Source organism: Protopterus annectens, chromosome 2.part0 (genome assembly GCF_019279795.1).
Source record: "Protopterus annectens isolate FY-2018-M chromosome 2.part0, PAN1.0, whole genome shotgun sequence".
NCBI classification, from domain to species: Eukaryota; Metazoa; Chordata; order Ceratodontiformes; family Protopteridae; genus Protopterus; species Protopterus annectens.
The window spans coordinates 1373383484-1373455572 of NC_056728.1; positions in this window are offsets into that span (position 1 = coordinate 1373383484).

Sequence of the window (72089 nt, forward strand, 5' to 3'; positions counted from 1 at the left end):
GTCACTATGGTTTTGTATGGAGAAACTGTTTAATATTACTACAGCAGGCTAAATCTGTGCCATTTGCACATTATATACCTTTCAGTTGGTTAACCAATATTTTAGTTTACGTCTGTATGTCAGGTGTCTGGGATCTATTTGTTATCTTGTGTTTCTACCCTCTGCTTTTCTCAGAGACATGAGCACAAGTAATGAATCCAATGCTTTTCGGAGGAAAACTAATTGGTGGTCATGTTTCCTTAGTTACATCCTACTCATACCTCTAGGTGTCAAATATTGTTTTTTCGTATTTGCATTGATAATTCCAAAACCATGCTACATACAATATATTAGATTTCATCTTAAAGCTTACATGATGGCAGACACAACTGTATTGATATTTGACCTATGTCTACTGCAGCTAAAGTGATACTGAATATTCTTTGTATACTATTTATTTGAATTGTAAAAATGTTCACATTTCTCTAAATATCTCAACAATCAAGTGACACAGACAGAACTATTTAGCCTTGAATGAAATCTCTTACTTGAATGGCTATTAAGATATCATAAACTGTTTAAACAACATTACAAACATTAATATTTACTGTGTTTATTGTGGCTTATAAACTCTAGTTTTAGGCCTAGAACCAAAATACTGCAACCACTTTCAGGATTACGTTGTGCTGAATAGTGTGCCATTTACAGTTTTCTAGTAACACTTATGGAGTGCATGGAGCATGCTTATTATGCTCAGATATTCAGAAAAAAAAAACAGTTAAGCTCCAGAATGGCGCAAGACCCAACCTTAATTATTAGTTATGTACTTACAATAACTTGGTATCTGTGTTGTCCTCCTCTTATTCTGCTTCACGCATGGGTCTCAGATCTGAACCTCAGATTCGACTCGGCCACCTCCCACATACTTGAACTTCCAGGCTCAAACTCCTCCCCTACCCATAATCCTCTACATCTCACCCAAGCTCTACAGATTGAGTTTGCTGCCCCCAAAGCCAAGAAAGAAAGGAAAGATAACCAGGAGCTCAACCTGGAACCAGGGTTCTGAAAAAGGTTAGCTAGATCTTCTAGAAGCATATCCAATAGGAGGGGGATGATTGGGCAGGAAGGTGAAGCAGAATGAGAAGAGGACAACACAGATACCAAGTTATGGTAAGTACATAACTAATAAATCTGATGTTGTCCTCATTCTGCTTCATGTGTGGGTCAGAGTCCCCAGCTACATAATTTCTTGGGCAGTCTCAAGGAAAGACATGCTGGAACACAGATGAACCAAAGAACGTCCGGCTCCTGGACGCGACATCCAATTTATAGTGGGACACAAAGGTGTGAGAGTTAGACCAAGGTGGCTGCAGCACAAATGTCATCAATGGGGATCCTAGAAGAAAAAGCAGCAGATGCAGCAATAGATCTTATAGAGTGAGCTTTTGGAGGACCTGGCAACTGCCAACCATTCTTTTCATAAACAAAGGCAATAGAGTTAGTAATCCAGTTTGCAACTGTCACTTTGGAAACAGCTTGACCCCTACAATTAGGGGAAAAGAAACAAATACCTGCTTTGTCTTCCTGAACTGCTTTGTCCTATGGCGGTAGAACCGAAGCTGCCTGTGGACATCCAAGGAATGCAGAAGGTATTCTCCTTAAAGTAATTAGGAAAGAACACAGATAACTGAATAGATTGATTGACACTGGAAGATGTAGCCACCTTTGGCATGAAAGAAGGATTAGTACGGCAAGACACCTGGTCCTTGTGGAAAATGATGTAAGGATGTTTGGAAGAAAGTGCTTTCAACTTGAAAACCCTTTTTGGCGACGTAATGGCAACAAGAAAAGCGAATTTCTAAGACAAAAACTTCAAGTCACAATCCTTAGCCAGCTCAAAGGGACTCTGGGTTAAGGCTTGCACAACCAGAGTGAGATCCCACAGAGGCATAGGATCTTTAATAGGAGACCTCAAAAGAAAAAAACCCTTTCATGAAGGGTTTACATAACCTAGCAGAAGCAATAGCTCCTGAAGGCAATCCTGAATTAATGTTGGAAATAGCCACTAACTGAAGTTTAATGGTAGCAAAACTAGAACCTTGCTTATATAAAGATTCCAAAAACTTCATAATAGAGGGAATCGGAGATGAAAATGGATCGTTTATTGTTGACTGCCCAAATGGAAAACATCTTCCACTTACTCTTGTATACCTTCTTAGTAGATTGTTTCTGAGAGGCCAAAAGTATAGTTTTGACTGGAGAAGAAAACCTGGGCCCTCTAGCAATCATAGGAACTGGAGAAACCATGCAGTCAACTTGAGAGTGTGGAGATCGTGGTGGCATTCTAACATCGGATGAGAAAGGTGGTCCAGTTTGGGTTCCAGCATCCAATGAGGATGGGTGAGATGTGACCAGAGGAAGGGGAACCACACCTGAGGAGGCCAGAAGGGGGCAATGAGGATTACCGAGCTCTTCAAACATTTGGCTTTCTGAAGAAATCTTAAGATCAAAGGAAAAGGAGGGCAGGCATAGAGGAGTCCCAGGGGGGCAATCATGGACCAAAGCATCCCTCCAGTTGCCCCCTGAAGGGGGAATCAGAGTAAAATAACTGCTGCATTTGTTGTTGTAAGGGGAAGCAAAGAGGTCGCAGCAGGAAAGACCCCAATGGTCGAAGATCTCGTTCACCACTGATTGATTGAGGGACCACTCGTGAGGCATCAGAATAGACTTGCTGAGCCTGTCTGCTAACACGCTGGATTTCCCCAGTACATGTGTTGCAAGAAGAAAGTGGTTTGAAAAGATCACCCATCCCCAGACCCTCATGGCCTCTCTGCAGACAGGGTATGAATGGGTTCCTCCTTGCTTGTTGATATACCAGACAACTGACAAGTTGTTGGCGTGAATAGCAATAGTTCCTCAAGGGAGGATGTCCTGAAAGCCTTGCAGTGACAGAAGAACTGCCCTCATCTCCAAGACATTGATATGCAGACTGGTCTCTGAGCCCATGTGCCTTGGACCAGCTTCCCTTGGAAATACCCCCCCCCCCTAGATGGGAAGTGTCCGTGGTCACAGTGGCTGAGGGTAAGGAAAGAATGAACGGCCTTGCCTATTATCAGATCTGTTTGAATCCACCACCTTAGATGGGGATCTGCAAGTGTTTGTCAATCTGATGGCAGAGGATGATGTAGAATGGACCATTGAACAGACAGTGTCCATTAGAGAATGCGCATATAGTACCTTGCTAGTGGAACCAAAAGAATGGCAGCAGCCATAGATCCTAGAGCTCTTAGAATCAGTCTGGCTGTAGGAGATGGAGAAAGTCAAATAGCTTGAATTTGGGACTTCAAAGTGTCGCTGCAATGCTGGGGCAAGGCAGCTATTTGAGTAGAAGTGTTCAGATGTACCTCAATGAACTCTAGGTTCTGAACCAGCATTGGCTGTGAAGTGCCCACATTTATGGTGGTACCTAGAAAATGAGACAATTGGTAAAGATAATCCCTGGCCTGACAAAGTTGACACTGAGTGGGGGCAGTCAGGAGCCAATCATCCAGAAACGGGAATAGCTGAAATGCTTGCAGTCGTAGATGAGCTGCAACTTCTGCCATGCACTTGGTAAACACCCAGGAGGTTGTGATGAGATGAAAGGGCAGGGTTCAAAAGTGGAAATGTTTGGCTCCCAGAAGGTAGTGCAGATGACTTCTGGAGCATCTGCCTATCTTTATGTGATAGTACGCATCCTTGAAATCCACAGCACATCCAATCATCCATGCTCAGCAATGGAAGTATGGACCGTACCATCACCATCTGGAATGTGGTCTTCTTCATGAACAAATTGAGAATGCTTAGGTCAAGAATGGACCACAGGTTCCCTGTTTTCTTTGGCATCAAAAAAGAAACAGAAGTAAGTTGCGGACCCTTTCTGATCAGTTGGGAACTCCTGGATGACTCTTTTCTGCAGTCAGTTTTGGCCACTGCCAACTCCCTCTGAATGGGTGGAACGTTGGTGAGTGTTTTCAGTACATTTGGAGGAAGAAGCGAAAAGGCAATATAGTAGCCTCTAGACATAATTTTTTGCACTCAAGTGTTTGATGTGATTTGGGCTTAGGCGCTTGAGTACAGAGGAAAAACTACCCCTGACTGCCATGAGAGTAGGATAGTCGGGCAGCACTTCAGGAGTGCTGAAAGGGCTTGTCGAGAAAAGATTCCCTACAGCCCTGGTTTTGTGGATCCCCTCTGCCTCTAGGGTGGTGTCTCCCATTATAGGCACTTCCTCTGCCTCTGGAGGAGAACTCTCTACTTTGGTCAGGCAAGGAACCTTGAGACTTATGAAACCAATTTTTCTTAGAACCCCTTTGATTCCTACAGTAGGTTCATTGGGGGACAGAAAACCTAATCTTTATGGCAGACAAGGTCTTACCGTCTTGCTTGCAGTAGGTCAGGGTGTCCTTAACAGATGATCCAAACAGCGATGAACCATCAAATGGGGGCATTGACAAATGACACCTTAAAGGCCTCCGCAAAATCGCACAGCTGCATCCAGGCATGATGGCGCATTGTGATGCCGGTGCCAGCTGCTCTGGAAAAACCCTCCGCTGAGTGTGAAATAAGTCTCATGGAGGAGTTGGTTATAGAAGTGATAATGACTAGCTTAGGGGAAATTTTATCGAACTCCCCCTTAGGCATAGACAATGCAAGAGAATTCCTTGATGAAGTCTCTCTGAACGTGAGTAAAGAGTGCCCTCAGAGAAAAGTTCAGTGAGGCATAAGTGCGCTTTCCGAACCTGTTCATCTGTCTGGACTATATGTTTGGTGGATGGACAGTGGAGCTCTGCTGTGCAAGCTCCTTCCTGATAGTGGCTTCCACCACTATAGCGTCAACAGGAATACCTTTACTCCAGAAAGCACAGTCCTCGGGGAGGACAGTATCTTATCTGGGCATTTAGGAACTTGTTCTATTGTTTCCAGCTCCTTCCAGGCCCAACTGGTGACCAGGTCAACAAGACCATCTACCAGGGGACCACCCAAGATATAGACAGCCCCATCCTGAAGGCCTCCAGGAATACAGATGCCTCTGAAGAGGGGGTTTTGGTAGTCCAGCCACCCTTTACCTTCAAAATCTCTAATATGTCTACATAGGAGAAATCATCCAGTGGCATTTTAGGGGAACCCTCTCCCTCATCGAAATCTGTATCCTAGGTGAGGGACTCCATAAGGGAGTCCACGTGCCTCCTTTTGCACATCCTCTTCCATGGAATTTCCTCCATGGGATACTCAGGGGAGTAGCTGGAAGAGGAAGGGACCACCTTAGGTGGAACAGGCTGGAGGTTCTTCGAGACAGGCTGACCCTTGGCAAGAATGGTTAATCCAAGACCTCGATCCAGAGAAGGAACACGGGGTGGAGTAGTAGTCAAAGGGTCCGGCACTCTTCTTACAGACAACGCCTTTAATACATATGTTAGTGTTTTGACCAATGCAGTAATGCTTTCAGGAGTGGCCACAGAGTAATCAAATAGATATGAGTATAGTCTCAGAGATTAAAATGTTCTCTAAAGGACCAGAAACAATGAAAAGTTTAAATATATTTAATAATAAATAATAAAAGAACATGAAAATATTAAATATCTATTTACAATAAACACCAGAGTTTCAATCACAGGAAATATTAAAATAACACAGATGAATACATTCACACAGATACAGAAAAACTGTAGTTAGGTAATCTCACTATATTTTCCTGACTGATCTAAAGAATTACTATTCCCTGGTCACTTACTAGAGCAAGGGAAGATGAAGTAGGTGAGAAGTCCTTCTTTGTCAGGTTCCAAACAGACTGCCATGATACTTCAGTCTCAGCTAGTATTAAAAGATTATTTTAATACAGAATGACAGCACATAAATCTGGTCATCTGACTGCAGGATCCCACTCTACCCCCTTGCTAGAAGTTGCCAGGATTAGCACATATGTGTCAATAATACAAACACGTAGAACTTGCTAAGATCATTTGCAGCTCCTAGAAGTCATAAAACAATTTCAAACTTCTACCCTTCCAGAGTAGCAATTAGTTCACTGCTAAAGACAATACAGAAGGCTTCTTAGTACTTGTTTTCCAAGATATTTTGTCTCTGGCTGCAATCAGAACTGTAAGATACTATCTTTATGGCCTAAATTAAGTAATTTAATGTCTTACTATTTTTCAAAGTTAACTGGACTGAGATTAACCTCTTCTCTTCCAGTATCCTCTGTAAAACATATACATTTAACCAGTTACAATACAGTCAGGACCCACTGCTGGTACATTTTTAACACAAGCAGCTTTACAAATACATTTTCAACATAAGCATCTGTACAAATCAGTTTTATATATAAATGACATATAATTCTTTACAAAATTCCAGCTAACTATGCTGGCATATGTTACACATCCACTGCCTTACTTTTCCTGGTAAAGCTGACAATACCTCACATCATCACATCAGGATCTGGCTGAAAAACTGACCAAGTAGGAAGATGGTGTATCCTTAAAGACTTAACTAATCAGGGCCCCTTATTAACTGGGAATATTTAAATCTTAGTAATGCATCAAACTTTTTCCTAGACTTTGGAATGGCTTTGGAAAAAATGGGAGAATACAGGGTAACTCAGTATTCTAAAAGGTGACCTTATTGTACTACAGCATATTGCTTTGGATAAGATCCCAACACAAAAGTAAATCATTCATAGTTACAGAAAACAAGTACTGGGATTACAGCAACTGCTTCTGCTAGCATACCCTGGTGTTTAAGAATCCTATAGCAAGAGATTTGACCTGTCACCAGTCACTGGTGTTCCAGTCTGATGGATATTTAACTGATCTATAAAGGAATGCTACCACAAGTTTCAGATGTTAGTCTATTCAGACCACTGTCTTGTAACTCCAGGGCTTAAAACTCTAGGATGACCAAAAACCTATGGCACATGATGTATTGACCCCTTGCTTCTAAAGGAAGAAAAATGAAAAGATCTAACTTTGAGAGTGGATTCAGGGTTACTGGGGTGGCAACACTGCCCAAGATGTCTCTGTCACTGCCAGATGGGAATCATTCAAAACAGAGCTAAACAGAAAATCACTCAAAACAGGGCTAAGTAGCAGTCATTCATCTGTGGAAGGAAATGACATAGTCATCAAAAGTGAACAGTATTGCCTTAGAATGAAAATAAATAATACAGTGCATAATTATAGAAGGAAGGTGTGAAAAACCATAACTACATAAGCTTCCCTAAAATAACCAGCAGGAATGCACAGCATTACTTAATGAACAATACCAAGGAAAGTGGTAAAGAATTAGGGAATTCTTTGTGATAAAGCACTTGAAAGTACCCAAACTTATTGCCCATAGATTGTGGGAAAGAAAAAAGGGAGCAGAGAGCATCAATTAGCTTAGATATATCCAGGGAATGGAGATACACACCCAATGAGGTCAATCAAACCTTTTGGGATTTTCACACTACTTTATATTCATCAAGAGAATCACCTCCTGATACCAAACTTTATGTGGCTGAACTGTTTTTGGGTTCAGTACCATGCCCTACAGTTCCTGACAAAAACTTGGATGTCTTAAATACACTGCTCAGTACAGAACAAGTCTTCCAAGTTATCACTTCTATAGTCCCACAGAAACTACCAAGTTCTGATGGGGTGGCAATTTATTTTTTTAAGAAATTCAAAAATGACATCAGTGGACCATTGTTACAGCTGTTTATGGCATTTAACTACATCTTTTTATATTACCTTATTGGACTGGCTACAATAGTCTCTTCCTTAGAAATGCTGGGATCATGTACTTCATAACTATTACCCCATCGCAAGGCATAACTTGCCCTTCAGTTCTTCCAGCTCAGACTCTGCCTGCAGGTCAGAGTGTGTTCCTTTAAGAGCTATTCCAGTCAGTAGGCACTGTACTGAGCATGTGCAAGCAAGATTGCCATTTTGTAGTGAGCAGATGAGGTGTAAGTATGCATTTGTGTTCTAGTCAGTCCGTTAGTTAATTCTTTTAAGTTTAATGTTACTGTTCTCCATCCTGATGTGTTTGTGTGTAATAAACTACATAAATGAACACCCAGCCTCATCGTCTTATTGAATATGCACAAGACGAGAGACATGGTGTCAGAATGGGATCCAGAGTAAAACTTCTTTTTCAAGACCATGAAGCAGGCAGTTACAGTTGGAGGAACATACATGAGTGAATCATCCCTGCTCAAACGACTCGCAAACAGGTCAGAAAGACAAATCCAGGTACTAAAGCTCGATTAAATTATTTTTTTATTCAACAAATATAAAACAGAGCATTAAAACCATTCAGAACAACTTTCTAATTAAACAAAATTTTGAAACTGACATATTGATAAAAATACTCAAAATGTTTACAAAAATGCTTGAAGTAACTTCTGAATTGATTGGAAGAGATTTACCATGGCAGAGGTAGCATCATGCAACTGTTTGCTTAGAGACAGGCCGACCTTTCTTAGCCCCTGTATGGAGGTCCTGCCAGCCATGCCAGAAGTGAGGCAATGGATTTGTAACATATGCCAGCACAACTAGCTGCAATTTTGTAAATAATTATATATCATTTGTGTATCAAATCGATTTGTACAGATTATTGTGCTGAAAATGTATTTGTGAGGTTTGCTTGTGTTAAAATGCATCAACAGTGTGCCCTGCTAGAAGGAAAAGAAATGTACAATTATTGAACTAAATGTACTGGGAGAGAAAAGGTTAATCCACCTGACTTTGAAAAATATTCTTGAAACTGAATTACTTTTATGGGTTAAGCCAGAAAGATGTTACCTCACAACCAGAGGCACAATGTCTGTGCTAGAGAATAGGTTGTAGCTCCTGTAGAAAGAGTGGAATGGTTTTATGACTTCCACCAGCTGCACCATATCTGAGCAATGCTCTATCTGCGTATATTGTAGCACACAGGTGCTAAACCCTGGTAGTTTCTAGTGATGGAGATAGTGCAGGAAACAGTCAGATGACCAGATGTATGTGATGTCATTCTGTACAGAAACAATGTTTTACCATTAGAGAAGACTGAAGTCTCAGCAGCATTTTGCATTCTATCTTGGATCTGACAACATGGACCACTCACCCATCTTGCCCTATTCAGTAAGTAGGAACAGTAATTATTTTAGTCAATCAGGAATCAGACTAACTAAATACTGTTTTTTTCATAACTGTGTGAAACTTTCCATCGGCGTTATTTTTAATATTCCCTGTGACAAACTCTGGTGTTTACTGTAAATAGATATTTAGTATTTTCATTTTTTTATTATTTATTATTAAATATATTTAAACTTTTTATTTTGGCTGGTCCTTTTTAGAAAATATTTAAGTTTTGAGAGTATTTGCACATATTTATTTGGTGATAACTCTGGCCACTCCTAAAAGCCTTACTGTTTGGTCAGCATTGCCATTTGTATTAATATTAATTTCACTCAGTATAATTGGGTGCCCTTGTAAGAGCCTTACAGTAGCTGGCAGGGGCTCTGGTGGCAGTGATAACTACCTTATAGTCTGGGCAGAAGGGGGGCACAGCAGGTGAATCTGTGCCAGCCTTTCCCAGAAGTGTGTGTGTGTGTGTGTGTGTGTGTGTGTGTGTGTGTGTGTGTGTGTGTGTGTGTGTGTGTGTGTGCACGCAAATCAAATCTCAGTGTGTGTGTGTGTGTGTGTGTGTGTGTGTGTGTGTGTGTGTGTGTGTGTGTGTGTCAGCTGCTTGGAGCAGGGACACAAAGCACTGGTTTCACAGAGAGGGTGTGGGAGGACTTAGCTTGGAACCCCAGCTAAGAACTCAACTCTAAGCTGTGCCACTGGGGAAGTTACTGGGGGTCTGGACAGATATAGAAAGGAACCAGCCCACCGGACAGAGCGTGTTCCATGGGTGCTATTAAGGAAAATTGTGCTTGATGCAGAGAGGTCTGCATCGGACCGGAGTGTATCCATTTGTATTCCAAGTGAACATCCCCCTCCAGTGTCAGTGGTGACTATTCAGGTTCCTTGATTACTGTCCCAGTGTGGGGACGTCACAGAGACAAACAGCTATTCAGGATTCCTAAACGGCTTTGTTCTGTCAAAAAGTATGTGAGCTGCCTGTTTGCATCCAAGGTATGTAGAATCTTCTCTCCCTTGTTTTTTCGATCAGGATAGAATACTGGGAGATGGATGGCTTGATTCAATGTAAATTCCGAAATAATTTTAGGCATGAATGATGGATTAGTGTGTAACATAACCTGATTCCTGTGAAAAATTATACAGTGTTGGTGCACCATGAGAGCTTGCAGCTTACAGACAAGCTGAGATGGTCGCAAGATGCACTTTGATTAAGTATATGGCAAACCATCTCCAAGTAGCTCACACAGATACTTCAAAACCGGGGGGGGGGTTAATATTCTTTTGGGATCTTTGCTTTTGGGTAGACACCACCTAGAAAACCTCTTCAACTTGCAAACATAAGATTTTCTAGTTCCAGATTTTCTTGTCTTCTTAAACACCTGCTGCAGATTGTCATGGAACAAGTACCTAAAAGGTATCAAACTAACATCAACTAGGCTGTCAATTGCAGTTGCGCTAAGATGGGGTGTATCATTCACTACTGATGCTGTGTGAGCAGATCCAGTCTGCAAGGAAGCTTGTGGTAATTGCCCTTGGCCAATTCCATTTAAAGGGAGAAAAAGAAGTTATGTCTTACCATAATGTTCCATCTGTATTGTTGATCCTCGTTCAGTCATTACGCATGGGTATCGGTTCCGAGCTCGGACCCGAGCCGGCCATTTTCCAAGCTCATGTCAACTTCAAACTCTCCAGCTAAACTCTTACCCACAATCCCCCTCTCCCTGTTACCTCAGATTGAGTTTGCAAGTCAAAGAAGGTAGAGGCTACCTCTGGTCAAATAACCTAAGAGAACCGATGGTGAGGGAAACCACAGTAGGGGGAAGGAGGGAGGGTCATAATGACTGAACGAGGATCAACAATACAGATGGAACGTTATGGTAAGACATAACTTCTTTATCTGACATTGTTAATCCTCGTTCATTCCTTACGCATGGGACAGAGTCCCAAGCTACCTCTATTCCTGGGAGGCTTTCATGGATGGACATTCCTGAGCACCATAGAACCGAAAGATGCTCTTCCCCTGGAGGCCAAATCCAATTTGTAATGATTGATGAAGGTATGAGGCGTAGCCCAAGTTGCAGCAGCACAGATGTCATGTAAAGAAGCTCTGGCATGGAAGGTAGCAGAATTTGCCACCGACCTTGTTGAATGAGCTTTCATGGTAGTAGACAACGAGATATTACATTGTGTATAAATAAAGGTCACACAGTCCTTCAACCATCTAGCTAATGTGACCTTAGCAACAGCAGATCCTAATCTAGGTCCAGAAAAGGCCAAAAATAACTGGTCAGATTTACAAAAGGGTTTAGTCCTGTTTAAGTAAAAATGGATTTGCCTGTGTATATCTAGAGTATGTAGGCAATACTCTCCTTTGTTTGAATGATTGGGAAAGAAAACTGGCAATTCAATGGCTTGATTAATGGACATTTCAGAGATCACTTTAGGCAGAAATGACAGATTAGTCCTCAGAGATACTCTATGAAAAATCAAGTATGGACTCTTGATACATAAAGCCTGAAGCTCAGAAATATGTCTGGCAGAAGTAATGGCGACGAAAAACAAGGTTTTTTATGACAAATACTTAAGTTCGCAAGAAGAGGCTGGTTTGAAAGGTGACATTGTCAGAGCTTGTAGAACTAATGATAAATCCCATGGTTGAATAGGTTCTCTAAAAAGTGGCTTCAGATGATTCACACCTTTTATGAAGGTCTTGCACAATTTATGGGACATAAAAAAGGAATCTTGGACACCCTCATGAAAATTAGAAATTGCAGCCAAATTAACTCTAATGGTAGGGACCGATAGACCCGAATGAAACAGGTTGACCAGATAGTCTAGTATTATCAACACTGGTGCTGAAAAGGGGTCTACTTGTTTATCTTTCAGCCAACAGGTAAATCTTTTCCACTTGCTCAGATAAGTAATTCTAGTGGAAGACTTATGAGAAGCAATGAGAACATCACGTACTGGTAAAGAAAGATCATTCTACCTGGCAATCAAGGGAACTGGAGTAGCCAAGTCGTGAGCTTCAGGCTGTTCAAGTTGGGGTGAATCAGGTTCTGTAGATGTGAGATCAACAATGGGGTTGGATGGAGAATCCATGGTCGATCTAGTAGGTGAGGCCAAAGGAAGGGGAACCAAATCTATCGAGGCCAATATGGTGCTATGAGGATCACCTTGCTCTTCAACTGACGGGTTTCTTCAGAAACTGGGGAAGGAGGGGAAAGGGTGAAAATGTGTAAAGAAGACCCGAGGGCCAATCGTGGACTAGATCGTCCATGGATGACTGTCCTGGAGGGGGAATCAGGGCAAAGAAGTTGCTGCATTTGTAGTTGGTTGCAGATGCAAAGAGGTCGCAGCAAAGATGGCCCCAGAGGTGGAAGATCTCTGCTACTATCAAGGGATTCAGGGACCACTCGTGAGGTTGAAGAATGCACCTGCTGTGTCTGTCTACTATCATGTTGGAACTCCCGGGAATGTGCGTTGCTAGAAGAAAACGGTTGGTAGCCATTGCCCATTGCCATATCCTCATGGCCTCTCAGCAAAGGGGGTAAGATTTGGTTCCACCTTGCTTGTTCATGTACCAGACCACCATCATGTTGTCTGATTGAATTGCAATTGTCCCAGATGGCAGCAGGGGATGGAATGCTTGCAACACCAAAAGCACCACCCTCAGCTCTAGAACATTTATATGCAGATGGGCCTCCAGTTCAGACCAAGTGCCTTGGACTATCTGTCCCTGACATAGCCCCCACCCCCACCCCATCAGGGAGGCATCTGTGGTCACTGTGGCCTTGGGTTGCTGGGGGGGAGAAGGGGCGAGACCATTGTGAGAGATTGTGTGTCATCCACCAATTGAAATCCTGTTTGCACCTGTGGGTTACTCGAATCATGGCTGAAAGAAGATGCTGAAAAGGATACCATTGGGTGAGCAGTAGCCATTGTAGAAGCCTCATGTGAAACCTGGCTAGGGGAACAATGGTGATGGAGGCTGCCATGGAACCCAACAGCTGTAGAACCAAGTGAGCCGTGGATTTTTCCTTTGAAAGGATTGGAATTAGTTGTTGCTTTATCCTTAGAATTCTGTGCTCTGGAATAGCAGCTCTGCAGTTTTTTGTGTCCAAGATAACCCCTATGAATTCTGTCGACTGAGATGGGGTGAGATTGGATTTTTGCCAGTTTATGGTTATGCCTAGCCTTTGAGCAGCGAGGAGAGAGTATGCCAGGGCTTTTTCCAGTAGATGTCTGGTGGGGGCGGAAATGAGCCAGTCATCTAGGTATGGAAACACATGGAATCCTTGAAGTCACAAGTGAGCTGTGACAACTGCCATGCACTTTGTGAACACTCTGGGGGCTGTAGAGAGTCCAAAGGGCAGTACACTGAACTGGCAGTGACTGGCTCCCGCACGGAAGCGCAGAAATCATCTTGATGGCCTGTCCACCTTTATGTGGTAGTACGCATCTTGAAGATGTATAGAGCACATCCAATCATCTTTTTCCAAAAGCGGGAGGATAGACTGTATTGTGACCATCCGGAATTTTTGTACTCTCACAAACTTGTTCAATACACTGAGATCCAAAATTGGTCTCCAGTTCCCGGTTTTCTTTGGCACCAAAAATAGTCTTGAGTAGAATCCAGATCCTATCTGGTCTGGAGGGACTATTTGGATGACTCTTTCTTAGCAGTTTTTCTATCTCTAGTGCTGCTTCTTCCCTTTGACTGGGTGGAACGTCGGGAAGATTTTTTGAAGGGATGGGACAAAGATCGAAGGGGATATGATAACCTCTGGTTATAATCCTTTGTACCCAGGAATCGGTGGTGATGGTTAGCCAGGCAGAAGGGTACAAGGAGAAACGTCCCCCAACCACCTCCAGAGGAAAGGAGTTGGGCCGCTCTTCAGGAGCGCTGGTAGGATTGACCAGGGAAAGAATCCCTGGAACCCTGGTTACACTGACCCCCTCTGTCCCAAAAGGAGTGTCTTCCCTGTGAGTTTCCCCCTCTGCCTCTGAGGGAGAACTCAGCCTGTGTGTCACGGAAAGGACCCTGAGATTTCTTGAACCATATCTTCCCACTCTTTTGGTTTCAGGAGAAAGCACGTTGAGGGGAAGAATAATGGACTCCTATGGCAGAAAGGGTCTTACCGTCCTGTTCACATCTGGCCAGTGTGCTTTTAACTTTGGACCCAAACAACGAGGAGGCCTCAATGGGGGCATTAAGAAAAGAAGACTTAAAGGGTTCTGCGAAGTTGCACAAGTGCATCCAGGCATGTCGTCTCAAGACCGCAGCTGAACCCGCTGCTCTAGCTGCTCCTTCTGATGCATGAGATATCAGTCACATAGAGGAGTTAGATACAGATTCAATGGTGGCCAGCTGAGAGGCCACTTTGTCACGGACCTCATCAGACACAGCACCAGCCAAGGTTTCAGAGAGCTCAGAAACCAGATCCCTTTGAAGCCTGGTAAAATGTGCCATATAATTCAGTGACCTGATAGCAAAGGTCACTGAAGCAAAGGTGCGCTTCCCTATCCTGTCCAGGGCCCGGGACTCTTTGTTAGGCGGATGGACAGTCTGGCTTTCTTCTTCTGCCAGATCCTTTTTTGTTGTGGCCGCCACCACCAAAGCATCCACAGGAAGACCTTTGGACCACTGGGGATCCAAAGCAGGAGGGGACAAGATCTTATCTGGCCTCCGGGGAATAGCTTTGACGGTATCAGGAGCCTTCCAAGCATGCTACACGATGAGCCGGACAAGTTCATCGGCAGGTGGAGTAACCCAGGAGGTAGGGGGCCGGGCGCGAAAGGCCTGCAGGAACACAGATTCCTCAGAGGTCGGATTAGAGGACTGCCAGTCACCTCTCTGTTTCAGGATTTCAAGGATATCAGCAAAGGATACCTCAGAGGGTGTCCGAGGGGATCCTTCCCCCTCATCGAAATCTGTGTCTTCGGTGAGGGACTCCTCTGTGAAGTCTATGTGCTTCCTCTTACACAAACTTTTCTGGTGGACCTCCTCAGCAGGAGAAGCTGGAGAAGACAGCAGAAAAGGGAATTCCTGAGGGAGTATGCCCTGCGGCCCTTGCACCCGGTGTCCGCTAGGTGTGACTTGTGAAACCAGTGTACCAGAGGAGGGCGGAGGTATAGACAGTCTGGTATTGCCAACAGCAGCGAAAGCCTTCTCCATCAGTTGGAAGGCTGGTCCACCCAAAGAGGAGTGCATGTCTAGGACAAGGGTCACCCCTCCCCTAAGTGGCTCAGCCTGCCAACCCGGAGTCCCTGGATGGCTGTGGAGCAGCAAACTATGCGTGTTACAACTGACATCCTGGGTCATAGCAAAACTTTCCTGCCATGAAGGCAACTGCGGTTCCTTAGTGAGATCCATAAAGGGAACCGCAGAAGGGGAAGACTGTGCTATATCCATGGACTTCAAAGGCAATGAAGGAGGAGAATAAGAAGGGGTCTTTGGAGATGGGTGATCACCTCCCAAGGAAGGATATCTCCTGAGGGTTGGGATACCTCTGGCCAAGAGTACCTGGTCCACAAGATGCAACACATCATGTTTGGAAAGGCTTCTAGTGGACCTCACAGAGACTGAGGGAGAAACAGTCCTGTCCACAGAAGAGGCAGACTCCCTGCCCATCTCATCTGACTGCACCGAGGACAACGGTGCAGAGAGAGACTGGACTATTGTTGCCTGCACAGAAGAAGTCATCAGTGCCAAGGTAATTGTCTGCACCGACACGGGGATCAGTGCCGAAGTGGTTGTCGGTGCCGAAGCTGGAACCATCAAAACTGGAGTCAACAATAAAGGCATCGGTTCCGAGGAAGATCTTGGAGCCGACGCAGTCAAGGTCTGCGCCTACTGAACGGTCGGTGCTGATACAGTGGTAATGGTCTGAACCGAGGAGCTCCTCGGTGCCAATATACAGAAGGCTGCAGGAGAAGATGGAGCCGAAATCAGTAATGGAGCCGAAGGCCTCGGTGCCGAAGGTCTAGGCACCAAAAGCACTGGGGCTGACTGAGTGAGCTCTGGAGCCGAAACTTTAGCCTTTTTAGGTTTTGGTTGGCGGGATTCCCCAGTCAGGGATGAAGGCAAAGATTTAGCCTTAGTAGGAACATCCAAGGTTTTCTTATGGGCTCTAGGAGGGGTTGAGGCCTCCGACCCAGAAATAGCCTCTGAAAAGGGAGATTTTTGAAGTCCCTTCAGTCACAGCTTGTTTTTCCTTTCCAACCAGGTTCTATTAGAAAAGTTCTCACAAATAGTACAGGGTGGGTCAACAGACAAATGGGAAGCTCCCAAACAATAAACACACAAAAAGTGTGCATCAGAAGTAGGCAGTTTGTGTCCATAATTAGAACATCGCTTAAACCCAGGACTACCTTTTTTATCTGCCATGACAGCAAATTAATTAATAGAAAAGGTACCAGCAATGGTACAAGAGAGTACCCGAAGGTATGAAAGAAAAGGGAAAAGGATTACCAACGATGGTAAAGAGAGAATACCTTGCGGTAAAAGTGGTAAAGAAAGAAGCAGAAAAACCTGAAGAAATTATGAACGCTAGATACGATAGGGTAAGAGACAATAAAATATGAACTTTTTTGACAGAAAAGTAATCTGTAAAGCTATTAAACAACAATTGACTGTACTTAGCTCAAGAGAAGTAGCTTGACATGACCGAATGGCAAAGCGGCAAACGGAATCTGAGGTAACAGGGAGAGGGGGATTGTGGGTAAGAGTTTAGCTCGAGAGTCTGAAGCTGACACGAGCTTGGAAAATGGCCGGCTCAGTTCCAAGCTCGGAACCGATACCCATGCATAAGGAATGAACGAGGATTAACAATATCAGATCCAACTTCGTCTTGGCCCAAACTGGGTTACCATAAGGATCTTTGGTAATTCTTTTTGAATCTTTAAAAGTACCTTGGAAATAATTGGAAAGGGTGGAAATTCATATAGGAACATTCCTGACCACGGGAATGATAGGCCATATGTCTTCCAAGCAAGACTGCAAGGATGTCTTGAACATATTTTTTTCATTTGTCTCTTTTGAATGGAGGTGAACAGATCTATTTGTGATGTTCCCCAAATCTGGATCAAGCCCTATAAGGTCTCTAAATGGAGCTTCTACTCATGAGGGACTGTCCAGAATCTGCTTAGTCAGTCTATCACTGTGTTTTACCCTAATGGAACGTTTGAGTTCTGAAATATCAGAGAATGTTGTAGAGCCAGTTCCCAGGCTATCATCGCCAACCAGCAAAAGGGTATGACATTGTATCCTCTTGCTTGTTCAGGTACCACATTACAGTAGTGTTGTCTGTTACCACTAGAAGTTGGTCCATATTCCGTAAGTGGTGAAGAGCTTTTAAGGCATGAATCACTGTCAACATCTCTTTTATGTTTATGTGTTTTGGCATGTCCTAAGAATCCCACAAGCCTTGCTCTTGAAGTCCCAGGGACACTGCTCCGCACATAAAATCTGAAGAATCCATCTGGACAGATTCATCTGGTGTCTGAAAACAGAAAGGGAGTCCTGGATTCAGAGACAGTTGATCTCTCAACTACTGCAGTTCATAAATCCCAGTATCGGTACTTGGAAATCCAATGGATGAAGGTGCTTGGTCCAACAATTATTCATGTACCATTGAATTTTTCCTCACATGTAATCTGAATTTTGTTATCATGAGGATCATTGATGCCATTAGCCCTAGAATTTTGAGGGCCAAGTCTAGAAGACAGAAATTCATGCAAATATTCTGATAAGTAAGAACTTTGTCTTCTGGCAGGAAAGCCATCATTATTACTGTGTTTTACCATGTATATTCAACCCACCAAGAAAAAAATTCATTGAGAGATTGTGAGGAAAGACTTTTGAAAGCTTGTTTGAAGCCCAAGTGAGAAGGGAGGGATGCAACCTTATCTAAGGACTCCAAGCACCTGGATATAGAATCTGCACAAATCAGCAAGGCATCTAAATAAGGAAAATGTGGATGCCCAGGGTTATGCACTAGGCAACCACTGGGACGAGGCACTTTGTAAACACTCAAGGTGCAGTAGATAGCCCAAAGGGTAATGAAAAAACTGATAATGTTAGCCAGACACAGGAAATCTCAAAAATTTCCTGAAATTGGGAGCAATACAAATGTATTTATTTATCTGACGTTTGTTGACCGGGAATGTCTGACTGAGCTTGTGCCCTTTTTCAGCAGAGGCCTGGGGAGAAAAGCTCCACAAAGTATTACATACACCATAAAAATGTTTATAAACAATACAGTATGCATGAGGTAATATAAACATGCATTATAATGTTTGGATTCACAATTGTAACATGAGAGTTTAAAGGTGTCATTTACAAAGAAGGCAATAAAACCAAATGTTAAAGTCTTTCATATATCTCCAATACATAAGGACTTCACCGTATAGAGGGGAAGTAATGACAATTAACTCAGAGTTTAAGTATCTCTGTACATCAAATCTTAGTTCTTACAGGCAAAAGCACGTACATCAGTAATCAGAAGCAGATGGGAAGTTGATAGAGAGAGCAGGTGACAGAAAAAGTATGGCTATGGATAAAAGAGGGAAAATTAGAGATTTTTTTAAGATTTGCAAATAAGAGAGGAGAGTAGTATTAGTAGTTAGAATCAAGTGAAATCTGAGAAAGGTGAGTAAGCTAAGTGGGAAAAGAAGGGAGGGAGGTAAATAAAATATGTGTCCTTGAGCTCTAGAGTCACAATGAAACAGCGGTCTGGAAGCAATACTAGGACCAACCACCTGCAAGATGAGCATTTCGAATTCTGGAACTTTTATAAAGGTGTTTAGAAAGGAAAAATATAGGATGGGTCTCCAGGAATGCTCCTTTTTTGGTACCAAAAAGATTCTGGAGTAAAATCCTTTGCCTTTCTGTATTGCAGACATTGATTGTATGACTCCTGCTTTTACTATGTAATACAGTACTGAAGTAAGCAGCACTGTCTAGTGTGGTGGGTGTGAGGGGGAAATCCCCTGAAAGGGGGAGGATTTTTTATCCACTGACAAGTGTATCACCTCCAAATTATTCTCAGAATCCATTTGTCTGACACTACTTGTGGCTAGGCTGCAGGGTTTAGAGACAGTCTGGGGAAAGAAGGGAGAAGGAAGGGCAGGAGGAATAGGATAGTTATGCTCTGTAACTTGGCATAGTCATTCCTTTGCAGAAGGTAATTATCCTCCTGCCATTTCCTTTTGGATGCCTGCCTTTTGTTTGGCTAGGATTTTTGTCTGTTTTGCCTCCTGAAGAAAAACATCTTGTTTGGAGAGAACATGGGTACATGAAACATCCTAGATACCCCATGCACTAATTTGCCTCTATCATCCCAATGTTTGAGAATCTGTGTAACAGAGAGTTCAGAACTTAAAGTTGCATTCAAATTTTTGGCCTTTAAATCATTGGAGAACTTCTGATTATGTAACCAAGCACACCATCATAATATAAAAGATGAAAACATAATTTCTGGAGACTGTATGTGCACATTCAAGCACACCTCTCAAAGCATGTTTCAAAAATCAGTTTAATTCATATGACTTTTGCCCTGCAGGTAAGGATGCAGCAAAACCATCCAAACTGTAGGTACATTATAAAACAATTTTTCCCATATATCCATACTAATTTAATACTGTAAAGGTTAGATTACTAGAAAGTTGGATCCTTTCCCCGTATAACCATAATAATTTAACATTCTAAAGGTTAGATTACTACAAAGATGTATCCTTTTGCCATGAAGCTCTAACCATCCCCCCTTTTATCAGGAGCTGTTATATTAGATGAAGTCAAGGAATTTTTATACGAGCAGGCAAGCTGGGAAGATAGCAGATGGGTCACGACTCCAATGAGAAGAGAGACCTGTCATATCCAAGGAGCCTGTATATTTTCTCTCAGCCATTCTAGGAACTGCTGGAATGGATAATGGTGTCCCACAGGTAGCTCTATAAACATCTTACAAGGATTGTAGAAGCCTAGCTCTGGGGTAGTTCCCCACTGCTCCCAAGCAAAAACATCATTAAATCTAGTAATCATCTTCGGAAAAGTGAACACTTGCTTGGATTTAAGCTCCAGCTCACCTTCCAAATAATCAGAGTGACTAGACTCATTGTCCACTAGGAAATCACAATTTTACTCATCAGATTCCTCATCATTCACTGAAACAACAGAAATGTCTTAAGCCAAACTAGCACTACAGATGGGTCTATATTATCTTATTGAAGAGGAATTACAGTGAATGCCTTTTCATCGACCCGTAAAGAACGAACCACCAGTTTCATGAACGGGCGATTCAGCGATTTTTTTACCTAGGAAAAAAAATTGCTTAGCCATCAACGTGAATTTGCCCCTTTTCCCACTGTAGTGGGATGTCGGAGTTGGTGTATTTAGTTAGGGGGGGTGTTGGGGGCAAAGCCCTCCCTTTTATGTTTGTAGTGATGTTTCGTTTCTGGCCGGATCAGTGATTTTTTTCCCTAGGAAAAAAATCGCTGAATCGGCCATTTGCGGAACTGGTGGTTCATTCTTTAGGGGTTGATGAAGAGGCATTTGCTGTAATGGCTCTTCGATAAGATAATATACAGACATGTATGAGAACACAACCACCAGAATTAACTGCCTAGCAAAGGAAACCACATCAGACTTAGAAACAGCTATATAATCTGATAATCAGCTATATGATGAAGCTTCTGTTTCTTTCCTTGTTAACTTTGCTACTAGCTAAAATCTCTGGGAAAATGGTATTATGTCTGGCAAGGGATCTTTTTCCTTGGACTTCTCCTGCACCTACAGGGTTTGGTTCTCCCATACCTGCTCCACGTACCAGAAGAGCCCTGGAAGACATATCTAACAAATGTTCCATACTGGCCAGCAAAGCTACACTGCAGGGAGACAGGGCAAAAGGTCAGTAGTCTGTGAACTAAGCAGTGGCCCCGACAGAATCACTAACCATAGACTTAGGTATATTTTTATTTTGTTTTTTCTTTTAGATGCAACCAGATTTGATAGGGGTACCAGACTTAGGCTCCGTCAAGTCAGGGGAGAGGACACCCTAGAGAATAGTAAACTGACAGTACAGGATAATGTATCACAATAAGCACTTAAAGTTTCTAGTAATAAATATGTCCCCACACAACTAAATTCTGAAAAATTACTAATATTACACACACACACACAGTTTGAAAGGTGTTCAGAATTCTTTTACAACTGACAGAAGTTAAAGAATTTCTAGTACACAAAGTCCAAACACCAAAACTACCAATGTGCCAAACCAATGTAAAAAATTAGCCCCACACACTTTAACCACTTTAAGCAAGCAATAATGCCCAACACGGTGTGTGTTACTGTGGAAACAACTCCTACCCAGTAGTGTTCTGAGACCGAATACCACAGGCAGAGGGACTCCACACCCCTGGAAGGGCATTATTTCCACAATAACACACACCCTGGAGGACATTATTATACTTAGAAAATGAGCTGCCCATAAAATTGCTGTGTTTTACTTATTTTTTTATTACTATATTATTTTTTTTATATATTTTTGATGTAAAATAGTTCCTCCGCCTAATGTTTCAAAGTTGCTGTATTATATGTAAATGGTGTTTGAGGAAGCATTTTACATCCAAAATATATATTTTTTAAAAAAATATCTAAATATTTTCTTTATTTTGTGGTCCTTTACTCCTAAAATGTGTGGTTTGTTGCCAGTCATTGGGGATTGAAGTCACTAAATAATAAGATAATTTGACTTTCAGAGTTTATTTCCTTCAGAAAATTCATGTTAACAAAAATACTGTTATTTAAGCTACTGTGTAATTTTATAATAACATGTAAAATTTGTTCTTGTTTTTCAGCCTTTTTTTTCCCATTTATTTCAGGCTTTATCCAGATTTCTTGAGCTAAAAGGTGAGACGTAAGTAAACCTCTTTACTGCTGCTGCTACTGATCCATTGATTTCACTCTCTCTCATACACACACACACACACATATATATATATATATATATATATATATATATATATATATATACACACACACACACACACATAGGGTGACAATTAGAAGGTCGAAGTGGGTTTGGTCAAACCCACTTCAGTCAAAGTCTGGAGGTCAAATGGTGACAATGTCGAACCCGACATTGTCGGATTACGAATCTCACCCCCATCTCGACCCATGTTAAAGCCTGTTCTGAGGTTTACGGCGAGTCGTATTTTGACAATGTCGGAATTCGACATTGTCGGTTTTGTGGAAGTGGGTTGATGATCTCATCATTCGATGGGGTCAAGTTCGACCTTCTGATGGTAAACCATATATGTGTATATATATATATATATATATATATATATATATATATATATATATATATATATATATATATATATGTACATACATATACACACACACACACACACACTTGCACTTCAGAAAATGCATGCTAACACAAGTCCTATTATTCAAGCAACTTTGGGATTTTTATAACAGCATTATTTAAAATATGTTCCTACTTTGAGCTTTTGTCCCCCCTTTATTTTAAGCTTTATTCCGGTATCTTCAGCTAAAATGTTGCTGTACACAAACCTCTTTACTACTGCTGCTGCCAGTGCTCAGTCACTCTCTCTCTCTCTCTCCACTTCTCTCTCTCATTCACACACACCTCACTTTCATACAGGCATACACTCACACAAAAACAGAAACTCAAACACACACACACACACTTTTTGAAGTTTCATTTAGTTTTACACTCAGGAAAGAGCAAAAGTGCTGCAGCACACACACAGACACACACACACACACACATACTTTATTTACTTTTTATATTTTACACTCATTAAACAGTAGAAGCCCTGCTTAAGAAGCATAAAATAATGGCGTCCGTTAATTTTTTTCAGTCCTAACTCCATGGCAGCTTAACATGTTGCTGTGAAGCGGTGGACTCATTTTTCAGTGGCGTTATCTGTAGACAAACACCCTGCTGGTCAGGCTGCTATCTACAGGTTGCCCATTCTCTGAATTGCCATAAAATAACATTTAATAGCAATTTAATCTACATTTTCTTGTCAGAGAGTAAAATCTCCACTGCATATCTCAATAACTTCATTTACTGCAATATTGTGATTCAATGTTAAAAACACACAGAGCATACAAATAAGTAATGGATAAAAGCTTAGAAAAACTAATACCACCAACAGTTGAATAAAATGCCAGACATAAATGCCAGCTCAAAATCCACAATTTATTGTATTGTTAGCGCTTTCGTTTGCTCACAATGAAGGAACTTACAAAAGATGGAAAAGGGAGTGTAACAGTAAAGACAGGCGTCTAGTGGCTAACAGCACACATACACACTGAACTTCTGAGAGTAATACTAGACGTTTCCTCATAAACAGTAAAAACAAACAAACAATTGTCAAAAACAGAAGCCAAAAAACATTGCTACAAGCAGAAATTTCCACAGGAATTAGTGTAAAACACTGACAGAAATGACATATTAAGCTATATTATATACAGATATTTTTTAAACATTAAAATAGAAAGAGAATAATAAATCTAAGAAAAATGAGAAGAAGGGTGTCCCCAGGTGGGGCTTATCTGAGCAATAAGCTGGAGAAATCAGCACTAGATCATGTAAAGAGTTAGAGAACTTTTATTTTTGGATGACAGAGAAAGACTGAACACTCACTTCGTGTGACAGCTGAAGGCTTCCTTCTCAGGATATGCTCAGCCAATAAGTTGACACAAGAAGATAGAGTCTGAGCTCTTGAAAGCTGGCCAGTACTACTATACATTGGTAGGTAACTCAAAACACAATGGCGGCAGTGGGAATGATGAACATCTGCAGGGTGAGCCTACTACCCTTCTGCAGTCATTGCTGGACAGGGTATGAGGTCATCTGGTCAGCTAACTTTTTGCTGCATCGGCTGAAAATATATACCAAATCTATGATCTTAAATTGGGGAGGAGGGAGAGTTACCTTATTGTCATCCATGCTTCCAGAGAGTCCACAGGGGGACTCAACATGCTTTGATTTTGCCAGATCCTTTCTGGGTCTCTTGACAGGGGGCTTAGAATCTGAAAAACAAATTACTCTTCTTGCAGAAAGTTTGAATAAGGAGGATTGCAGAAGAACTGAGGTACAATTATCCAAGTGTGGAAGCTCCTTAAAAGGCCTAAATTAATATATGCTGGCCTCTGATGTTGATGGCATCAAACCTGGATTGTGGTGATCAAGGGAACCAAATACTAAGTGGACCACTTAGTAGCCATTCGGACCTCTGACACTAGTACCAACAGTGGGCCTGGAGCAGGCACCGAGAGGGTTAACAACAGCAAAATAGGAAGCTGAGATGTAAATGGAATCAAAGCTGCATATGTTGACGCTTGTGTAGAAGCTGAAATCTGGGTCAATGGCATCAGCAGCTAACTTGCTGGCTAAAAAAAGTACAGTTGTGTACCTACCATAAATGTAGATGTTCGAGTGTATTCACTTTTGCAGTCATTACACTTGAGTTATCCTGCTGGCAGGCGACCCGTAGTCGGCCTGAGTTCCAAAGTCTTGGTCCGGCGTCAGTTGCTGTCGCCTCTTCCCTGACGTCAGTGCGCCAGGGATATAAAGGTTGCAACCGATGCCATTTTCTTCAGTTTTTCTTGCCCCAGATGTCAGGTGCCCCCAGATATGAAGGCTGTAAAGATAAAAATATGCCAAACAACCATGCATATATCAATAAAAACATTTTCCTCTTCTAAAAGCAAATACACCACATAGGTTGTATAGAGTTGAGAAGTACAGAATAGTCCCAGCAAAGAGGGGGATGGTGGGTGGGTAACCAGGACTGCAACAGTGAATACACTTGAACATCTACATTTATGGTAGGTACACAACTGTACTATGTTCATCATGTTTTACTGTTGCAGTCATTACACTTGGGTCGAATCCCAAAGCTGAGGTAAGGTGGCTGGGTCTATATTGGATTTGGCGAGGCTAACAAACCCTGCAGGACTGCAGTGGCAAAGCCTGCTCTGGATTTGGAGTAGAGAGGAAGGTGGTAGTGCTTGGTAAAAGTGTGCACTGAGCTCCAGGTTGCAGCTTCTAATATGTCTTTGGTTGGTACCCCTCTGAGGAAAGCTGCTGAAGTGGCTTCTGCTCTGGTAGAATGAGGCCTAATGCCCTTAGGCACAGATTTGCCATGTTGTGCATAACAGAAGTGGATGCAGTGTCCTATCCATTTGGAAATTGTCTGCTTTGTAATAGGTTTTCCTTGTGATGTTGCAGCATATGCTACAAACAGTTGCTTTGTTTTTCTGAAAGATTTTGTTTTGTCCAAGTAAAATCATAGCTGCCTGTGTATATCCAAAGAGTGCAGAAGTCTTTCCCCTTTATTCTGGGGATTTGGGTAGAAAGTACGCAAATGAATAGTTTGGTTTAAGGCCACATTGGAGACCACTTTTGGCATGGATGTTGGGTTCGTCCTTAGAGAAACCCTGTCCTGGTGAAAAATGAGGAAAGGTTCCACAGCCATCAATGCCTGTAACTCTGAAACTCTTCTTGCTGAAGTTATTGCTAGGAGCAGAGCAGTTTTCCATGACAAGAATTTTAGATCAGCTGTGCTGGCTGGTTCAAAAGGAGGCAGTGTTAGTTTTTCTAAAACAAAATTGAGGTCCCAAGTAGGTACTGGTGCTCTCCTAGGGGGTATTATATTCTTTGCCCCTCTGAGGTACTGTCGTAGTAGAGGATGTGAAAAAATAGGAGGATCCGTATTGTAATGAGCTGAAATGGCAGAGGCATGGATTTTAATAGAAAAAAAGATAGGCCTTTGTCCAACATCTCAGTGAGGTATTGTAAAATCTGAGGCATATTAGGGACCAGTGGGTCGAGCCCTTGTGCCTGGTTCCAAGCACAGAATCTCTTCCATTTTTCCGCACAAGATTTCCTAGTGCTGGGTCTCCTGGCTTCAAAAATTACAGCCATAACAGCTTTAGAGACAGGTGCAGTGTGAGTGGCTACATTATCTGCCATGCCGCTAGGTTTAAGGTTCTGAGTTGACTGTGCAGAATCTGATTGTTTTGTTGTGTTAGAAGATGAGGGATTTGAGGTAGAGGCCAAGGCGGGCCTTGGGACAAAATCTTTAGGATTGGGTACCAGTGCTGACGTGGCCAGTCTGGTGCAATCAGGATCATTTTTGGCCTCTCTTGTCTGACTTTTAGAAGCACCTTGATGAGAAGAGGCATCAGAGGGAAGGCATACACTGTCAGGTTTTTCCAGTTGAAGGATAGAGCATCCACTTTCCATGCTTGAGAGCGATAAGTCCTTGTGCAAAATTTTTGTAATTGGCAATTGTGAGGGGAGGCAAATAGATCTATGTCTGGGCATCCCCATTCCCTTGTTATCATGTTGAACACTTGTGGATTTAGCTTCCATTCATGAGGATCCATGAGATTTCTGCTTAGTTCATCTGCCAGTGTATTTTTTTGTTCCTGGCAGGAATTGTGCTTGCAGATGTATCTGGTGTCAGTGCTGTGTTCCACAAAGTCATGGCTTGTCTGCATAGGGGGTAGGAATGTGTGCCCCCCTGCTTGTTTATGTACCACATAACTGTGGTATTGTCCATCTTTATTAATAATTGTCCTGGATGTATTAAGTCCTTGAAGGCTGTCAGGGCATTCTGTACAGCTAGCATCTCTTTTTGATTGATGTGAAGATGCCTTTGTTCTTTGGGCCACATGCCCTGAATACATTTTCCTGCCAAATGTGCTCCCCAGGCATAATCCGATGCATCCGCTGTTATTGTCTGCCTCACTGTAGGTAAGGTGAAAGGCTGTCCCTTGTTGTGGTGACAAGCCTGGGACCACCATCGAAACTCCTGTTGTAGGCAGGGAATCAAGGTTATGATTGTCTCTAGGCTGTGACAATGCTGAGTCCAAACACTTTTTAGATACCATTGTAGTTTCCTCATATGCAGTTTGGCATATGGAATTAGTAGAATGCAGGATGCCATAAAACCCAGGGCCTGCAGAATTTTTCTTGCAGGGAGCTGGGTCTTTGTTGCCATCATTTGAAAGTAATGAGTCAGTTGCCTTTGTTTGTCTGGTGTGAGATAAGCCATCTGGGTAGTTGTATTTAAGCTTGCACCCAGGAATATTATCTCTTGAGAGGGCACTAGTTTTGATTTCTTTTCGTTTACTGTGTACCTTAGGCAAATTAGTAATGTTTTTCAAACTCCAGGTGCTTTAGAAGAATGTCCTTGCTCTCTGGTTGAATAAGGCAGTCGTCCAAGTAGGGATATATTTGAATTCCTTTTTGTCTGCAAAATGCAATTACTGGTGCCAGGCATTTTGTGAAGACCCTGGGTGCAGTAGATAAGCCAAAGGGCAGTGCAGAGAATTGGTAATGCATTGAGCCTGCTATAAATCTGAGGTATCTTCTGCACGATTGTCTGATTGGGACGTGCAGGTATGCCTCCTTGAGATCCAAAGTAACTAGCCAAGCCTCTTTGTCCAGCATGGGCAAGAGTTGTTGCAGTGTTAACATTTTGAATTTTGGAACATCCAGGAAAGTATTTAGGATTGACAAGTCCAGCACTGGTCTCCATGCTTTGTCCTTTCTGGGTACTAGGAAAAGTCGTGAGTAAAATCCTTGGCCCTGTTCTTCTTCTGGAACATTCTGAATAGCTCCCATATCCATAAGAGCTGCTGTTTTGGTGTCTCTGCCCACTGGTTTTGTGGCAGGTTTGGCATACCTTTTGGTTTTGGAAGCGTGTGGAAGTGAAACCTGTACCCTTGAGAAACTATATTCAACACCCACTGGTCTTGGGTGATCATGTGCCAATTTTTTTAAAAAAGTGCTAGCTTTCCCGCTAGGGGTGCTGTTAACTGGTAAGAGCTTGGCATTTGCAGAGGGAAGTCATTGTGACTGTTTCCTATAAGGTTGTGATTTGTCTTCTCCTCCTTTGGGGGCCGAAGCATCCCATTGTTTAGGTCTGTAGGAGCCTTGGGGCTGAGATATGCCTCTTGGGCATCTGTATCTGCCTCTTTGTGGCCTGTCTGACACTGGAAATGACCAATTTTTTGAAGGCCAGTTCCTGCTAAATCTAGCTGGCTGAACCTGTAAGAAATCTTTCACAGTTTACATTGACTTTGCTTTATACTCCATTTTCTTTAAAACCTCTTCTGCCTTAACCCCAAACAAAGTATCATGCTGTAGTGGAGCATCCAATAATTTCATTTTAACATGGTCAGGTAAACTCTGCTCTTTCAACCAAGCATATCTTCGAATAACTGAGCCTGTAACTGCGGCTCTACAAGAAGCCTCTAATGAATCAAAACCACATTGCAGAGTATGCTTTCCCACTTGTTCAACTGCATGCAATAAATCCTGCATTTCTTTACAATCAGGACCTTCTATATTTGTAACCATTTTCTGCTTTAACAATGACATGAGATACTGCTGATATTTAAGCATGTGAAACTGACAGTTTAAAGCTCTTACAGCTAAAGTAGCAGAAGTGTAAACTTTTTTCCCCCATCTGTCCAGAGCTCTGGAATCCCTATCTGAGGGGACAGGATTTTTGGCAGTAGAAGCTTTAACCCCTTTTGGACCTTGAGAAATAGTTTCTGGGTCCGCAGCGGGGTTTTTGTAAAGAAATTTATGAGAGTACCTGTCTGGCTTTACTGGTGCAGGGGGTAAAGAATCTGGAGACAGACTGGATTCAGAAAAAACATCAACAATATCAAGCACAATGGGGATAGCCAAGGGACTGTACGGAGGCAATAGAAGGAAATCTCTGAGCCTTTTCTTGGATTCTGAGTAATCCTGGCTCTCCTAATGGAAATGCTCCCTCATGGTGCGCAGGGTTCCCCAAAAGAGTAATCCTCAGGCGGTGAGGCTGAAGGAATGGACTCTTCAGCATCAGAGTCCTCATAGGGAGGGAGAGAATAGCCCTGGTCAGAAGAAGAATCAGAAGAAATGGAAACCTGATCAGAGGAATCATAATCAGTGTCTTGCCTAGGCCTTTTGTCAGGAGGGGGATGGGAGCCCCTGATTAAAGTAATAAGGTCTTCGGCCATTTTAAGCATCTGTTTCTTAGGCATGGATGACTGTTCTGGAGAATGCTGCACTTGTTTCTCTGTCTTTAATGGTGTTTTTGACTTTGCCTTTGCTGCTGTAGTAGCTTTAATTGTAAGCTGTGAAGGTCTGAAAACACCCCCAGAAGCTGGTGCCTGCTCAGCGGCTCCGGACCCATCTGAGGGTATATTTTCCATAGGCCCAATACCTTGAGTTTCCACAGGCCTCCATGTCTCCACGTGGCTGTCGGTTGCGGCCTGTGGCTCTGAGGTAGCGGGTGTCAGGGGCTGCGAAAGCGCCTCACTGAGAACCGGTGACTGGCCTAGAAGAGGCTTCGTCGTCGGTTTTGGACCTTGGATGCCTGTCTTTTTCTTTGTCTTTGTGTTTTTTATACATTCCGGTCGTCGGTTGTTCCGACAGCATTATGTAATTAAATCTTCGTCCAAAATAATGTAAAGCAAACTCAAACCGACGTTTAATAGTGCGTTTATTAAATCTAGCACAAAACCGACAACTAGTGACGTTGTGGTCAGGGCCTAGGCAAGGAATGCAGTAAGAGTGAAAGTCCTTATGAGGTATTTGCTTCCCACAAGAAATACAATTATTAACTTTTACTGACATCGGTCTGGAGCAAGAAAAAGTTTCCCCAATGGGATACTTAGCTTTATTGAAGACTTCGGTTCTGAAATTCAATTTTGAAAATCTCAGGAGTCGGCCGACTGACACTTGCGAACTGCTTATGCTTAGGGCACTGCGCGGCAAGACAAACTGGAGAAAATGGAGTCAGTTGCAACTTTTATACCCCTGGCACACTGATGTCAGGGAAGAGGCGACAGCAACCGACGCCGGACCAAGACTTTGGAACTCGGGCTGACTACGGGTCGCCTGCCAGCAGGATAACCCAAGTGTAATGACTGCAACAGTGAAACACGATGAACATCAACAGGTACCAACAATGGAGTTACTCCAGTCAAAGAATCATAATGTCTCTGATTAGAGAGGGTGGAGATGGAGCTTTCCAGAGAAGTAATAATAGAAAGTGTCAAGGCCTAGAGGTAGCACCTGGTCAACATGTTAAATCCATACAGTAGAGGCTGGTGGAATAGCTGAGCCAACAGTCATAACCTTAAATGATTTCACAGAATCGGATATTCTCTTATACTACAACTTCTGATGTGGAAGAATCAGTCATGCAGAAGACAGGGTTAGAGAGGAAAAGGAGGAAGCTTTTGTAGATACCAGAGCATTTAGCTCCTTTATTGTAGAAAGGTAGGAAGAGGGGGCCCTCTTTGCTGAAGAACTTTTTAATACATATTTTTTGCAAGGGTTGAGAAGACAACATGGCCCACCTTGACTCTGAATCAGAATGCAGAGCAGTTAAGGCTTGGAAAAATGTGCCCTTAATAATTTTAGGATATCTGCATCTTACAGCTTGGTTGAATTCTTGACAAAGGTACTGTGCCCTCACCAAAACAACTTAAACAGAGGTTGACAGAACAGCCCAACTGCAGGCATACTCTGTAAGTAAAGGTTGGGATGTTCTAAATCTATTGGCCAAGTCCAGTGGTGCAGAAAGAGAAAAAACGCTTTCTGACAAAAAAAGGATCATAGGAAGTTACTAGGCTATTGGCCCTGAGGCCCTTTTAAGCCTAGCCAAGAGTTTAGCTCATGTTTAGCCAAGTCAGCACCTGATGCCCCTGTCCAGCAGGGACACAGGTGGGATCCCAGGGATGTATTTTCTATTTCCCATCCAGTTATCCAGGTTGCGCTTAAAAAGGGGTAAAGAGGAACTATGCTTGACATGGAAAGGGAGTCTATTCCACAGATTGGGGAAGTCTCTGGGACACAAAGCTGTCAAGTCAACAAGTCCTACTGATGTCACAGACCAGGTTGAGGCCGCACATGCGGGTTACTCGAGTGGAGCTTGACTTGCGTATATGCAGTAGTCCCATCAAGGTGGGATCCAAGATTTCCTTGTCTGCCAGACAGATGTCACCTCTGAAGAGTCTGTATGAAACTGGGTAGAGAGACAGGGCTTTTAGCCTATCTGTGTATGGTAGATTTTTGAGGCACTGGATTCTCCTGGTGAGGAACCTCTGTGGTCTCTCCAGCTGCTGCATGTGCTTTGCAAGGTACATGCTGAATGCGGCGTTGTACTCAATAATGGGCCTTATAAGGGAAGAATGCAGGGATATTATGACCTCCTTGTCCCTGGATGAAATACCATTACTTATGAGGTGAGCCATGTACAAAGTTTTCCGTACAACGGAAGCAACATGGTGGTCAAAAGTCAGGTTGCTTTCAACCTGGGTGACCAAATCCTTCACAACTGATTACATGCTTAGGATGTTATTAATGTGAGAATTTGTGGGGCTGTCACTCTCCCCAAAGGGGATGATGATGATGCATTTTTTGGTATTCAGCTTGAGGCCATGTTTCTGGCACAAGTCATTGTTTGGGGAGACCCTCTTGGAGGATGTCCACATCACTAAGGGAATTGATGACAGTGCCCAGCTTGCAGTCATCTGCAAACATGGTCATCCATACCCCACTGGTTTTGGCCTGCACCTCAAAAAAGTATATTCCAAATACCAGAGGCCTCAAGACTTAACTCTGGGGTATGCCACTTGTTATGAGTCTACTGCTTGAGGTGGCTTCCTCTAATTTGACTAGGTGGGTTCTATGAGTGAGCCAGTTAGCTACCCATCTGGTAACATGTGGATTGATGCCTAATTGAGAGAGTTTATCTTTTATGCCCAAGTGGGGAATAGTGTCAAAGGCTTTGGCCAGGTCAAGGTAGGCAGTGTGCGCCGTCTTCCCCTCGTCCATGGCTTTGGTGACTGTCTCAAAGAAGTTGACCAAATTTAACAGACATGACCTCCCATTGATGAAGTCAAATTGTATGGGATCGAGTGTTTGGAGGTTTTCAAAGTCCTTGTTAATGAGATCCAGAACTATGTATGTTGCAGCCTACACAGTGCATGGAGTGAGTCAAAGATGCAATACCTTTTCTAGGCTTAAAATGGTCCACAAGGGCAGTTAGTCTAGTACTAACCTATAAACCTATATCTATGATAATCTGTTCCATGGCCTTGCAGATCAGGCTGGTTAGGTCAGTTGGGACAAAGCCGGTACTCAGGCTTTGGTTCAATAGGGCGCCAAATGGTACTGCAAGTTCCTGCCTGAGTTCATGTAGGATGCAGCCTGGGATGTTATCGGGTCTCATGGAGATGGTATTTTTTGCCTTTGAGAGAGCAGTGATGACCTGTTCCCTAGATATAAGGGGAAGGGGGCAGGCATTGGAAATGTCCTGATTTACTGACGGGGGGACAAAGGGTGAAGTTTTTGGTGAATCTGTCAGCTAGCAAGTTTGCTATATCTATGGCATTTGTATATGTGGTGTTCTTGATCACCAGTTCTGAATAGATCTGGGTGCTTCCTTTGAGAATGCAGACATATGTGAAGAAGGCCTTATGATTGTCTCTAGTAGATGTGGCCAATTTGGACTCTAAGTTTGCTTTGGAGGATTTAACTAGTGCTCTTACTTGCTTGCTCAGGCTAAGGAGAGATTGTTTCCAATTGGGCACCTGCTCCTTCTTGGTCCTGGATAACACATTTTTCCTTTTGTTATAGAGTTTATTTCTTGTAGATGTCCACCAGACAGGTTTACTCATTCTTGCAGAGGATGATTTAGTCCTGTCTGGTATTTCTGATTCCATGTATCTATATAAATGTTTGTATAGTGCTTTTGTAAAGTTTTGGATACTGGTGCCATTTCCTAGAGGGGGAGGGGGCTGTGAAGCTGTTTATACCATCCCTCAAGAGGTTATAATCAGCTTTTGAGAAGTTTTTTTGTTTGACCCTAGCTAGAGGGGAGTCATGGGAGATGGTGACTTTGAAAGTGACCGCTTTATGGTCAGATCTTACCAGGGAGGATGATACTGCAGGGATGTTGCAGTGGTTACTCATGTTGGTTAACACCAAGTCCAAGATATTATCACCTTTTGTGGGAGTAATGACTAGCTGTTCCAAAGCATTTACATTGACAAAAATCGAGGAATCTCTGGGCATTTATGTTCTGGCATTAGTTCTTCCAGTCTATGTTTGGGTAGTTTAAGTCACCCAGGATCAGGGTAAAGCATTGAATCTTGATAGATTCGAAGAGGTCCAGATAGGCAGACTGGGCATCTTGAGTCAGATTTGGGGGCCAGTAGCTAGCTATGATTGGTATAGGGGTCTTGTCAATGGTTAACTGCACCTGGAGAGTTTCCTGTGCATCATGATGTTTAACCAGCCTGGAGGTGTGTGTGTCTTTAACATATATCAAAACTCCACCTCCTTTGGCTTTACTGCCCACAGTTTGGGGTCTGAATGTATGATTGGATGAGTAACCAGGTAAGGCTGGGGTGCTCTCCACAGCTTTGAACCAGGTTTCTGTGACTGCGCAGATGTTAGCATTTTCCAGGGTTAAGAATGCTTGCAATGAGTGCAGTTTCATGTTTAGATTCTTAGCATTTAGCAGCATGACTTTTAATTTATGTTTTGTTGACATTTTTATGTTGGTAGTTTCAACCTCATCGCTTTTCCTAAAAAAGGCACCATGGAGGAGGCAAGTGCCTTTGCCAGAAGCCTGAAGCCCAAGTGAGACAGATGCAGGCCATCTATAGCAAAGCATCCCGGTCTGTCAATCATATCTTCCCAGGCTGTCAGATACTGGATCCCCCTGGTATGACACCAGAAACTAAGCCAATTGTTAAAGTCAATCATTTTCTGTTTGTATTGAGGCATCATTGCGGGTGATGGTAGAATTGTGCTTAAGGCTAGGGACATACCTGCCTGGAACACATATTCAGTGAGTTCAATCATGTCTCTCTTCATATAGTCCAGGGAGGTATATCTCAAGTAATTCATGCTAACATGGATTATGATAGAGTCATAATAGTGCCTGTTGTTGACAGACTTGAGTAAGTATGTGATATAGCGGATTCTGGCCCCTGACAGACAACTAACCGTGACTTTCTCCTTATCCGACCTGGTGAGAGGCACATCTTTGTGTCTCACAATGGAGTCTCCTATGACTAATATGTTGGGTTTATGGTTAAGCCTTAGTGGCTGTGAGACACACGTATGTGAACTATGCATGGTATGTGGTGTGGTGGCTGTGGAGATCGCATGTGTTTTTGCCTCGGAGGTCTCCTTTGTTTGGGTATGTTTTTGTTGAGGACCTCTGCATATGTGGGTGGGTGTTGTGCAGGTGTGGGTGGTGTTTAAGGTGTAGTGACTGTATTGACAACCTTTTCAATGCCAGATATACTGGCTTGTGAGGGAGAGAGCATAGACTCAAGGTTCCTAATGTAATTGCATCTCTCACAAATTGTGTTCCTAGGTGGTAGCAGCAGATGGTTGTCTGTGTACATGAGGCAGTTGCTACACTGTCTCAGGATGCCCATATCAACAAGACTGGCAGGAGAAACTGTAGGAAATTATCAGTCCATATTTGTTAGAATCTGAGGGAGAAAGGCCAGGTAGAGCTAAGGGGGTAGGCCTAAATCCCAAGTGCTTAAACCAAAATTAAGAGGCTTAGAATAACACAATTTAAACAGGTTGTAAATAAGCAGTAATAAATGCAACATAAAATATGCAACTGAACACTTTAGAGAACAAGCAGCAGCAAGTAGCAGAAAAAACAAGATGAAGTAATAGAGTAGGAGGAGGAAATACAAATACAGTAAAAACAGCTGAATAAAGTTTTTTTGTTTGTTTGTTAGTAAATTGGAAAGGGAGAAAGGAGGAACAGAAGATAATTCAAGGTTAAGGAACTAAGGGGTTTGGCCTTCCCAAATGATCTCTGTTTTATGTAGAATGAGCTAATGAGATGGGACTGGGAGGAGTGTCCTAGATCAAATTTACAGTAGGGGTGGCAACAGCAAAAGGCACCAACTTTAAGAACACAACAGCAGTTGTATGGGAGAGTGGGAAAAAACAAAAATTCAACTAGAGGCCAGCAAATATACAAAATGCAGACACAGAAAAGTAAATAACTCAGTCACGCAAATATATAAAAACAGTGCAGTGGTGTTAAGCATATAAATAAAACCAGTGAAGTACTGTTAATCAAATAAATAAAACCAGTACTGTTAAGCAAATATATAAAACAGCGCAGTACTGTTAAGCAAATGAATACAACCAGTGCAGTACTGCTAAACACTGAACAGTTAAAGTGCAAAAAATATACCGATGTGAGCTCTGTAATTCCAGATTGTTTAAGAAACATTCTAAGTCAGGGAAAATGGTGCTTCTAGCAAGATAAGCAGAAATTCACACAAAGGTAATATGTTTATACCCGCAGGATAAAGGGTCCTTCCAAAGCCACACCTTGAGGCAATCAGATAACACAGAAGCTGTTTGGCCAGCTTTTCCACCCTGGAATGAGTTTACCAGAATCTCTCTGCTGCCCCAGAAAGTTGTAAAGGACCCCCAATGTGGAACCAGTTAGCCCACACTAAAGTGCTGTACCAAATGCCTTAGAACACAAATAAAAAATATCAGCAAAGATCAGGAAACAAAAACTCAGCCAGAGGTCAACAAATATATAAATGAAGACACAGAAAAGTAAATAATTCAGTCAAGCAAATATATAAAAACATTGCAGTACTGTTAAGCAAATAAATAAAACCAGTGCAGTACTGAAAAGCACTGAACAGTTAAATAATGTGCAAAAAATATACTTATGTGAGCTCTGTAATTCCAGGTTGTTTAAGAAACACACAGTCAGGCAAAATGGAGCTTCTAGCAAGATAAGAAGCAGAACGTTCTGTTGTACGGTAAAAGTAATAAAATTTAGAAATGAGACAAAAGGGGGGAACATAGTGTATACTTATACACACCACAAAGCTTCAGAAAATGAACTTAAGCAAACCAAAAATGCTTAAAGTAGCCGAGCCATTTTCATCTGAATCATTCATAAAGCAGAGCAGATAAATGGGCAAAGGAATATGAATGATACATGATGCAGCCTGGGAAAGTTTTATCTGTGGAGCAGTCATTATACTTACTGACGACTTCTTACCAGATTATAAGTTACATACAAGAGTCTCACTGCTGCCTCCTTTAGTACCTACACAGGTGCAAGACTTGTGTTGGTTCTCATAGGGGGCATTGTGAGAGCTGAAGAAATCTTACAAGGATATAGGAAAAAGATGGATCAACCCATAGGTTATGATTTAATGCTAGAGTGGCTCATCTTGAAAAAAGATGACAACTTACCACACCTGTCTCAAATTCAGGACTCCCTGTCAGCTGGCTGGGGAAACAAGTCAGTAGTCTCTAGGACCAATGACAGTCAATCAAGACCACAAAGGAGTCAGCCTTGGCATGCTAGATAATAAATTATTCCAGTTATCTAGCAAGCAATACCTACCATCAGATTATTTTGTGGTCTAAGAAGTAGAATAAGTATGCCCCCCAAGCTTCAAATATAACACCCACCAAAGGTTGACTGACAGATCCATTCTTTAGGATGAACCCAGGGAGGAAAGGTGGCTTGAATCCAAAACATGCAAGATAAAGAAGTTTTGTACTCACCATAACATTCCATCTGTGTTGTGATCTTCATTCTTCCACAACAAATGGGTTTGGATGCGATCCATTGGAACCGACTCAGCTGATGCTAAACTTCACTGCCACCAGATCTTTCAAGCTTCTCTATTACCCACAACACACCCTCCCAATTACCTGAGATCTTGTTTGCTGCTATATTAGCATAGAAAGATGAACAGAATTATGGAAGGCCATATCCAGTCATATATACGTACAAAGGTACCTATTTAGAGACCATGTAACTAGGCGTTCCGCCAGAAGCCATGGAGGGGGGGGGGTTGGTGGGAGAGGAGTTGAAGAATGAAGATCGACAACACAGATGGAACGTTATGGCAAGTACATAACTTCTTTATCTGATACTGTAAATCTTCAGTCTATCCTCAATGAATTGGACAGAGTCCCTAGCTACTTGTATCTAGGGTGGACTCATGGAAGGATATTCCTGAGCACCATAGAACCAAATAATGCCCTACCTCTGGAGACTACATCCAACTTGTAAAGAGTGATACAGGTATGAAGAGTAGCCCAAGTTGTTGTTGCACAAATATCATCCATTGACATCTTGGACTGAAAAAAATATGGAGAAAGCCACAGATCTAGTGGAGTGTTCTTTCAATGGGTCTGCAAGAGATGTGCCCAATGTAGCACAAAGGAGATGCAATTTGTCAGAGTAACTTTAAAAATCAATTTTCCCAATTTTGATTGAGAGAAGGAAACAAATAGTTAGTTTGCTTTTCTGATTTTTTTCCGTTCTATGCAAATAGAATCACGATTGTCTGTGAACACCCATTAAATGTAAGATATATTCTCCTTTGTTGGTAAACTTAGGAAAAAACACTGGCAAATTGATATTACGATTGATGTTGGACTCTGACACCACCTTTGGAAGAAATGACAGGTTAGTACATAAGGTCACTCTAACTTTGTGGAAAAGCAAGTAAGGATGTTTAGAAGATAGCGCTTGGATCTCAGAAATTCTTCTTGTGGAAGTGATGGTGACCAAGAAAATAGTCTTGCATGAAAGATATTTAAGGTTACATGTACCTGCTGGCTCAAGGGAAGGTTGTGTGAGAGACTGAAGCATCAAATTAAGGTCCCATGGAGGTGTAGGGTCTTTAAAAGGAAGCTTTTGGAGGAATATCCCTTTTAGGAAGGCCTTGCTCAATCTGGGAGAAGCTATGGTTGCGCCATTCAATCCTGTATGATAATTTGAAATTGCTGCTAGCTGTACCCTAATGGTTGTGGTACTAGCACTGTTTTGAAACAGTTGAGCAAGGAAATCTAAAATGTGACTAATGGAGGCTGAAAAGGGGTCAATTTTATGATGCTGAGCCCATATGGCAAATCTTTTCCATTTACTTGAATATGTTTTCCTTGTCGAGGGTTTATGGGAAGACAGAATTATACATCTGACAGGTGATGAGAGCATAGATTGTCTGGCTACTAAGGGAACTGGAGAAGCCAAGCAGTCAGCTTGAGGTTTGGTACATCCGGGTGTGATGTCTGTTGGGTGAGACAGGAGGTATGGAGTCAGATCTAGGTCCCATGGTGGTTGAACCACGTCAGCCCATAGGAAGGGAAAAAAATTTTGTCAAGGCCAATAGGGGCAATAAGGATCACTGTGCTCTTTGACCTGGCAGCTTTCTGCAGAAATTTTAGAATCAAAATTGTACAATTGCCAATTGTAGAGCATCCCTCTGCGACTGCCCCTGTGGGAGATTCGGAGCAAAGTAGTTGCTGCACTTACTGGTTAGGGGAGAGGCAAAAAGATTGCAGCATGGCTGGCCTCACTGATGGAAAATCTCATCCGCCATTTTCTTGTTAAGGGACCACTCATGTGGAAGAGGTATGCACCTAGTCAGTTTATCCACAATCAGGTTGGATCTCCCCTGAATCTGTGTCGCTAAAAGAAAGCAGTTGAAATGGATCTCCCACTGCCAGACCCGGAGCATTTCTTGACACAATGGATTTGGTTTCCCCCCCGTTTATTGATGTACGAGATGACTGACATGCTATCCATTTGAAATGCAACCATTACGGAGGGAAGAGCATCCTGAAAACCTTGCGACACCAAGAGCACTGCTTTTATCTCTGGGACATTTATATGCAAATTGGCCTCTTCATGGGGCCAAGTACCCTGAAATGTCTTCCCCACTATGGCCTTGGGCTGTTGGGGAATGAAGGGATGGCCATGGAGCAGCTGATTGGACTGGATCCACCAATACAGATATCTTCTGCAAGTGCTGGTAATTTTTATCTGATACAATACTTATTGATGGAAGACTGACCACTGAGTAGCCAACGTCCTGTAGGCTGTGCATACAAAACTTGGCCAACATAACTAAGGTTATCACTGCTGCCATGAGGCCCAGAGTTCAGAGAACTGTGTGGGCTGAGATTGATGCGTTGTCTACAACCTTCTTGACCTGTGACCTTATAGTTAGAACTCAGTGTAGTGGAAGGGAAGCAATGGCAGTCTATGTGTTGAGCAGTGTTCCAATAAATTCCAGTGTCTGAGTTGGTTGAAGTTGTGATTTGTTGTAGCTTATGGCTATTCCTAGGACAACACAGGTGTGGAGAACCTGATCTCTTAAATATATGAGTTGATGCATGGTCGGAGCGGTAATGAACCAGTCATTCAGGTAGGGAAACACCTGGAATCCCTGCAGTCTGAGGTAAGCTGCTACTACTACCATACATTTGGTAAACACCCTGGGGGCTATGGTGAGTCCAAAGTGCAGTACTCTGAATTGAAAGTAGCTGGCTCCCAGCCAAAAGTATAGGTATTTTCTGGATCACCTGTTCATTTTTATGTGATAGTAGGTGTCTGTCACGCATATCCAGTCATCCTTGCTCAAAAAAGGGAGAAAGGACTGAACTGTGACCATCTGGAACTTGGTTTGTTGAACAGATTTGTTTAGATTTGTGAGATCCAAAATCAGTCTCCAGTCCACTGTCTTTTTGGCACTAAAAAGAACCTTGAGTAAATTCCAGATCCTATCTGGTCTGGTGAGACCTCTTGGATGACACTTTTTTCTAGCAGCTTTCGAATGTGAATTGCTGCTTGATCCCTCTGATTGGATGGAACATCTGAATTTTTCTGGGAATTGGAGGTGGTAGGGAAAATGGCATTATATAACCTCTGGATATAATCCCCTGCACCCAAGTATCTTTTGTTAATTCTAGCCAGGGTCTCTGGTGCAGGGATAACCATCCCCTGACTGTCCCCAGAGGTGGACAGTCAGGTCTCCATTCAGGAATGCTGGTAAGGTTTATCAAAGAAAGATTCTCATGAACCCTGGTTTTGCAGGCCACGTCTGCCATGAGGGTGATGATGTCCATTGGAGTTCCCCCTCTCCCTCTGGGGGCACTTCCTCCACATGTGTTATGGAATGGACCTTGGGACCTTTTGAACCACATTTTCTGGCCACTAAACTGATTCTTGGAGAAGGTTCTTTGTGGGGGGGGGGGGGCTGAAAAACGTATGCCCAAGCAGACAAGGTCTTTCAATCTTTTTCACACCTGGACAGCATTTCTTTCACTTTAGGGCCAAAAAGGAAGCATTCACAAAATTGGACTTAAATGGCTCCACAAAATCACACAAGCGCATCCAGGCATGCCTCCTCATGGAAATGGCTGAACACACAGCCCTTGAGGTTTCTTCCATTATGTTGGAAACAAACCTCATGGAATTATTGGATATTGCCTGTAGGGTTACCAGCTGAGAATGAATCTTTAAACTCTGCAGAGATGGTTTCTGACAGGGTATTTGATAATTCTTTGGTGAACTCTCTCTGAATTCTAACAAAATGTGCAAAATACTTCAGTGACCGCAAGGCAAAGGTTGGTGAAGCAAAGACATGCTTCCCTAGTCTGTCCATCGCCCATGACTCCCAGATAGGGGGATGGACAGTGGAACTCTCATTGGGTAGTTCCTTCTTTGTGGCTGCTGCAACGACCATGGCATCAACTGGAACCCGTCCGGTCTCTGAAGTATGGATTCTATGGAGTCAAGCTCCTTCCACGCCTGCCTAGAGATCATGTCCACGAGCTTGTCGGTGGGCGGAGTCATCCAGGAAGTACAGTGTCCTGTATACAAAGCCTCTAGGAGAAAGGATTCCTCCTGCATAAGACTGGAGGATGTCCAGCCACCTCTCTGTTTCAGGATTTCTAGAATATTTCCGAAGGGAACATCTTCAGGAGGTGACCATGGGGACTCTTCACCTTCATCAAAATCCGCGTCTTCAGTGAAGAACTCCTGTGGGGAGTCTAGGTGCTTCCTCTTGCAATTCCTTTTCCTGGCTACTTCCTCAGTGGGATGTTCTGGGGAAGTCTCGGAAGAGGAAATCAAAATTCCCTGGTAGGGAAATTGAGGTTTTGGAACAGAATGCCGCAGTGGAGAAAACTGTTGAGGCTCTAGGGGCTGGGGCATCATGGTGGGATAGGTAGGATCTGAGTGGAACGGTTCTGTCAGGACTGCCGAGGGAGCGAACACTCTCTTCGCAGCCTCGAAGGCAGAGCTGTAAGGAGCCAGACAGACGCTCTGATCCAGGGAACCAGGTTTCTGAATCATCCCCTCTCTGATCCGTCAGCACTGCCCCGAGGAGGACGCTGCAGCCAAACTGTCCAGTGCTGAAGCACCGGGGAACAAAGATGGCTTTGAAATCTTCAGAGTTGAGTGCTGCACCCTGGACCCAGCAGGCAGGCTTCATCTCAAAGAACTCTCCGGATCCAAAAAGATCGGAGGTCTCCGAGATGAGGTCGGATCCAAAGATGTGGAGATCCTCAGATCTGAGATTGATGGATTCAGACGACTGGGATCCTGAAACTCTAAGACAACAGATGGTGTTAGAGAAGGAACTTGCAGGGGTGGAGTGGTGGAAGGTCAGGTAACCTGACCTAGAGGGGTAGGTGCCAAGGGAAAACCAATCTGCCCTGGTGCCGAAAGAATCTTCCACACCACTTTCTCCACATCGTCTTCTGTGAGACTTCTGAAAGAATGAGTCGGGTAAATGGAGGGGGATGCTGGTCTCAGCAAAAAATGTAATGGAAGCTTGTCAGGTACTGGGTCAACTGACAGAGAATATCTAGTACGAGGACAAGATAGAGTCTCTGAAGCTTGTGTCTGATCCAAGGATTTTGTCTGATCTGACTTAGATTGTGCCTGATCCATAATAATCACTTTGGAAGTCATAGGATCCAAGGGAGCAGTCGGATCCTGAATTTTCATCTTTTTCTGATCCAGGGTTGAGATTGGATATTAAGCACTCCTTTTCCGGGAAGAGTCTGAGGAAGATTTTGACAAGATGGAAGGCTTCGACTTTGGAGACTGGGATATGACTTCTCCAAAAGAAGAAGGGAGGAAGCAGTAGCATACTTTAACAACAAATTCCTTGAGATCCTAGATTTGCATGCACCTGTTCGTTCAAATAGAACCAAGGCAAAAACTGCACCATGGCTTTCTATAGAGTCTAAACTCAAAATTACCCTTAGAAACAAAGCATGGGCTTTATGGCGTTCTTCAAAAGATCCTTAAGATCACATTAAATACAGGCAATCCAGGAACGAAACCAAAAAATCAATTTTACAAGACAAAAAACAATACTACTGTAATTTACAGATAGAAAATCAAAATAACCCACCGAAGTTTTGGGCAGGTTTAAATAATCTACTGCATCCTGGACAAACTTCAACCCCAATCCCTGCTGCTACTATTGATAAAACCCCCGAAGATGTTTCTGATAGTTTTAACCAATTCTTTACTGAGACAATTCAAGCCCTAGCTAGCAAACTACCTCCTAGCTCCACTGGTCCTGAAAGTAGCACCCCTAGAAACCTACTCGCGTTCAGCTTCCAACCCATCACCACTTCACTTATCTGTACCTTGATCAAAAAATTAAAACCCACTACACTTTCTGCTGATCAACTCCCTGCTGAGTACCTACAAAAATCAGCTAATGCTATTGCTTACCCCGTCTCAATACTAATCAATCGAACCATAGTAGAAGCTAAAATTCCCACCATATGGAAAATATCCTATGTAATCCCACTTCACAAAGGAGGCAGCTCTACTGAATTCTCCAATTATAGGCCAATAGCTATACTCTCTCCACTTGCAAAGATTATGGAAAAATGTATTCATAGACAACTCATGCACCACCTAATCCAAAATCGCATTATGGCAGACACTCAGCATGGCTTCCGTCCTCATCACAGCACTACTTCAGCCCTCCTAGCCTTTACTAACACCATAAACCATAATCGCAACAATAATTATATATCCTCAGCCCTCTTTTTGGATCTTTCCAAGGCATTCAATATGGTTGATCACCAACGTTTAATCCACACCCTGCAAACATTCTGTCTAGATACTGGAGCCCTCCAGTGGTTTCAATCCTACCTGAATGGTCGACAGCAGGCTGTCCTCTGGCAGAACAAACTCTCTAACCTTCTACCTAACACCCTTGGAGTACCACAAGGCTCTATACTAGGGCCCTTGCTGTTCTCCATCTTCATTAACGACCTTTATACTGTCATCCCAAAAGTCAGCTGTATCCAATATGCTGATAACTCTATTCTGATTTGCTCAGCCACATCTCCAGTAGTTATGGTCAGCTACCCAGACCACCTTTAATACAACAGAAAACTGGCTTTCTGAACATCGTCTGATCCTAAATCCCAAAAAAACTAAAATGCTGTTATTTTCACCAACACGTAGGTCTACCGCTTTCACCTTTACCATAAAATCAAATGATGGCACAATAATCTCCCCTGACCCATCTACAAAACTATTAGGTGTCATCATAGACAATAATCTAAAATTTGACCTACATGTTAACCAAACTATCAAAACCATCAATAAAAAACTAGGGTCACTTTACAGAATAAAAGCCTTCCTAACCCCTCCAGCTAAAATTGCTATAGCTCGCTCCCACCTTCTTTCAACCCTTCTGTATGCATCCCCTCTACTCTCGAATTTAAACAAGACTGTCCTTAACAAATTCTCAATTTGCTACAACCACATTGCCAGGTTTGCCACTGAGCTGCCTTTTAGGACACATCATTGCATCAATCTAAATCAGCTTGGGTGGCTTGAACTACCCAGCCTAATCCAGTATAACCAACTGATTATGGCCTATAAAATCCTCTATAATCCGGACAATACTCCTGCACTTAAAAATATTATCACCCCCTATAACAATCCTAGACCACTTCGATCCTCTAACAAACTACTAATTCAGACTACCAAAATTAATAACACAGCCAGTGATTCTCTCTTTGCAAACTCTGTAAGTAGATCCTGGAACTCTCTTCCAGCTGATATTACCTTACTTTCCACCTTAGGTCAATTTAAAACTAGACTCAAACAACATTTGTCACTTAACTGGCTATGTCAATGTATCAAGCCTGGCTAACTCTCTCTAGAATGTGTAAAAATATGTTAACCAGTTTACTGTGTAATTTAATTTAATTCTGACTTGTGCGCAGGATTAACTGTAACCTGTGGAACATTGTTTAACTTGCTTACTTATGTAATCTCTGTAAATAGTCTGTTTGTAATATGTAATGCTGGTATTATGTAATGCTGTATCTGCTTACCCTTGGAGCTTTTCTCCCTGGGCCTCCGCTGAAAATGGACATGCATCCAGTCGAACTATCCCGGACAACAAATGTAAAATAAATAAAATAAAATACCTTTTAATATCAACTTATTTTTACGTTCTGTTAAAGCCTGCGGATTAAATCCGTGGCAAATGTGAGCAATCTTCCTGTAAGTGCAATGGACCCAAGTAGTATTCACAAAGCGAGTGTGCATCCAATAGAGGCAACTTATGCCCACATTTGGAACATTTTTTGAACTCCTCAGGTTTGTTAGTCATCATGCAATATACAAGTCAACAATAATAATAAGTGAAATTTTTTAAGATAAAGACAATCCAAAAATAGTAAGTAACTCTCTCTCTCTCTTTTTTTAAGCAGGATGTAAGAAGAAAAAAACAAGAATACCACCAATGTTATGAAGAAATATAACCAGGTCGTAAGTGAAGGGAGATACTAATGATAGCATCTAGCAGTACCAATTGTGAAAGGAAGCGGGAAGACAGCAGTAGCAGTACAAGAAGAAAGAATTACAACACTCCAAAAGACAGTTGAATAGAAAGGGAGGCAAGGAAATATCAACAATGGTATGTCAGAAATATGACAAAGTCATAAGGGCAAGGGAGAATAAATAGCAGAGAGCCTAACCACAAACACTAAAGACTAAAAGCTAAAAGCTAAGCTACAGAAAACTGTTTAATGGAAGGAATTAAGAAGAAAAACTTTACTTATCCAATACAGCTTGAGAGAAACTGGTAGACCACGTCTGATATCTAGAAGCAGCAAACAAGATCTGAGGTAATTGGGATGGTGCATTGTGGGCAAGGAAGATGCTCAAGAGATCTGGTGGCTGTGAGCTTTAGTCTCGGCTGAGTTGGATCAAAACCCATTCGTTGAGGATAGAATGAAGATTAACATCAAATCTGTTAGCTCCATGGCAGAGCGATGGAGCCCTGACAGTAACTCATCAGTCCAAGGTTTAAGTGGGTGGGCCAATCACGGAAGCAGACAGACAGGGGTGGGTGTCGGTGTGGAATTAACAACTGGTGACAGCTCTTCTTTCCTATGAGGGCGCTATCTCTCACAGACCAAGGGATGAGTTCCTGGTGTGTGTCCTCCAAAAGTATTAGCACAGATGGGTATATGTTTTGCAGTCTCATATATGGATGCAGGGTGTGACACAGACAAGGCATCACTGTATATTTATGCTAATGGAAGCAGAGCAGTTCTTCCCTTCCAAGTTCATATCCCCATACATTAATAAAAAACCATACTTCACATGCATGTGATGTTCTCCCTCTCTGCAGCTCACCTTCTATGAAGGAAACAATAACCCATTAGGGAAGGAATGACAGTTGATGTATGGGACCCCTCCACTCAAAAAACATGCAAGGAACTCTCAAATAAGAGGCCATCCAAGTTCCTCAGGACTGCCTAAGCAGTAGGAAACCACATATCCCCCAGGAGCCCCAGTACAAGGTTCTGCAAGACTAATGCATAATAAGCAAGAGGCAGGTTATCTACTAAACCAGGGTCACAGAGTGACTATGTATGCACCAGAAGTAGCACATAAAGGTGAGAAACCTGTACCGGTCCTGGTGCCTACACTAGAAACAAAGTCCCTATAAGTGAAATCCTGCACCCATGATTTAAGATCCCATTAAGAACGAAACATATATCTGTTTTTTTCACATAGCTCACCCAACAGCTTCTCCTCAATAATGACTGACCAAAGCAGCTGGAACGCCTTCAGACATGAAAGACTTGAACATGACCCCCAATTTGTAATCAGGTGACTCGAACAGGAGGTTGGGCAAAATATGGGCTTAACCCTAGGAGTTTTAGGCCCCAGATAGTCCTCTCATCAAAGCAAAAGTTAAAAAAACTTCAGCATATCTGTTAAGTATTAAGATGAACCCTCTCACCTGTCATATACGAAGCCCCTTCTATCATTCAGTGTGGGATTAGAATCAGTTTCAGTAATTACCAAAAATTCAAAATTAAAGGACATACCAATACAGGAAATTTGACTTGACAATAACAAGGCTTGGCAGCTGAACTGTGTGAGCTTTAAAATATAACTGGTTGCAAGCTCATGCTTATGTAGTTGATATGTGAAGTCCCAGCGTGTATTACTATGGTGTGCCTTCATGCCCAAGTGCAAGAATTTTTGGGAAAACATGGAATGATGCTTTGTAGAGAGAATGAACTCAGTGATAGTATCCATTAAGGGTTGTCCAAAATGATACAGGTTGCATTATATCTTCTATATGACAAAGTGAAAGATTTAAACATGTTTAGGGCTGATCTGATCCTATGTATTCAAAATACGTCAGCGTAAGCAATGGCATTTTCTTAATATTCCTAAATGTAATTCTCCCTTGGGTTCACTGCGTCATTAAGAAAATGAAGTTATGTACTCACCATAATGATCCATCTGTACTGTCAATTTTTCATCTCTCCTCATCTGGGTTCCAAATTGGACATTAGCAAGCTTGTGGCAACCAAAAAAGCTCTTGGCAACTTCCCCCTTACCCACAATGCATCTTTCCTCATTACTTCAGAGTTTATTTGCTATAAATATAATAACAGAAAGAGAAGGGTTAGTATTTAACACACAAACACACCTTAAGTGAAGCAATTTCTGGAGTCTAATGAAATTTAATATAACCCTAGAAATCATTTTCTCGTTCAGCCAGGTAGCTAAAGATGGGGGTTGGACGGTGGGATTGTAAGGAGAGATGAAAAATCGAAAATACAGATGGAACATTACGGTGAGTACATAACTTCTTTATCTGATATTGCCAATTTTTCATCTTCTCCTCACATGTGGGAAAGAGTCCCCAGCTACCTTTATCCAGGGTGGACTCATGGAAGAATATTCCTCAGAACCATCGCACCAAACAAAGCCCTTCCCCTGGAGACCAAATCTAATTTGTAATGAGTAATAAAGGTATGATGTTTTGCCCAATTGGACACTGCGCAAATACCATCCAAGGAAGCACTGGTCTGGAAGACTGCAGATGTGGCCATTGCTCCAGTAGAATGAGTCCAAATGTAGTTGTCAGGCTTCATGCCCTTTGAAGAATAAATAAAGGAGATGCAACTAGAAAGCCACTTGGATAAGTTTACTTTAGTAACTGGTAGACCTTTCATAGGCCCTGCAAATGAAATAAAAAAGAAGTTATGTCTTACCATAATGTTCCATCTGTGTTGTCAATCTTCACTTATCCTTGACTGTGGGCTTGGTTCCAAGCCTCGGAAACGACTCGGCCGTTATTCCAGCTTGCAACTTCCAAAAACTCTCCAGCTGAGCTCTACCCATAAGGCTCCTCACAAGATTACCTCAGATCAAGTTTGCAGACAATAGTGATAGACATGGAATAATAGAACACAGGCCATATCTGTGCATCTATATAGAAACCAATCTTTGGAGGGGTCTGATCCACCAAGAGGACTAAAGGTAGGGGGAAGGAGGGCGGGAATGTCAAGGATAAGTGAAGCCTGACAACACAGATGGAACGTTATGGTAAGGCAATTTCTTTATCTGATGTTGTCAATCTTCAATCTATCCTTTACTGTGGGACAGATTCCCTAGCTACCAGAACCTTGGGAAGTCTCACAGAAGAATATTACTCAGCACCATTGAGCCGAATGATGCACATGCCCTACAGACCTGGTCCAGTTTGTAATGAGTAATAAAAGTATGAGGAGATCCCATGTTGCTACTGCACAAATATCATCGAAGGAAGCTCTGGCATGAAAAACTGCAGAGGCTGCTATAGCTCTTGTTGAATGTGCCTTTACAGGCTCTGATGGGTGAAGACCTTTTTTGTTGTAAATAAAGGTGATACAGTCCTTAAGCCATTTTGCCAGGGTAACTTTAGATACTGGACTTCCTGAAGAGAGTGAAGAAAAGGCTATGAATAGCTGGTCGTTTTTTCTGATATCAAGAAGTTATGTACTCACCATAACGTTCGATGTATGTAGTCCATCTCGCCTCACATTCTTACCTGTGGGTTCGGAGCCGAATATCGTCTCTGACTCAGCCTAACTTTTCTAGCTCGAAGTCTTTCTATTGGCTGAGCTAAGATGGTATCCCATGCTGCATTGCTCTATATCCCCAGATCTAGTTTGCTGCGAACACCAACACTCATATTCCATGCATAACAACACCCAAGGAAAGGAAGAACAAACCAAGAGTGAAGGGAGCTCTGAAAACCAGTCCTAATCTCCAGATCCTCCAGGAAGGGGGAAGGTGGAGGGGTAAGTAAGAATGTGAGGCGAGATGGACTACATACATCGAACGTTATGGTGAGTACATAACTTCTTGATGTTATGTAGTCCAATCTCGCCTACATACTTACCCGTGGGACAGCGTCCCCAGCACCTAAATCCTGGGGGGCTCAGTGGAAAATACTACTGAGCACTGTGGAATCAAAGGAAGACCTGCCCCTAGATACCACGTCCAACTTGTAATGAGTAACAAAAGTGTGAGGAGATGCCCAAGTAGCCGCAGCACAAATATCATCCATAGACAATCTGGCCTGATAGGCTGTAGATGTAGATACAGACCGGGTAGAGTGAGCCTTGACTGGGAACGGTAGATCTTTACCCCCTGAAGAATAAATGAAAGAGATGCAACTGGACAGAGTGATTTTGGAGACAGGAGACCCAATTCTGTTTTCCGAAAAGGAAACAAACAACTGATCAGATTTTCTGAGAGCTTTGGTTCTGTGCAGATAAAACGTAATTGTCTGTGTACATCCAATTGATGAAATTTAAATTCTGCCTTGTTTGAGAACTGGGGAAAAACACTGGCAACTCAATAAATTGATTAAGATTAGTGATAGATGCCACTTTGGGAAGAAAGGAAGGGTTCGGTCTGAGAGAAATCCTGTCCTTATGAAAAATCAAGTATGGGAGTTTTATAGAAAGAGCTTGAATCTCTGAAATGCATCTGGCTGATGTGATGGCTACTAAAAAGACAGTCTTCCAGGTCAAGAATTTTAAATCACAAGTAGCTGCAGGTTCAAAGGGTGGTGAAATAAGAGCCGGTAGAACAACATTTAAATCCCAAGGCATGATAGGTTCCGAAACAGGAGGACGGAGTAACAGAGTGCCCTTCAGGAAAGCCTTACAGAGTCTGTGAGCCATCAGACTAGGCTCATTAGCAACATGAAAGTTAGAAATTGCTGCCAATTGAACTTTAATGGTGGCGGATGCTGAGCCCTGATGAAACAGCATAGACAAGAACTCCAAAACAGAAGCAATTGGAGCTGTGTAAGGGTCAATCCCTTGGGTATGAGCCCAGATTGAAAATCTCTTCCATTTGCTGGAATAAATCTTCCTAGTAGAGGGCTTATGAGAGGAAGATAAAATATGAACTACCTCCGGTGAAAAATGATGAAGCCTAACTAAGGACGGAAGTGGAGTAGCCAGGCTGTCAACCGGTGGGTCCACAGAGAGGTATGGAGCTGCCCTGACATGTGTGCCAGTAAATCTGGTTGTGGGTCCAGAATCCAAGGCACGTCCATGATGTAGGGATGGAGAAAGGGGAACCAAACCTGACGAAGCCAGTGTGGAGCAATCAGAATCATTCTGCTTCCCAAAGATTGCACTTTCTGAATCACTTTTGACAGCAGGGGAACCGGAGGAAAGTCATATAGCAGAACGGAGGGCCAATCGTGGACTAGAGCATCCCTGGGTGACTCCCCCTGAGGGGGGATCTACGTGAAGTAGCTGCTACATTTGGCATTGAGAGGGCTGGCAAAAAGGTCGCAGCAAGGCTGACCCCATCTGCGGAAGATCCATTCCACAACTAGACGGTTCAGGGACCACTCGTAAGGCATCAGAATAGCTCTGCTTAGCCTGTCTGCGATAACGTTGGATTTCCCCAGAATGTGCATTGCCACCAGAAAACGTTGGGAAGACACTGCCCACTGCCACACTCGCATGGCCTCTCTGCACAGGGGATATGACTTGGTTCCTCCCTGCTTGTTCAGATACCACACCACTGACATATTGTCCGAGTGGATTGCAATAGTCCCGAGAGGGAGAAAGCTCTGAAGTGCCTGCAATGCAAGTAGCACAGCTCTCATCTCCAGGACGTTGATATGCAAATGTATCTCGTGCTCTTGCCACATGCCTTGGACTGTCCTGCATAGATAATGCCCCCCCCACCCCATCTGGGAGGCATCTGTGGTCACCGTGGCAATCAGGGGCGGTGGAGCGAAGGGTTTCCCCGTGTCCAGATTGTTGGTGCAAAGCCACCAACTAAGATCCTTTTTGCACCTGTCCATGAGTAGAATAGGGTGAGAAAGTGGAAGCCTTTGGAGAGACCACTGAGCAAAGAGAAGCCATTGAAGGAGCCTCATATGGAATCTTGCTAAAGGGACTAACATAATTGTCACAGCCACAGTCCCCAGGAGTTGGAGAACCCATCTTGCCTTCGCTTTTCTCAGAGGGAGTAGGGCGTGAACTTGTTGGTGTAAGACTCTGATTCTTTCCTGTGGTAGAAATGCCCACATTTGAACGGTGTCTAGTTCTGCACCTATAAAAATGACATGTTGTGAGGGCAACAAGGCAGATTTTTCCCAGTTCAATGTTATGCCCAACTGTTGACAGAGAGTGATGGTGGCGTCCCTGGTCTGAATTAGTAGATGCCTGGTGGTGGCAGTGAGGAGCCAGTCGTCCAGATAAGGAAACACTTGGAATCCTTGACATCTCAGGTGAGCCATCACCACCGCTATACATTTGGTGAACACCCTGGGGGCTGTAGTGAGACCAAAGGGCAGGGCTCGAAACTGAAAATGACTGGCTCCCAGCCGGAAGCGTAGGTGACTCCTGGATGTGCTGTCCATTTTGATATGGTAGTAAACATTCTTGAGGTCGATGGAGCACATCCATACTTCTTTTTCCAACAATGAGAGAATTGACTGCAATGTGACCATACGGGACTAGGACTTTTGTAAATGGTTGTTCAATCGGCTGAGATCCAATATGGGTCTCAGGTCCCCTGTTCTTTTCGACACCTAAAAGAATCTTGAGTAAGTCCCTAATCTGATCTGGTCTGAGGGGACATGCTGGATGGCTCCTTTTTCTAGCAGCTTTGAAACCTCTGAAGCCGCGTAATCCCTTTGACTGAGTGGAACGTCCGGGATTTTTCCGACTTGAGGGGGATCTGACGAAAAGGGGATGACATAACCTCCGTAAATTATTCATAAAACCCATTGGTCCTGGGTGATGTTCTGACAGGCCTCCAGGTATAATGATATTCGACCCCCGACTTGCTCCGGAAATGCACAGTCAGGCCTCCCATCAGGAGCGATGGAAGGGAGAACCGCGAAAGGAATCGTGGTCTACCGAGTTGCGGGGACCTCCTCTGCCTCTAGGGTGGCGTCTTCCTGAATAACCTCCTGCTCCTCTGCCTCTGGAGGGGGGTTCACCTTGTGCACCGGGAAAAAACCTCTGTGATGTTTTGAACCACATTTTTCCACCCTCTAAGGCCTAGAGAGAAGGGAAAAACGGACCCCTACAGCAGACAGAGTTTTTCCTTCCTGCTCGCACCTGGTGAGGGTGTCTTTCACCTTGGTTCCGAACAAAGAGGAACCATCAAAGGGGGCATTGGTGAATGAAGACTTGAAGGCCTCAGCGAAATGACAAAGGTGCATCCAGGCCTGCCTCCTAAGGGCGACTCCTGAGCTTGCTGCCCTACTCACTCCCTCGGCTGCATATGAAATCAGCCTCATGGAGGAGTTAATGATGGAATTGAGGGTAGACATCTGGGTGTTAACCATCTGGGCCACCGCCTCAGAAACGTTACCCATGAGAATATCTCCAAGCTCTTTGAGGAGATCTCCCTGCAGCCGTGTAAAGTGAGATAAGTAGTTCAGTGACCGTAAGGTAAAGGTCGCTGAAGAGAGGGTACGCTTCCTGTACCGGTCCATGGTCCTAGACTCCTTGTTAGGAGGATGAATGGAGGAAGAAGTCTCAGCTAATTCCTTCTGGGTGGCCGCTGCCACTACCATGGCATCCACAGGGACTACCTTGGACAAAAATTCCTTACCAGGGGGAGCAGAGAGAAATTTTTTGGGTCTCCTGGGGACAGGTTCCACAGAATCAGGGTTCTCCCACACCTTTCAACAAATCAAATCCAGGAGCTCGTCGAAGGGTGGGGACACCCAGGAGGCAGAGGGCTGAGCACCGAAGGCCTTCAGGAAGACCGACTCCTCCTCGCAGGGGGCTTTGGACGGCCAGTCACCTCTTTGTTTCAATATCTCTAAGATGTCAGAGAAAGAAACATCCTCAGAGGATGACATGGGGCCCCCTCCTATTCCTCGAGGTCAGTATCTGAGGTGAGAGAGACATCCTGGGGGTCTATGTGCTTCCTCTTGCACGTTTTCTTTCTAGGGTGTTCCTCAGGCAAGCACTCTGAGGGGCCCTCAGAAATCTGGGGACCACTCATGGGGGTACCCTGAGGCCTTGGGGCTCTGCTGTCTAAAGATAGGTGGTGATCAGAGACCTGCACTGGAGTGGTAGGGGACAGAATGACCGACCCACATGAGGTCGCTGACAATCTGGCCAGCACACTCCGTATGGCCTCAAAAGCTGGCCCCCCTGAATCTGAAGAGCAACTAGCCTCCGAGGCCACGACAGCAGTCGGGGTTCCCCGCGCCAAAGCACCGAGAGGGAGACTAGGAACTGAGAGATGTCCTGAGGCCTCTCCCTCAGGTCCAACTGAAGAATCCCGAGTCCTGAATCCGTGGACGGCGCCGACGGGGTCGGAGCCGACGTCGGCACCAATAAGCCAGGAGGGGCCATAGGAACTGACCTGGAAACATCACACAGAGCCGAGCACTCTGGCTCCGAAGGCTGAGATGCGCTCGGAGAAGGAAGAATCGAAGTAGGTTGCAGGATGGGCTCCGGAGCCAAGAACTGAAGGAGTCTCTGCACCACCCTATCGACATCCACAACTGATAGTGTCCTGGAGGATTTGGAGGACAGGGAGGGAGATCGAGATCTCCTCTCAGGTGATACTTGCCTAATTCTAGGCGATCGGCTCCGAATAGGTTCCAATATAATTGGAGCCGACGCCGGTTCCATCATCACCGACACTTCCTGCAGCCCCGAGGACAGTGGAGCCGAGGATGTAGAAGCTAATTTAATTACTTTCTCTGGTGGCTCCAAGGAGACTGAAGGAGCTGGAGACCTCTTTTTCGATTTAGTGGATCTAGGTTTAGAGCTGGAAGCAGATTCCAGGCCTTCTTCGAACGAGGGTTTCAAAAGTCCCTTCAGAATTAACTTATTCTTTCTTTCCTGATGTACCCTAGGACTAAATGCATGACAGAAGCTGCAAGACTCCTGCAGATGGATTGCTCCCAGACAATAAACACATACCGAATGTCCATCGGTAATGAGCATTTTATAGCCACACTTTGAGCATTTCTTGAAGCCCAAGGGCTTGTGCTCCTTAGAATCTTTAGACATCTTAAGAATTACCAACAATCACCAAGACAAAAGATCAGAGGTACTGAACCGACTGGAGAAAAACAGTCACAAACTACACCACACTGAGCGCGGGAAAAAAACTAGCACTAACCAACTTTAACAAAACAATCCTCTGATACACACACACACACAAAGGGGACTAAGACTAAAACGTCTAATTTAAATGGTTTAGACCAGCAGTTAGTACACACACAAAGGGGAATAAGACTAAAACCTCTAATTTAAATGGTTTTAGACCAGAAGTTAGAAAAACAGGGAAGCAAGGGGACAGACTAGGTCCTCTAACTGAAACGGGCCTAACCCATTGGAACAGCTAGTGGGATACCACAGAAACAATCACACACACACAGAAAAATTTTTCGCAAATAACACCAAACTAGGAATAGCTATTAAAATAGCTTTTTGTTTGTAATAAATTCTCTCAAGAAGAAGAAAATAGGTACTTAGCCACAGCCAAGAGAGAGACCACGTCCGAGCTACACGAGTGGCAAACGAGATCTGGGGATATACAGCAATGCAGCAGGGGATACCATCTTAGCCCAGCCAATAGAAAGACTTTGAGCTAGAAAAGTTTGGCCAAGTCGGAGCCGATATTCGGCTCCGAACCCACGGGTAAGAATGTAGGCGAGATTGGACTACATAACATCCTTTGTTCTGTGAAGATATAAATTTAGTTGTCTGTCCACATCTAGTAAATGTAGACAGTATTCTCCTTTATTGGAAAAATTGGGGAAAAAGACCAGGAGATGTAAAGTCTGATTGATATTCGACTCGGAAACAACCTTTGGTAAGAAGGAAGGATTTATCTGAAAGCAGACTATGTTCTTATGAAAGATTAAGTACGGAGGTTTACAGGACAAGGGTTGTATTTCAGATATTCTTCTGGCAGAAGTGATAGCTATTAAAAATAAGGTTGCCCAGGACAAGAACTTGAAGTCACAACTCACTGAAGGTTCAAAGGGGGGAGAGATCAGTTACTGAAGAACCAGGTTCAAATCCCAAGGTGCAGAGGGTTCTTTATATGGAGATCTGAGCATTAAGATTCCTTTCAAAAAGGCTTTACAAAATGTATGTGACATAAGTGATGAACCATTGAAACCAATATGGAAGTTATCTATCGCAGCAAGTTGCACATGAGCTGCAGAAGCTGATGAGCTTGTCTCATAGAGTAAGGCTAAGAAGTATAACATTTTGTTTATGGGTGCTGCATATGGGTCAAGATTACAGTCATGCAACCACTTAGCCAACTTTAGCCATTTGTTATGGTACAATTTTCTAGCTGAAGGTGTGTGGTAGGCCAGAATGATGCGCTGGACCAGGGAAGTGAGGGAGGGGATACCTGGCAATCATGGGAATTGGAGAAGCCATGCAGTGCACTTGAGATGTTAAGGATTCGGATGAACCAGTCCCTCCAGGTGGGACAATAGATCTGGAACCGTGTCCAGTATCCAGGGTTTCCAAAGCAGATAAGGCCATTGGAAGGGAAACCATACCTGTTGAGGCCAGAATGGTACAATGAGGATGATTGACTTTAATAATTGGCTTAGCTTCTGGTGTAATTCTAAGGGGGTGCAATATTTGTCAGCATGGAAGGAGATGGTCAACAGACCATGCTGCTTTGCCAGGGATAGTCTGCACCCCTCCCCTCTAGGCTTTCGAATATTAACTAAAACATCATCTTCTCCCATAGTGCCTTTTTTAGGCAATGCCAAAGTACTTCTGACATAGCAAATCAAAATCAAGCAAATCTAAAAGGCATTACTGCTCAGTGCTAGGAGCCTAAACAAAAACTCCACTCCCTGGAAGCTCTCTTTACCCTAGAGAATGCTGATGTCTGTGCGGTCTCAAAGATGTGATTTAAAGCTGCTGACAGCACACCAACAATGCAGGGTTATAATGCCTTCCACACATTTAGACCAGCTACTTCACTGGCAGGAACTAAAGGTGGAGGTGTCTCCATTTACATCAAAAATAAATATACCTCAAGGCTGGTCAAACATGACAATGCACTTGAGCTACGCCATGTTCAAATCACCAAAGGTAAAATCCAATACCACTTCCTTGCAAGCTATAGGTCCCACACTATGACCCAGGAAACCCGTACCATGTATTTAAACTTATTAGAAACACTAACCATCCAACCCAATACCATATTCTGGATGACTTTAATTACCCCACTATTAACTGGGAATCCTATACAACATCAAACATACATGCACAGAGATTCCTGAATTTTGTAAACACAAACTCCCTGAACCAGATAGTCAACACACCAACCCGGGGTGCAACCATACTGGATCTGGTCCTCACTAATATGGGAGAATGCTGCACACCCCCTACTGTAATGCCTTCCCTGGTAATGTCAGACCACAAAATGGTCTCCTTTAAAGTAAAAATAAGACCTGGACCCCCAGTTAAACCAGGAATATTCAGGAACTATTCCAAGGCTAACCTCCTGCTATTAAGCAAGAACCTGGCAAAATGTCAAGCCCCTATAAACCCTGAGAACACTTCTGCCTATGCAGAACTGTTCACAGAAACCCTGTACAAGCATGTTAACAGCTGTATAAAGGCAGCTGTACCCACCAGGAAGAAGTACAAAACTAACTCAAAAAACAAGCCACCCTGGTGGAATCACAAAATCAGTTGGATGTATAACAGGAGGAAGAAAATCATGGCAAAAATTAGGAGGTGCAGCACCCAAGCAGGATAAAAACACTCATTAAACTAAAAAATAAGTTATGTACTTACCATAATGTTCCATGTGAGTTGTTCATCTCGCCTTCATTCTTTACTGATGGGTTCGGAGCCGATCTCTCGGCTCTGATACGGCCAGTTGCAAAGCTCGAGGTCTTCAAATATCTCGAGGCCAAGTCCCTATCCCATGACAGTTTACTAAATAATGTGGTCCCACATGTGTCACTACTAGAGAGGCGCAACTATATAATACTGGGTGGCGGAAGCCACATCACTGTTGGCTAGGCTTATAAATGCCCCCGGGCAGATAGCCTAGTACACTACTATGAAACTATGAAACACTATGATGCACATGGAGTTACCTCAGATCTTGTTTGCTGCGTATAATAATACCATATGTCATTCTTTCACTCCCAAGAGAAAGATATAGAAGGACTGAGTAACCAGGATGGATCCAGCATCTCGGTCATCTATCAGCCCAGGAGGGGGTAGGAGGGATGTAAGAATAAAGGTGAGATGAATAATGCACATGGAACGTTATGGTAAGTACATAACTTCTTTATGTGAAGTTGTTCAATCTCGCCATTCATTCTTTACTGATGGGTAGCGTCCCAAACACCATCAATTTTGGGTGCCTCACAGGAGTATATTTCTCAGGACCATGGATGCAAAGGAGGCCCTGTCCATGGAGGCCTTGTTAATTTTGTAATGAAGTGATACAGGTATGAGGTTTTGACCAAGTGGCTGCTGAACAAATGTTATCAATAGGAAGCCTGGCAAAAAAAGCAGATGAAGTAGAAACTGCTCTGGTAGAGTGAGCTTTATCTTGTGTTGCAAAGGCATATTGGCAGCTGAATAGGCAAAGGTGATACAATCAGATAACCATTTAGACAGAGTTGTTTTAGCCACTGGTCTACCCTTCCTGGAGTCCAAGAATGAAACAAAAAGTTGGTCTGATTTCCTGAAATCTTTTGTTCTATCCAAATAAAATCTGAGCTGTCTGTGAACATCAAGCTTGTGCAGCATATACTCTAAATTGTTGGAATGGCTGGGGAAGAAGACTGGCAAATCAATAATCTGGTTAAGATTGGTTTCAGTTGCAAACTTTGGGCAAAAATGAGGGGTTTGTTCTAAGTGTGACTCTGTCAGCATGGACTATCAAATAAGGAGGCTTGATGGATAAAGCCTGAAACTCCGACACTCTGCAGGCAGAAGTAATAGCTACCAGAAAAATGGTCTTCCATGATAACAATTTTAGGTCACAAGAGGAAGCTGGTTCAAATGGTGGAAGAATTATCCGGGAAAGCATAAAATTTAGATTCCATGGAGAATAGGGAGATTTCACAGGTGGTCTAATATGAAAAGTCCCTTTGAGAAAGGCTTTGGATAGCTTGTGAGACATGATAGTCAACCTTTCAAATCCAAGTTGAAAATTAGAAATAGCAGCCAACTGAACACGAACTGTTGCTGTTGCTGATCCTTTGTTAAAAATCATAGTTAAGAACTCTAAAATGGAGGCCACAGGGGCTTGGTAAGGATCAATATTATTTTTAGAGGCCCATATAGAACATTTTGTCCATTTGCTAAGATATAGCTTCCTAATAGAAGATTTATGAGAAGATAAAAGGATCTGTTTTGTCTCATTGGAGAGATTATGCATCCAGGCTAAGATGGGAACAGGAGCAGCCAAGCTGTCAGCTTCAGGGACTGCAGAGAGGGATGAAGATCCCCCGACGAGTGCATCAAAAGGTCTGGAACTGGGTCCAGAATCCAAGGATCCTTCAAATGATGAAGTCGAAGGAAGGGGAACCAAATCTGATGAGGCCAATGAGGGGCTATTAGAATGATAGTCCTTCCCAGGGTTTTTGCTTTCTGTAGAACCTTGGGTATCAACAGGATTGGTGGAAATGTATACAGGAGACCCGGAGGCCAATCATGTACGTGTGCGTTCTTTGGGGCTTCTCCCGGAGGGGGAATCAGGGAAGAATAGCTTCTGCAGTTCATGTTCATGTGACTGGCAAAAAGGTCGCAGCAAGGATGGCCCCACCTACGGAATACCTTGTCCGCTATTTCTTTCTTGAGGGACCACTCATGGGGCAATAAGATGGCCCTCCTGAGCGTGTCTGCTATCACATTGGACTTCCTCGGGATGTGCATTGCCAACAGAAAGCTCTGGGTGGAAGCAGCCCACTGCCATACTCTGAGGGCCTCTCGACAAAGGGGGTAAGACCTGGTTCCTCCTTGTTTGTTCAAATACCAGACCACTGACATGTTGTCTGTCTGAATCGCAATTGTACCCAGAGGAAGAAAGTCCTGAAAGTACTGCAATGCCAGACGTACCGCTCTCATCTCCAGGACATCGATATGTATATGTGTCTCTTGATCGGTCCATGTGCCTTGGGCTGTCTTTCCCTGAAAATGCCCCCCTCACCCTATCAGGGAAGCATCTGTGGTCACTGTGGCCACTGGAGGGGGAAGCACAAATGGGCATCCTATCGTGACATGAAGTGAGGTCAACCACCACTGAAGGTCCTTTTTGCAGGAATTTGTGATCATTATAGTGTGAGACATGGGAAGCTCTTGGTAAAACCACTGAGTGAACAACAGCCACTGTAGTATCCGCATGTGCATACGAGCTAGTGGTATGGCTAGAATTGCTGCTGCCATCATGCCCAATAATTTCAGAACTTCTAATGCTGGTGCACTGTCTTTTGATATCAGAATGCTGACATATTGATGAAGAAGGACTCTTTCTATTGGAAGCCTTAGTGTGATGGTGGTGGTTGTGTTCAACTCTGTCCCGATAAAAATGATATGCTGCGATGGCAACAAGGCAAATTTTTCTGAGTTGACTTTAATGCCCACATGATTACAGAGTGGACTCCCTGGCCTGAATGAGTTGATGCCTGGTGGTAGTGGTAAGGATCCAATCGTCTAGGTACGGAAACACCTGGAATCCTAGATGCCTCACTTGAGCTGTAACCACTGCTATGCATTTGGTAAACACTCTGGAGGCTTTAGTGAGACCAAAGGCAGGGCTCGAAACTGATAATGATTGGCTCCCAGCCAGAAGCGCAGGTGATCCCTGGATGGTCTGTCCATTTTTATGTGGCAGTACACATCCTTGAGATCTATCGAGCACATCCAATTGTCTTTCCCTAAGAAGGGAAATATACACTGAAGCATGACCATCTGAAACTTCTCTTTCTTTATGTATTGGTTCAGTCTGCTGAGGTCCAATATGGGTCTCCAGTCCCCCGTCTTCCTTGGAACCAAAATTAATCTTGAGTAAGTTCCAGATCCTGTCTGGTCTGCTGGGACTGGTTGGTGGACTCTTTCTTAGCAACGTCTGGACCTCTATTGCTGCCTGTTCCCTGTAACTGGGTGGAACGTCCGGGATTTTTCTTATGGTTGGAGGGGGTGTGGCAAATAGAATGAAGTATCCTCTGGAAATGATACTTTGTCTTTTGTTATTTTGAGCCAGGCATCTGGGTACAAAGATAAGCGACCCCAGAATGCCTCCAGGGCAGGACAGTCAGGCCTGCTCTCAGGAGTGCTGGTAGGGTTTCCCAGAGAAGTGATCTCTGTCGCCCTGATGTAGCGTACCCCCTCTGCCGCGAGGGTGGGCGTATTCCATTATTGCCCCCTCCTCTGCCCCTGGAGGGGGTTCACCACATGTGTCCTGAGAGGCTCTTTGGGCTTTTTGGAACCACATTTTTCCTCCCCTTTGACCTTTAGGGTAGAGTTGGGTAGGGGTGGAAAATGGACCCCGATGGCAGAGTCTTTCCATCCTGTTCACACCTGGTTAAGGTTTCCTTCACTTTAGGCCTGAACAGGGACGAGCCATCAAAGGGAGTGTTCATAAAGGATGACTTGAAGGGCTCCGCGGAGAAACACAAGCGCATCCAGGAATGTCTCCTAAGAGCAACTCCTGTACCCGCTGCTCTATTCGTTCCATCAGCAGCATAAAAGATGAGGCACATGGATGAGTTGATAATAGAACTGAGGGTAGCAAGCTGGGCAGCAACTTTGTCGGAAGCTCCTGCAGCTACTGTACCCTGAAGAGCATCTCCTAGCCCTTTAAGGAGATCTCTTTGTAACCTGGCAAAATGGGTTAAATAGTTAAGCGAACGAAGAGCAAAGGTCGCTGAACTAAACATGCACTTCCCATATCTATCCATAATCCTGGAGTTTCTGTTAGAAGGATGGATAGATGAGGAAGTCTCAGACATTTCCTTTTTGGTGGCTGCCGCCACCACCATGGCATCAACTGGAACACCTTTTGTTAAAATGTTTTGTCAAGGGGGCAGAAATTAATTTATTAGGCCACCTAGGGACAGGCTCCATAGTATATGGAGACTCCCAAGCCCTTCGTGAGACCAGCTGCATCAGCTCATCGAAGGGCAGAGACACCCAAGAGGTGGAGGGCTGAGACCCGAAAGCCTTCAGGAGAACTGACTCATCCTCAGTAGGGCTTTTTGACTGCCAGTCATCCCACTGCCTAAAGATCTCAAGTATCTCAGCGAATGAGATATCCTCAGAGGGGGACCGTGGGGACCCTTCTGACTCATCTAAGTCAGTATCTGATGTTAGAGACTCCTGTGGGGAATCTAGATGTTTCCTCTTAAACAATCTCTTCCTGGGAACCTCATCAGTGGGAGCTTCTGGTGAGGTCTCAGAAGAGCAGGGGCCACCCAATTGGTCTTCCTGAGGCTCTGGGTCTATACATTTGGTCAGGATGTGCGAGGCAGAAGCAGACACAGGCACTTTGGGGGAGGAGGAGGAAGGCAGACCTGAGGTCGGGGATGTCCTAGGAGACATGACTCTCCCCTCATGGCATCAAAAGCACCTCTGCTCCAATGTGAGGGAGCTGATGGATCCGAAGAAACACCCTCAGCACTAGGACAGTGGGCTCCGAGCTCGAGGTAGGAGCCAAGCTCATCTGAGCTGAGGCCCAGAGAGGCCAAGTCGGTCTGACTGTCCTCCTCGGACCCAACCAGAGAGTGTCGGCTCTTAGAGTCCTCGATCGGCACCAAGGACGTCAGAGTGCACGGAGCCGAAGACACTGGAGCAGGCGTCGGCTCCAAGGGTATCCACTAACATCAGGTCTGCCTCCTCTGGCTCCAAAAGACCAGCATGGCTTGGAGGAGGAATAGTTAGAGTCGGTGCAAGGGTCTTCTGCTCCGAAGCCATTTGGGTTGAAGCCGATAACATTTTTGCTAAGGCTGGAGCCAATAACAGCTTCTGCACCACACGATCCACATCCAGATCCGACAGGCTGATGGAGGATCGAGAGGAGCGTGCCGAAGGTGGTACTGAGTGGAGAAGTGGACTCTTAGGTGCTTTGGACACTGGTTCCAAAACTGGGGACCGGCTCCAAAAGGTAAAGACTGTTGGCTCTGATGGCAGTGGAGCTGAAGTCAAAAACTTTTTCGATTTCTTTGAGTCAGACGTCTTGGAAGACTTTGAGGACTTGCTGGATCCATCTTGCTCACTCAAAGCTTCCTGAAACAAAGGCTGCAACAATCCTCTGCCAATGAGTTTCCTCTTCCTTTCCTGCAGGACCCTTGAGGAGAAGGAATGACAAGTAGAACAACTGTTTTGCAAATGCAGAGCCCCTAGACAGAAAACACAATTAATGTGGCTGTCTGTAACGGACATCTTTTGGCCACACTTTGGGCACTTTTTGAAGCCAGACTTAAGGGTGCTTATCTTGGTCAGCCATAGTAATCTCAGGAAAATTACTGTCACCACAAAAAAACACAGCAGTAATTATTGACACAAGCCTAAAATAAAAGCAGGCTAAATCACACAATAGTAATTATTCACACAAGCCTTAATTAAAAGCAGGCTAAATCACACTCACAGTAATACAAGTATAAATGGGAAACCACACAATAAGAAATTCCAAGCAGACTATGCAAAAAAATGGAGACAGCTGCTAAGAAACAACCTTATCTAAAATTATCTAAGGTTTACTGTAAACTACAACTTCAACAGTAATAAACTACTAAACCTTATCTATAAAAATTCTTAAGGCTAGACAAACCACACAGCAAATGACTATAATCATCTAAGAAAACAGAAGAAACTGTGACAAAAGGTCACTGAATAACACACTGTAATTTGAGAAAAAAACTATTAAACTAGGCCTATAAGAGGCCAACTAGAAATTTGTTAAAGCACACTAGATGGGAAGGGATATACAGAGGGAAAACACACTGAAAAGCTATACGAGCTTTACAAACTATCCTAAGCTATTCTATCTAACTAGCAAAATTTTTAGTAAGTAATGAAAAAAACTGTTTTACTGGCCCGAGCTAAAGCAGAACCTCCGATTTGTTGCAGCGGCAAACTAGATCTGAGGTAACTCCAGGTGCATCATGGGATAGGGACTTGGCCTCAAGCTATTTGAAGACCTCGAGCTTTGCAATTGGCTGTATCGGAGCCGAGAGATTGGCTCCGAACCCATCAGTAAAGAATGAACGGCGAGATTGAACACATCAAACAACTCAGCGGCCAAATAAAGTATACCAAGCCCAAATTTGAGGTAAGTTTGGCTTCCCAGGCCAAGGAAAACCACAAAACATTATTTAGCTATGTCTCCAACTTCAAAGGCAATACACACTTGTATACAGAGCTCATTGTAAATGCAGTCACCTATACTGAGCCAGAAGATATAGCAAACCTCCTGGCTGATAAAATTCAGCACCAACTTTACTCCTCTCTCCCCTCAACCTTCCCTCAGGAAATATCATCAAATATAACTTCCCATACTATCACTAGGGAACAGGTCCTTAATACTCTCTCTAATATGAAGAACACTGCATCAATGGGCCCAGACAATATCCCAGGATGCCTTCTAAATAGCATGAAACATGACCTATCAGGGCCTCTGGAATTACTATTTAACTGTAGCCTCCAAACAGGTTTTGTGCCTCATGAATGGAGAAAGGCAACACTCATCCCTCTACACAAAGGTGGGCCATCTACAGACCCTGGAAACTACAGACCCATAAGTTTCATTAGTCTTATATGTAAAACCATGGAAAGAATTATCATGGAGATGATTGACAGAGATATAGTAAAACTCCAGACGCTGGACCCAACCCAGTTTGGTTTCATAAAGAGCAAATGATGCCTACACAACCTGGTGGACTTCCGAGAAGGTCATCAAAGCAACGGATGAGGGCAAAATCATTCTCACTGCCTACCTTGACCTGGCTAAGGCATTTGACACAATACACTACTCTGGCATTGTTGACAAACTCAAGAGGTTAGATACAAACCCGTATGTCATCCAGTGGATAGCCAGCTGGCTCACAGACAGGACCCAGGAAGCTAGAATTGGGGAGTCCACCTCTACAAAGAGGTCAGTCACAACTGGAGTCCCTCAGGGATAAGTCCTTGGGCCACTCCTTTTTGGCATTTACTTCTCAGAAGTCAAGGCCAATGTCAGTGGTCTCTGGCTGAATAAATTTGCAGATGATTGCACATTAGGAGTTGTCGTTGAATCTTACACAGACACAAATGTTCTCCAGGAGGGGCTGATACAGACAAACAACTAGTGTCAGAGTCATGGACTAAAACTAAATGCCAAGAAATGCATAATGGTATCCTTTGGGAAGTCATCCATCCCTGGTAATTATCATATTGACAACACACCCCTTAGAGTTGACCCAGTAGCCAGGGACTTAGGGACACACATAGATAGTAATCTAGCCTTTAACCATCATGTGTCTACAGTGGTGAGGAAATCATTCTATGTTGCACAACTTATAAACAAAGGTATGGCATCCAAGTCCAAGGAAGTCATTGTTCCACTGTATTCGGCATTCATCAGACCTATCGAGAAGAATGCCCCCTTTGGTATGTACCTAACCAGGCATATCCAACAACTGGAATGTCCACAGTGGTCCCTCACTAAAAAAATACAGGGCATAAGTAATATGCCCTATGCAAACTGCCTCAAGGCCCTACCCCTGTATTCTGTCCCCTACAAGCTTTTGAGGGGAGATCTATGCCTGGCATACAGGGCATTGTCAGACCCCACTCTGATGGACCTCCTCCATATCTACAAAACAAACAGTACCAGAATTATCCATTCTAAAGACTTAAACCTTGCCTGTGATATAAATAGGACCTGCTGGAGAGATAGGTATGTATCCCAGATACTACCCCCATCAATGAAACAGGCTCCCCATCCATGTGAAGCAGAGTTCCTCCCTAATCCAATTCAAGTGCAACTTGGACAATTGGATGGGAAACCGGAAATTCATCCCTGGTTTGGCACCTGTGCCTCTGATGCAAACAGGTAACCTGTAAATGGTTCATCTCCCAGAACCATGCTTACACTTATCAAGGGTATCAGAACTTGTCAGAGATTTGGGATGCATGGCTAGGCTTAAAAAGGCCCTTGTGGTGGTTAGCCTAGTAAACACCTCTGAACCAGTGAACCTATTCTGTTCTTCTACCTGTTGGCTTTCTTTAGAAACTGACATATTAGTGGAATCAAGGAAAAAGTGCACAGTAGACCGGGGGGCCAATCATGAAGAAGAGCTTCTCTGGGTGACTCCCTCAGGGGGGGATTAGGGCAAAGTAACTGCTGCACTTGTTCAGAGGGGATGCAAACAGGTCACAGCAAGGTTGGCCCCAGTGACAGAAAATCTCGTCTTCCACCACTGGATCGAGAGACCACTCGTGAGGCATGAGGATGGTTCTGCTCAATTTATCCCCAATCATGTTGGAGCTCCTCGGAATGTGCATTGCCATTAGAAAGCAGTTGGAGGAAATCACCCATTGCCAAACTCTGAGACCTTCTCAAGAAAGAGGGTAATATCTGGTTCCCCCTTGTTTGTCAATATACCAAACTACTGACATGTCTGTTAGAACTGCAGTCATTTCCAAGGAGAGGGTATCTTGAAATGCATGCAATGTTAAGAGCACCGTCCTCATCTCCAGAACATTGATATACAAGTTGGGCTCCAGGTGGGACCAAGTGCCTTGGTCTGTCTTTCCCAGATAATGCCCCCCACCTTATCTGGAATGTGTCCATGGTCACTATGGCTTGGGGTTGAGGAGGGACAAAGGGGCAACCCAGCAATATACTGTTGGAGTGGAGTCACCAACTTAGATCTGCCTTGCATCGATTAGTGAACAGTATCTTATGGGGCATTGGTTGCCTCAGTAAGGACCATTGGGAAGCAAGAAGCTACTGAAGAATTCTCATGTGGTATCTGCCAGGGAACTAGGGTGATAGAGGCTGCCATTGACCTTAGAGCCTGTAGAATGAGTCTTGCTGTTACCTTTTTGCTGCAAATAATGTGACTGACTTATGATCTGATCTTCTGTAGTCTTTCTAAGGGAAGTGACGCAAAGCTGGTGACTATGTTGAGCATAGCTCCAATAAAATCCAGCTGTTGAGATAGTTCCAGATGGGATTTTTCACAGTTTATAATGATTCCTAAGCTTGAATAAAGAAGAGTGTAATCTCATGCTTTTATGAGTTGATGCCTGGTGGGAGCAGTAAGGAGCCAGTCGTCTAAATATGGAAACTCTCAGAATCCTAGCAGTCTGAGATGCACTGCTACCACTGCCATACATTTGGTGAACACCCTAGGAGCTGCGGTGAGACCAAAGGGCAGTGCTTTGAAGTGATAGTGACTGCTTCCCAACCAGAAGAGCAGGAGTCTTATGGAGTGCTTATCCATTTTTATGTGGTAATATGCATCCTGAAGATATATCGAGCACATCCAATCTTCTTTTTCCAAGAATGGAAGGATAGACTGAACTGAGACCATCTGGAATTTGGTTTGTTGAACTGATTTTGTTCAACTGACCGAGATCCAAGATCAGTCTCCAGTCCCATTTTCTTTGGCACTAAAAATAATCTTGAGTAAATTCCAGATCCTCTCTGGTCTGGTGGGACTGTCTGGATGACTCTTTTGTCAAGCAGTTTTTGGATTTCTATGACTACTGCCTCCCTGTGACTGGGTCGAACATCTGGGATTTTTCTTGGATTCTTTGGTTCTTCTATCACCGGAATTTTATAATCTCTGGTAATGATACTCTGCACCCATTCCCATTTGTCCTTCGTTATTCCTAGCCAGTCAGATTAGTGCAGGAATAATCGTCCCCTGAAAGCCTCCAAAAGAAGGCAATTGGGCTTCCTTTCAGGAGCGGTGAGAGGAGTTACTGGGGAAGGAGTCCCTGGAACCCTGATTCTGCAGGCCACTTCTGCCTCATGGACGGCATCTTCCATTATTACTTCCCCCTCTGCCATGAGGGAAGTCATTGCCCAGTGAGTCCTGGAATGGTCCTTGGGTCTTTTTTAACCAAAGCCTACCACTTCTCTGGTTCCTGAAATATGGCCGTTCAGGAGTGGAGAAGTGTATGCCCAGAGCAGAAAGGGTCTTCCCATATTTCTCACATCTGGCTAGAGTCTCTTTAACTTTGGAGCCAAACAGGGATGACCCATCAAATGGAGCATTGATGAAAGAAGACTTAAATGGCTCTGCAAACTCACATAAGCACATCCATGTGTCTCTTGATGGCTACGCCTGAACCTGCTGCTCTAGTTGTCCCTTCGGCAGCATGAGCAAACTAGCCTCATGGATGAACTGGAAATAGATTCAAGGGTGGCAAGCTGAGAAACAACCTTGTCTCGAACCCCCTCAGCTACTGCTCCTGAAAGAGCATCTGAAAACTCTTTAATCAGATCTATTTGTAGCCTGGTAAAATGTGCCATATAGTTCAAGGACTTGAGAGCGAAGGTTGATGAAATGTATACTCGCTTCCCAAATCTATCCATAGTCCTAGACTCCTTAATAGGAGGATGGATAGTAGGATTTTTGTCAGCAAGTTCCTTCTTGCTGGCTGCTGCTACCACCATGGTGTCTACAAGAATACCTTTGGTCCAGTGTTGCTCATCTTTTTGGGCAGAGAGAATATGGTCAGGTCTATTAGGGATCGGCTCAGTAGAATCAAGCATCTTCCAGGCCCGCTGAATAATCAGCTTAATAAGATCGTCAGCAGGCAGAGAGATACAAGAGGTAGAGGGCTGGGCACAGAAAGCCTCTAGGTATACCGATTCCTGTGAGGAAGTCTAGAGGGTAGCCCAGCCACCCCTCTGTTTCAGGATTTCTAGCATGTCCCTGAAGGAAGCATCTTTAGGGGGTGACTTAGGGGAACCTTCCCCTTTGTCAAAATCAGTATCTTCAGAGGAGGACTCTTCAGGGGAGTCAAAGTGCTACCTCTTGTACGTTTTCTTTGAAGGTACCTCTTTGGTGGTGTGCTCCGGAGATGTATCCAATGATGACATAACAGATCTGGCTTGATCCTTAGACTTTTCTGCCCTCTGTCCCAGGGAAGAGACTGGTGGAAGCAACGGTTGAGGGGATGGACAAGACGTTTGGCCCAACGGGGATGGCACTGACTGTTTGTCTTACCATGGACAAGGCCCACTCCATAGCTTGGAAGGCAGGTCCCCCGTAGAGTGATGGGAGCTTGGAACCGAAACAGACTCTTTTGGAACCGTGGTCCTATCCAGCGCCAAGGAGGCTGCCTCCGAAGCTGAAGCCAGGCTTGAACTTACATATGTCAAAGCACCGAGGGGCATGGAGGGCTCCAAAAGTATCGAAGCATAACTCTACCCCTGGGAACTGACAATGAAGCCTCGACCCCGGGAGGTCTCCGGTTCCAACAAACCAGAGGAGCTCAGGGTTGCTATCGGTATCAGAGAAAGAGCTCTGACCGGCACCAAAACAGTGGGAAGCCGGGATGGTCAGTACCAGGGAGCTCCAAAATCTCAGCTGGAGTCGAAGGCTGAGTAGGTACAGGTGTGGAAGAAGGTAAGGTTCCAGAGCTAACAATGTTTGGAACCATGGAAGGGGGAAATCCCCTCGGTGAAAGGAGCTGATCCACCAGTCTCATAATACTGGATTCAGTTAGACTCTTTGTGGCTTGGACTGAAGATACTGAGGGAGATCTGGGTGAATCTCTCTCCAAGAAAGGACTGGGAGGATGGTCCACAAAGGATCCACTGAAGGTAAATATCGAGTTCATGGGAAAGTTTTGAACAAAAATTCCTCTGGTGATTCTGTTACTGACATCGGAGCCGAAGTGGTCGATGCAGAAACAGCCACTGAAGGCTTCGGTGCCGAAGTAGTTGGTTCTGAGACTGGTACTGAAGGTACTGAGGATTGAGTTGGTTGAGCCATCAGTTCCGAGGAAACTCTAGGAACCATGGGGGTCTTAGCCAATTTAGTAGGCAGTTCTGATGAGCGTGGCGGAACTGACTGACTTCTTTTCTTTCATTTAGATGATGATGATGAAGTAGAAGAAACAGGTGAACTTGCCTCCATTTTGGACACAGATAAGGCCTCATTGAAGTCTGATTTGAGAGGACTTTTCAGAATAAGTTTTTCTGTCAATTAAAGATCTATGGCTAAAACTGGCATATTGCAGTCTTCTTCCTGTAAATGAACAACTCCTAAACAATTAACAGATCAAGTATGTCCGTCAGAATTAGGTAGCTTTCTGTCGCATTTCTAGCACCTTTTGAAACCTGAAGTCTTTTAACGTGTTTGTCAGCCATGACTGGAAAAATAAAACACACACACACACACACACACACACACAACAAGCTACTGAGAACTAGGAAAAAACTACAGAGAATTTTTTTTTATTATTATAAAGAATGCAATAATTTAACTCAGAAAGGAGTACCAACAATGGTACTTGAGGAATACCGTAAGATAAGGAGGGAGAAGTACCCACAATGGTACATGAAAGATTACTGAAAACGGTATATAAATGAAAGTGATCACACACAAATAACTGTCAACAAGAGGAGCAGGTAGAAGAAAGAGTAAAGAAAGAGAATTTATTAATAAACAAAAAGAGTTAAACTTATAGTTTTTTAAAGTTATTGCTGTCAGTCGAGAGCTAGAGGACAGAATGCGCCTATCAATATGAAGTGGCAAATTAGATCTGAGGTAATTTTGTGAGGAGATTATGAGTAGAGCTTAGCTCGGGAGGTTTTGGAAGGGGCAAGCTGAAATAATGGCTGAGTCAGTTCTGTGGCTCAGAACCAAGTCCACAGTCAAGGATAGAGTGAAGATTGACAACATCAGATCAACTATTTTGTCCTCCAAAACTCTTTTGTTCTATGTAAACAGAAACGCAACTGTTTATGAACATCCAAAAGATGCAGTATATATTCTCTTTTATTAATAAAATTAGGAAAGAAAACAGGAAAATGTATAGTCTAAGATTTGTTTGAGAAACAACTCTGGGCAAAAGGAGGGGTTGGAACGCAATGAGACTCTGTCCTTGTGGAAAATCATATACGGAGGTTCAGAAGACAGTGCTTGAAGTTCTGAAATCTGTCTCGCTGATGTGATAGCCACCAAAAAGAGAGTCTTCCAGGAAAGATACTTAATATCACAAGTTGCTGCAGGTTCGAAGGGAGGCTGAGTAATCAGATGCAGAACCAGATTTAAATCCCAAGGCAGGGAAGGGTCCTTGTAAGGAGGTTTTAACAACAAGGTATCTTTTAAGAAGGCTTTGCAAAGTTTGTGGGAATTCAAGGACAAGTTATCAAAAAACCCAATATGAAAATTTAAAATGGTTGCTAACTGCACCTTAACAGTAGATGCCGCTGCCCCATTATTGAAAAGGTGGGCTAGGAATTCCCGAATTAAATAAACAGGAGCTGTAATGGGATGCATATTGTTTTGCTGTGCCCAGAAAATGAGTATCTTCCATTTACTCCTATATAGTTTCTGAGCAGACGGCTTATGGGAAGACATCAAGCTATGACGTAAAGAGGAGGAGAACATAGGTTGTCTGGCGATTAATGGAACTGGAGGAACAAAACTGTCAAGCTTGAGAATGAGAAGGTTAAGATGAGTCATTCCTGTTGGATGTGACAACAGGTCTGGAAAGGGATCCAGAATTCAGGGATCTTTCTGTAGAAGAGGCCACAGGAAGGAAAAACAGATTTGTCGAGGCCAATATGGAGCAATAAGGATTACTGTTCTCTTCAACCTTTTAACTTTCTGAAGAAATCTGGGACTCAATGAATGGATGAAAGGCACACAGAAGTTCGGAGGACCAGTCATGTATCAGAGCATCCCTCAGGGTTTGCCCCAGTGGGGGAATCAGGGTGAAGTAGTTGTAGCACTTGTTGTTTATGGAAAAGGTGAAAAGATCGCAGTAAGGCTGGCCTCATGTGCAGAAAATATTCTCCACTACATTCCGGTTGAGGGACCACTCATGTTGCATGAGAATGGCTCTGCTTAGCTTGTCCATTATGATGTTGGAGCTCCCTGGAATATGCATTGCTATTGGAAAGCAGTTGGATGAGATCACCCATTGCCACACTCTCAATGCTTCCCAAAAGAGAGGGTATGATCTGGTTCCTCCTTGCTTTTTTATATACCATACCACTGATATGTTGTCTGATTGAATTGCTACTGTTCCTAGAGGAAGGGCATACTGAAATGCCTGCAGTGCTAACAGCACCACCCTCATCTCTAAGACATTTATGCAGAGCCTGGCCTCATCTGCAGAACAGGTACCTTGAACAGTCTTCCCCAGATAATGCCCCCCCATATCTGGGAAGCATCCATGGTCACGGTAGCCTGTGGTTGAGATGGAGTAAAGAGTTGGCATTGTGTCACCTGTTGAGAATGAATCCGTCACAAGAGATTGTTTTTGCATATGTCCGTTAAAAGGATCTGATAGGACATTGGTTGATGCATTATTGATCACTGTGAGGTTAGAAGCCATTGCAAAATTCCCATGTAAAACCTGGCCAGTGGGACTAACACAACTGCAGCAGCCATGAAACCTAAGGCCTGTAGAACATGACAGGCAGCTACCCTTTTGTATCCGATCAGCATTGCAGTCTGCCTCTTGACTGTCAATACTCTGGAAGGAGGAAGTTTGGCAATCATCTGGCTTGTGTCTAGCAGTGCTGCTATGAACTCTATTGTTTGAGTGGGTTCCAGATGATATTTTTGATGATTTATCATTATGTCTAGTTCTGAACAAAGTTGAAGAACAGAGTTTTTTGCATAAACTAGTAGATGCCTGGTTGGGGTGGAAATGAGCCAGTTGTCTAAGTATGGAAACATCCAGAATTCTTGTCGTATCAGGTGAGCCGCAACCGCTTCCATACATTTGGTGAACACTCTGGGGGCGGAAGTGAGACCAAAGGGCAGTGCTCTGAACTGGTAATAACTGGCTCCCAACCGGAAGCGCAGGTAACTTCTGGTGCACCTGTCCATTTTTATGTGGTAGTACACATCCTGAAGATCTACTGAGCACAAGCAATCATCCTTTTCCTGGAAAGGAAGTATGGACTGAACTGTGACCATTCAGAACTTTCTGCAATGGACTGATTTGTTCAATTTGCTGAGATCCAGAATCTGTCTTCAGTCCCCTGTTTTCTTTGGAACTAAACAGAACCATGAGTAAGTTCTGAATC